This window comes from Triticum aestivum, chromosome 1A (genome assembly GCF_018294505.1).
Source record: "Triticum aestivum cultivar Chinese Spring chromosome 1A, IWGSC CS RefSeq v2.1, whole genome shotgun sequence".
NCBI classification, from domain to species: Eukaryota; Viridiplantae; Streptophyta; class Magnoliopsida; order Poales; family Poaceae; genus Triticum; species Triticum aestivum.
This window is the reverse complement of record NC_057794.1, coordinates 595,182,348-595,254,436: the sequence shown is the minus strand read 5'-3', so window position 1 is coordinate 595,254,436 and position 72,089 is coordinate 595,182,348. Positions and strand designations below refer to the sequence as shown.

At 44.6% G+C, this 72,089-nt stretch overlaps 2 protein-coding genes across 2 annotated transcripts; both read right to left on the bottom strand.

Annotated features, from left to right (window-relative positions):
- Positions 1-43,077: 43,077 nt before the first annotated feature.
- On the bottom strand, positions 43,078-49,787 carry LOC123060177 (protein FAR1-RELATED SEQUENCE 5). Its single transcript, XM_044482791.1, has 4 exons — positions 49,612-49,787; positions 49,354-49,528; positions 44,048-44,258; positions 43,078-43,973 (listed from the first exon to the last, which is right to left on the bottom strand). The coding sequence occupies exons 1-4, from the start codon at positions 49,785-49,787 to the stop codon at positions 43,078-43,080; spliced, it is 1,458 nt and encodes a 485-aa protein (XP_044338726.1).
- Positions 49,788-52,608: 2,821 nt separating this feature from the next.
- LOC123183541 (uncharacterized) lies at positions 52,609-53,752 on the bottom strand. The gene is made up of 3 exons (XM_044596277.1): positions 53,557-53,752; positions 53,231-53,430; positions 52,609-53,115 (listed from the first exon to the last, which is right to left on the bottom strand). Exons 1-3 carry the CDS (start codon positions 53,653-53,655, stop codon positions 52,908-52,910), a joined length of 507 nt encoding a protein of 168 aa, XP_044452212.1. The 5' UTR covers positions 53,656-53,752; the 3' UTR covers positions 52,609-52,907.
- Between the last annotated feature and the right edge of the window lie 18,337 nt (positions 53,753-72,089).

The following is a 72,089-nucleotide window of genomic DNA, read 5'->3' as shown; positions in this document are numbered from 1 at the left end:
TCATAGTTCGTAGGTTCATCATGATCTAGTAGCATGACTTCCAGAAAAGGATTATCGTACCACTCTGGCGCGGATCTTACTCTGGTTGATCTACGAGGTTCAGTAGTATCTTGTTCTGAAGTTTCATGATCATCATCATTAGCTTCCTCACTAACTGGTGTAGGTGTCACAGAAACAGTTTTCTGTGATGTACTACTTTCCAATAAGGGAGCAGGTACAGTTACCTCGTCAAGTTCTACTTTCTTCCCACTCACTTCTTTCGAGAGAAACTCCTTCTCAAGAAAGTTTCCGAATTTAGCAACAAAAGTCTTGCCTTCGGATCTGTGATAGAAGGTGTATCCAATAGTTTCCTTTGGATATCCTATGAAGACGCACTTCTCCGATTTGAGTTTGAGCTTATCAGGATGAAACCTTTTCATATAAGCATCGCAACCCCAAATTTAAGAAACAACAGCTTAGGTTTCTTGCCAAACCATAGTTCACACGGTGTCGTCTCAACGGATTTAGATGGTGCCCTATTTAACGTGAATGCAGCTGTCTCTAATGCATAAACCCAAAACGATAGTGGTAGATCGGTAAGAGACATCATAGATCGCACCATATCTAATAAAGTACGGTTATGACGTTCGGACACACCATTATGCTGTGGTGTTCCATGTGGCATGAGTTTGTGAAACTATTCCACATTGTTTTAATTGAAGACCAAACTCGTAACTCAAATATTTTACCTCTGCGATCATATCATAGAAACTTTTATTTTCTTGTCACGATGATTTTCCACTTCACTCTGAAATTCTTTGAACTGTTTAAATGTTTCAGACTTATGTTTCATCAAGTAGATATCCCCATATCTGCTCAAATCATCTGTGAAGGTCAGAAAATAATGATACCTACTGCAAGCCTTAATATTCACCGGACCACATACATCAGTATGTATGATCTCCAATAAATCTGTTGCTTGCTTCATTGTTCCGGAGAACGGTGTTTTAGTCATCTTGCCCAAAAGGCATGGTTCGCAAGCATCAAGTGATTCATAATCAAGTGATTCCAAAATCCCATCAGCATGGAGTTTCTTCATGCGCTTTACACCAATATGACCTAAACGGCAGTGCTACAAATAAGTTGTACTATCATTATTAACTTTGCATCTTTTGGTTTCAATATTATGATTATGTGTATCACTACGATCGAGATCCAACAAACTATTTTCATTGGGTGTGTAACCATATAAGGTTTTATTCATGTAAACAGAACAACAATTTATTCTCTTACTTAAATGAATAACCTTATTACAATAAACATGATCAAATCATATTCATGCTCAACGCAAACACCAAATAACACTTATTCAGGTTCAACACTAATCCCGGAAGTATAGGGAGTGTGCGACGATGATCATATCAATCTTGGAACCACTTCCAACACACATCGTCACTTCACCCTTAACTAGTCTCTGTTTATTCTGCAACTCCCGTTTCGAGTTACTAATCTTAGCAACTGAACTAGTATCAAATACTTAGGGTTTGCTATAAACACTAGTAAATTACACATCAATAACATGTATATCAAATATACTTATGTTCACTTTGCCATCCTTCTTATCCGCCAATCACTTGGGGTGGTTCCGCTTCCAGTGACCAGTCCCTTTGCAGTAGAAGCACTTAGTCTCAGGTTTAGGACCAAACTTGGGCTTCTTCACTTGAGCAACAACTTGCTTGTCGTTCTTCTTGAAGTTTCCCTTCTTCCCTTTGCCCTTTTCTTGAAACTAGTGGTCTTGTCAACCATCAACACTTGATGTTTTTTCTTGATTTCTACCTTCGTTGATTTCAGCACCACAAAGAGCTTGGGAGTTGTTTTCGTTATCCCTTGCATATTATAGTTCATCATGAAGTTCTACTAACTTGGTGATGGTGACTAGAGAATTCTGTCAATCACTATCTTATCTGGAAGATTAACTCCCACTTGATTCAAGCGATTGTAGTACTCAGACAATCTGAGCACCTGCTCACTAGTTGAGCGATTCTCCTCCATCTTTTAGCTATAGAACTTGTTGGAGACTACATATCTCTCAACTTGGGTATTTGCTTGAAATATTAACTTCAACTCCTGGAACATCTCATATGCTCCATGACGTTCAAAACGTCTTTGAAGTCCCGATTCTAAGCCTTTAAGCATGGTGCACTAAACTATCAAGTAGTCATCATATTGAGCTAGCCAAACGTTCATAACGTCTGCATCTGCTCCTGCAATAGGTCCGTCACCTAGCGGTGCATCAAGGACATAATTCTTCTATGTAGCAATGAGGATAAACCTCAGATCACGGATCCAATCCGCATCATTGCTACTAACATCTTTCAACACAATTTTCTCTAGGAACATATCAAAATAAACACAGGGAAGCAACAACGCGAGCTATTGATCTACAACATGATGTGCAAAATACTACCAGGACTAAGTTCATGATAAATTAAAGTTCAATTAATCATATTACTTAAGAACTCCCACTTAGATAGACATCCCTCTAATCCTCTAAGTGATCACGTGATCCAAATCAACTAAACCATGTCCGATCATCACGTGAGATGGAGCAGTTTCATTGGTGAACATCACTATGTTGATCATATCTACTATATGATTCACGCTCGACCTTTCGGTCTCCGTGTTCCGAGGCCATATCTGTATATGCTTGGCTCGTCAAGTATAACCTGAGTAATCCGCGTGTGCAACTATTTTGCACCCGTTGTATTTGAACGTACAACCTATCACACCCGATCATCACGTGGTGTCTCAGCACGAAGAACTTTCGCAACGGTGCATACTCAGGGAGAACACTTCTTGATAATTAGTGAGAGATCATCTTATAATGCTACCGTCAATCAAAGAAAGATAAGATGCATAAAAAGATAAACATCACATGCAATCAATATAAGTGATATGATATGGCCATCATCATCTTGTGCCTGTGATCTCCATCTCCGAAGCACCGTCATGATCACCATCGTCACCGGCGCGACACCTTGATCTCCATTGTAGCATCGTTGTCGTCTCGCCAATCTTATGCTTCTACGACTATCACTACCGCTTAGTAATAAAGTAAAGCATTACATCGCGATTGCATTGCATACAATAAAGCGACAACCATATGGCTCCTGCCAGTTGCCGATAACTTGGTTACAAAACATGATCATCTCATACAATAAAATTCAGCATCATGCCTTGACCATATCACATCACAACATGCCCTGCAAAAACAAGTTAGACGTCCTCTACTTTGTTGTTGCAAGTTTTACGTGGCTGCTACGGGCTTAAGCAAGAACCAATCTCACCTACGCATCAAAACCACAACGATAGTTTGTCAAATAGACTCCGTTTTAACCTTCGCAAGGACCGGGCGTAGCCATACTTGGTTCAACTAAAGTTGGAGAGACAGTCGCCCGCAAGCCACCTGTGTGCAAAGCACGTCGGGAGAACCGGTCTCGCGTAAGCGTACGCGTAATGTTGGTCCGGGTCGTCTCGTCCAACAATACCGCCGAACCAAACTATGACATGCTGGTAGGCAGTATGACTTGTATCGTCCACAACTCACTTGTGTTCTACTCGTGCATATAACATCAACATAAATAACCTAGGCTCTGATACCACTGTTGGGTTTCGTAGTAATTTCAAAAAAATTCCTACGCACACGCAAGATCATGTGATGCATAGCAACAAGAGGGGAGAGTGTTGTATACGTACCAACGCAGACCGACTGCGGAAGCGATCACACAACATAGAGGAAGTAGTCGTACGTCTTCACGATCCAACCGATCAAGCACCGAAACTACGGCACCTCCGAGTTCGAGCACACGTTCAGCTCGATGACGATCCCCGGACTCCGATCCAGCAAAGTGTCGGGGAAGAGTTCCGTCAGCACGACGGCGTGGTGATGATCTTGATGTACTACAGCAGCAGGGCTTCGCCTAAACTCCGCTACAGTATTATCGAGGAATATGGTGGCAGGGGGCACCGCACACGGCTAAGGAATAGATCACGTGGATCAACTTCTGTGTCTAGAGGTGTCCCCTGCCTCCGTATATAAAGGAGTCAAGGGGCAGAGCTGGCCAGCCAAGGAGGGGGGGCGCAGGAGAGTCCTACTCCCTCTGGGAGTAGGATCCCCCCCCCAATCCTAGTCCAACTAGGATTCCTCGGAGGGGGAAAAGAGGAGGAGGGGCCGGCCACCTCTCCTAGTCCTAATAGGACTAGGGGAAGGGGGAGGCGCGCAGCCCATCTAGGGCAGCCCCTTCTCTTTTCCACTAAGGCCCACTATGGCCCATATTGCTCCCGGGGGGTTCCGGTAACCCTCCCGGTATTCCGGTAAAATCCCGATTTCACCCGGAACACTTCCGATATCCAAACATAGGCTTCCAATATATCAATCTTTACGTCTCGACCATTTCGAGACTCCTCGTCATGTCTGTGATCACATCCGGGACTCCGAACAACCTTCGGTACATCAAAATGCATAAACTCATAATATAACTGTCATCGTAACCTTAAGCGTGCGGACCCTACGGGTTCGAGAACAATGTAGACATGACCGAGACATGTCTCCGGTCAATAACCAATAGCGGGACCTGGATGCCCATATTGGCTCCTACATATTCTACGAAGATCTTTATCGGTCAGACCGCATAACAACATACGTTGTTCCCTTTGTCATCGGTATGTTACTTGCCCGAGATTCGATCGTCGGTATCCAATACCTAGTTCAATCTCGTTACCGGCAAGTCTCTTTACTCGTTCCGTAATACATCATCTCACAACTAACATATTAGTTGTAATGCTTGCAAGGCTTATGTGATGTGTATTACCGAGAGGTCCCAGAGATACCTCTCCGACAATCGGAGTGACAAATCCTAATCTCGAAATACGCCAACCCAACATCTACCTTTGGAGACACCTGTAATGCTCCTTTATAATCACCCAGTTACGTTGTGACGTTTGGTAGCACCCAAAGTGTTCCTCCGGCAAACGGGAGTTGCATAATCTCAGTCATAGGAACATGTATAAGTCATGAAGAAAAGCAATAGGAACATACTAAACGATCGGGTGCTAAGCTAATGGAATGGGTCATGTCAATCAGATCATTCAACTAATGATGTGACCTCGTTAATCAAATAACAACTCATTGTTCATGGTTAGGAAACATAAACATCTTTGATTAACGAGCTAGTCAAGTAGAGGCATACTAGTGACACTTTGTTTGTCTATGTATTCACACATGTATTATGTTTCCGGTTAATACAATTCTAGCATGAATAATAAACATTTATCATGAAATAAGGAAATAAATAATAACTTTATTATTGCCTCTAGGGCATATTTCCTTCAGCTTCTTCGGCCCACTGGATGTCTTCTGGTCCAGAAAAAATCCACAAAAAGTTTCGCCGTGTTTGGACTCTGTTTGGTATTGATTTTTTTGCGATGTAAAAAACATACAAAAAACAGCAACTGGCACTTGGCACTATGTCAATAGGTTAGTACTAAAAAATGATATAAAATGACTATAAAATGATTATAAAACATCCAAGAATGATAATATAACAGCATGGAACAATCAAAAATTATAGATACGTTGGAAAAGTATCAACGGTGAGGTAACATCCTACATCATACCTTCTATTTGTATTAATGGTGGAGCACCTCGTGCGAGGGGGTTATGGTGGAGAAAGTATATGGCTACCGAGAGTATACTCTACATTGTAGGTGGGAATGGCTACCCCTAGGACCACCTTATATAGATGACGAGGGCTAGGGTTTAGATGAGGTTCGATTGCCAATCTCAAGCCGCCGCCATCTTGGCTTGCACGGCAAGATGGTCTCCTGATCTCTTTGGGCCTCCAGGCTGCCCCCTTCGCCGGATCCTTGCCAGGCCACCTGGGCCACTAGGCGGGCCTGCTGTCAGGCTTCCCATCAAGGGGCCTGTCGATGTCAAAACCGGCGGATCTCGGGTAGGGGGTCCCGAACTGTGCGTCTAGGCGGATGGTAACAGGAGACGAGGGACACAATGTTTTACCCAGGTTCGGGCCCTCTTGATGGAGGTAAAACCCTATGTCCTGCTTGATTAATATTGATGATATGGGTAGTACAAGAGTAGATCTACCACGAGATCAAGGAGGCTAAACCCTAGAAGCTAGCCTATGGTATGATTGTTGTATGTTGGGGTTCGTCCTACGGACTAAAACCCTCCGGTTTATATAGACACCGGAGAGGGTTAGGGTTACACAAAGTCGGTTACAATGGTAGGAGATCTGAATATCCGCATCGCCAAGCTTGCCTTCCACGCCAAGGAAAGTCCCATCCGGACACGGGACAAAGTCTTCAATCTTGTATCTTCATAGTCCAGGAGTCCGGCTGAAGGTATAGTCCGGCTACCCGGACACCCCCTAATCCAGGACTCCCTCAGTAGCCCCTGAACCAAGCTTCAATGACGACGAGTCCGGCGTGCAGATTGTTTTCGGCATTGCAAGGCAGGTTCCTCCTCCAAGTTCTTCATAAAAGTTTGTAAACACTAAGGGTAGTGTCCGGCTCTGCAAAATAAGTTTCCACATATTGCCATAGAGAGAATAATATTAACACAAATCTAATCTGCTGACGTATTCCGTAGCGTGACATCATACTACGGCCAAGCCTTCATTCGAATCGTTTTTACTTCCCCACCTCAGCGCGTTTTGCGAGGCGGTTTCCTTGGCACGTCTTGTCAAAGCAGAGATCGTGTCCCCTTTATTTACGGGATTCTCATCAATACGGACGTGGGTAACCCAATCGTGCCCGTTAGCATGTTTTCTCAATTAAAGGCGAGTCCCAAACGGTTACGGGGAGGGCCCTTGGTATTCAACCTCTTATAAAGAGACCAAGGCCTTACTCCTTGTCAATCTCAAACGAGTTCGCCCGTCGCCTCGAGTTCCAACACCCTAGGCTCCAGATTCCAGGTGCTTCGGACCTTCGACAATGTCCGGTTCCGACCTTCGAGGCCGATGGATGCCACGGAGGAGGACGTGCTAAAGCTGAGAGAGGCCAAGTTCTTGACCGGCAAAATTTCGCACAGGTTGCCTGCTCAAGGGCAGGCCGTTCCCAATCCCCAGCCTGGTGAGAGCGTGGTGTTCGTGTCTCACTTCCTTCGAGGGTTAGGCTTCCCAATGGATCCCTTCGTGAGGGGGCTGATGTTCTATTATGGGCTGGAATTCCATGACTTAGCTCCGGAGTCCATCCTCCATGTTTCCTCATTCATCGTCGTGTGTGAAGCGTTCCTCCATGTTACTCCTCACTTCGAATTATGGCTCAAGACCTTTAAGGTAGAGCCGAAGATGATTGAGAGACGACACGCAGAGTGCGGAGGCGCTGTTGTAAGCAAGAATGCTGGTGCTCCATGGCCCGAGGGCCCTTTTCAAGAGGAGCTCGGCTTATGGCAATGAGAGTGGTTCTATATCACCGTCCCCAGGGGCACCAAGTGGGTGGCGCCGCCTGCCTTTCGCTCGGATCCCCCAGAGCAGCTAGGGTCGTGGGTCAACAAAGGCCTAGATTGGGGACCACCCCTGGACGTGCCTTTGTTGCAGGGCCGCATCAGGGATCTCTTAGAAAGAGGTCTCAGCCTGGTCAAAGTGACGCAAGTCATGATGATTCGCCGAACACTGCCCGGCAAACGCCGCCCCCTTCGTCTATGGGAGTTTAATCCGGAGGGACCGCGAGCTCTCCAGCACTTTATGGGCGCAACGCCCGCGGAAATGTATAAACTGTTCTTCGGATCACAAGCAATGTGTCCGGATTTGACCGAGGACGCAGGTCTGAGCTGCAATCGCCCGGATACTCAAGTAAGTAGCCTTGTGCCCAGACTCGTTATCCATATATTTGTCATAAACTTGCTCCTAAAAGAGCTATCCCTTTAAACAGGAGTGGATAGCGAAAGCAAAGCTGATAAGGTGTCCGGCTCCCCTCCCTGAGACCAGGCCGGATTCCGTCCTAGTCAGGATGTTGAAGATTGTGCCTTTGAAGGAAAGTGAGGGAGGGGACAAGGGAACTACGACCTCCTCGAAGGAGGCTGTTCGGAGGGAAGGAACCGAAAATTCCTCTCCTCCAGGGAAGAAAAGGACCACCTCTGAAGACCCAGAGACCATGGCCTCAAAGCGGGGGGAAAAATCCTCGTCAGAGGGTCCTACGCCGGGGGGTACCCCGGCCGAATTATGCCCTCAAGGGGACCAGCCCTCCAGCGAGCCGTAAGTGGAGAAAGATTTTCTTTTCGAGAGATGGGGGAAACCCTTGCTATATGTCTGAGAAGATTAACCGAAATTTTACCTTGTAGCTCGGACCTCGACCCTTCTCAGCAGAGCTCGTCTTCGGGGGACCTTCTTCCAGAGATGATGGAGAGCGGAACGCCTCCCCCTGCCGCACCACCTGGCGAGGTGGGCGACCCTGAGGTGTCATCGCGGAGGGTTTCTCCAAATCCGACAGGGGCGAAAGATAGCTATGTGGCCCCCAAGGTTCTCCGCGTCCGGCCTTCGAAAGAGGCCATAGGACAAGTCCGGCACCGTCTGGTGCTCGGCCGGAGGAGCTCAAGAATCTGCTGGGGCGAGCTTCTATCTCAGAGGAGCACCGTGCATTGATGGGCATGGTGATTGAAATGATTTCGTCCGCGGAAAGCGGATTGCACGAGGCCATCAGAAGTTCACTGACGGGTTTTGAGGTATGTTAGATAATGTACACTTTTGTCAGTTGCGCATAAATAAGATGCGCCATGTGTAGATAGTAGCCCCTGAGACTCTGTGCGTTGTTAGAAGTGACGACGCGCAGAGGATCATAATCCCAGGTCTAAAATGTCGCCTTTGGATGTAGGTGGCGGAGTGTCCGGAATCCAGCCGAACTAATGATTTTGCCGAGCTAAAGCGGCAACTTGACATGGCAGATGCCGACATTGCGCTCGTCAACAAGCGGCTTGATGAAACTCAAGGTATGTAATTCCTCGGACGGCACCTGGTAAGAGGAGTTTTATGCCAGTATCTTACAATGTGTGTTCTTTGACACAGATGGTGCGGCCGCCGTGGAGAGTCTTCGGGCGAAACTTGTCCGAGCTAAGGAACAAGCCAGAAAAAGTGATGCGGCTGCCGAGAAGGCCCTTGAAGAGCTGAGAGCCGAACAGGTTGTTCACTGCCGGAGCAAAAATCAGATGGCCGAGATGGCCGTGAAGCTAAAAAGCGCTGCTGACCGTTGCAAGCTTCTTGAGAAAGAAGACCGGGCGAGACAGAAGGACCTAGAGAAGGCCGTTGCTGATGCCAAAGACGCTCGCTCTGCGATGAGAGCTGCAAAGGAGGAGTTGCGTCAGGCCGGAGAGATTGCGGCTGGAAAGCCCTTTATGCTGCGAAGGAAGTTTTGTGATCCGAAGCTTGCTCCGTTGGACCAGATGTGGAGTGTGGCAGACACCTATCTGGATTTGGCAGCGAGTGTTGTTGATGCGACCGAACACTTTCGAGATCAAGAAGATCGCGAAGTGGAAAAGCTTTTCTGGTCGCAGTTCCACAATCCAGAGCGTCCACTATCAGTGGACGATCGTCTGGCTCAATGGGCCGAACTGAATAGGTTGTCCGGACTCGCCATGAGGTGCGTCATGAGTCACCTGTGGCTGGGGAAATCGGAGCCGAAGAGTTATTTCAGCTTGGTGCAAAAGTCCATGTTGGAGATTTCATTCTCCAATTCGAATTGTGATACTGTAGCACTGCTAATCAAGTTAAAATATTTAGAAGAACTGTCCCAGTCTTATCTTGCCAGTAACTCTGCTTTTGTTGCTGAAGAACTGATAACGAAGTCAATATTCTGTTCCAGGTTGCAGCAAAGCAGTGAAAAGGAGTAGAGGTTGAAGATTAATTGAACTCACCAGTGGCATGGGATGGCACGGCACGGTTAAAGCAGAAGGATGACGAGCTGCTACACAAGGCAGATGAGAAGAGTCAATACTTGCAGGAAACAAACCAAGAATTGTGCAAAGTTGTCAGGGATCTTGAGGCTTCTTTCTTAAGAAGAAACACAAAAGGACTTGAGAAAAAGAAAATCACAAGGCTAACTGAACAAGGTGAGGTGCAGTAAGGGATAATGCTCATCTTCTTCTTTGCGAAGCTAAGGTGGCATTGCAAGGAGAGGTTGACATTCATAAGCAGAAGGAAGAAAGATTGAAATGGCCAGAAAAGGGGCCGAGCAACAGGAAACGAAAAGGAAATTCATGTGCACATTTCATGTTCCAGCTCATTAAACACGATCAAAATATCGAGATTGTAACCTTTTGACCATGTGCCAGCTCTAGCGTTCAAACCCAACGTTCCACATAATATATGACCATGTGATCTTCAACCTTTTGACATTTCAAACTTTACACTATTTCCTCATATTCTTCATGGTTAACTCTTATCCATTTAACATGTCAAACTCAATACATCTTAGTCACCAACATGAACCTGATACTCGTCAACACTGCTTTAACATCTTCTGCACACTCTGTCTGTCGCCATGTTCCGTGCTTGTCTCATGCCTCATCGCTATCACCGCGTCAAGCCTCTTATGTCCTGATCAAGTGTTCTGGGCCGTGCCCCAAAGCTTTAAAAAAATGTTTGCACAACTTTAAAAAATGTTAATCGCATTAAAAGAATGTTTGCATAATAAAAAATATATTTCATACCATTAAAAAAATGTATGTGACATTTTAGAAAAATGCTCATACATTTAAAAAATATGTTCATGACATTTTAAAAAATGTTTATGTGGTGTAGTTATAAAAATGTTTTGTGCCATTAAAAAATTTCTCTATGTATTTGGAAAATGTTTAACATGTATTAAAAAAATTCAAGAACATGTATTTAAAAAAATGTACATCGTGTATTTAAAAAAACCAACATCTATAAAAAACAATGTACCACATGTTAGAAAAATATATAATGTGCATTGAAAAAACTATACACGTGTTGAAAAAAGTGTTGGGGAACGTTGCAGAAAACAAAAATTTTCCTACGGTTTCACCAAGATCCATCTATGAGTTCATCTAGCAACGAGTGATCGGATGCATCTACATACCTTTGTAGATCGCGAGCGGAAGCGTTCAAAGAACGGGGATGAGGTAGTCGTACACGACGTGATCCAAATCACCGGAGATCCTAGCGCCGAACGGACGGCACCTCCGCGTTCAACACACGTATGGTCAGCGTAACGTCTCCTTCTTCTTGATCCAGCAAGGGGGAAGGAGAGGTTGAGGAAGATGGCTCCAGCAGCAGCACGACGGCGTGGTGATGGTGGAGCTGCAGTACTCTGTCAGGGCTTCGCCAAGCACTATGGAGGAGGAGGGGGTGTTGGAGAGGGAGAGGGAGGCACCAAAGGCAAAGGTGAGAAGTCCTCCATCTCCCCCACTATATATAGGGGGGCCTAGGGGGGGGGCGCCGGCCCTAGGAGATCCAATCTCCTAGGGGGGCGGCGGCCAAGGGAGGAATCCCTCCTCTCCAAGGCACCTAGGAGGTGCCTTCCCCCTTTAGGACTCTTCCTTAGGGTTTCCCCCCACCCTAGGCGCATGGGCCCTAGGGGGAAGTGGCGCCCCAGCCCACTTTGGGATGGATCCCTTCCCACTTCAGCCCATGGGACCCTCCGGGATAGGTGGCCCCACCCGGTGGACCCCCGGGACCCTTCCGGTGGTCCCGGTACAATACCGGTGACCCCGAAACTTGTCCCGATGGCCGAAATAGCACTTCCTATATATAATTCTTTACCTCCGGACCATTCCGGAACTCCTCGTGACGTCCGGGATCTCATCCGGGACTCCGAACAACATTCGGGTTACTGCATATACATATCCCTACAACCCTAGCGTCACCGAACCTTAAGTGTGTAGACCCTACGGGTTCGGGAGACAAGCAGACATGACCGAGACGACTCTTCGGTCAATAACCAACAGCGGGATCTGGATACCCATGTTGGCTCCCACATGCTCCACGATGATCTCATCGGATGAACCATGATGTCGAGGATTCAAGCAACCCCGTATACAATTCCCTTTGTCAATTGGTATGTTACTTGCCCGAGATTCGATCGTCGGTATCCCAATACCTCGTTCAATCTCGTTACCGGTAAGTCACTTTACTCGTACCGCAATGCATGATCCCGTGACCAGACACTTGGTCACTTTGAGCTCGTAATGATGATGCATTACCGAGTGGGCCCAGTGATACCTCTCCGTCATACGGAGTGACAAATCCCAGTCTTGATCCGTGTCAACCCAACAGACACTTTCGGAGATACCCGTAGTATACCTTTATTGTCACCCAGTTACGTTGTGACGTTTGGTACACCCAAAGCACTCCTACGGTATCCGGGAGTTACACGATCTCATGGTCCAAGGAAAAGATACTTGACATTGGAAAACTCTAGCAAACGAACTATACGATCTTGTGCTATGTTTAGGATTGGGTCTTGTCCATCACATCATTCTCCTAATGATGTGATCTCGTTATCAATGACATCCAATGTCCATAGTCAGGAAACCATGACTATCTGTTGATCAACGAGCTAGTCAACTAGAGGCTTACTAGGGACATGTTGGTGTCTGTTATTCACACATGTATTACGATTTCCGGATAACACAATTATAGCATGAATAAAGACAATTATCATGAACAAGGAAATATAATAATAATACTTTTATTATTGCCTCTAGGGCATATTTCCAACAGTCTCCCACTTGCACTAGAGTCAATAATCTAGTTACATTGTGATGAATCGAACACCCATGGAATTCTGGTGTTGATCATGTTTTGCTCTAGGGAGAGGTTTAGTCAACGGATCTGCTACATTCAGGTCCGTATGTACTTTACAAATATCTATGTCTCCATCTTGAACATTTTCACAAATGGAGTTGAAGCGACGCTTGATGTGCCTTGTCTTCTTGTGAAACCTGGGCTCCTTGGCAAGTGCAATAGCTCCAGTGTTGTCACAGAAGAGTTTGATTGGCCCCGACGCATTGGGTATGACTCCTAGGTCGGTGATGAACTCCTTCACCCAAATTGCTTCATGTGCTGCCTCCGAGGCTGCCATGTACTCCGCTTCACATGTAGATCCCGCCACGACGCTCTGCTTGCAACTGCACCAGCTTACTGCCCCACCATTCAAAATATACATGTATCCGGTTTGTGACTTAGAGTCATCCAGATCTGTGTCGAAGCTAGCGTCGACGTAACCCTTTACGACGAGCTCTTCATCACCTCCATAAACGAGAAACATTTCCTTAGTCCTTTTCAGGTACTTCAGGATATTCTTGACCGCTGTCCAGTGTTCCTTGCCGGGATTACTTTGGTACCTTCCTACCAAACTTACGGCAAGGTTTACATCAGGTCTGGTACACAGCATGGCATACATAATAGAACCTATGGCTGAGGCATAGGGGATGACACTCATCTCTTCTATATCTTCTGCCGTGGTCGGACATTGAGCAGAGCTCAATTTCACACCTTGTAACACAGGTAAGAACCCCTTCTTAGACTGATCCATATTGAACTTCTTCAATATCTTATCAAGGTATGTGCTTTGTGAAAGACCTATGAGGCGTCTCGATCTATCTCTATAGATTTTGATTCCTAATATATAAGCAGCTTCTCCAAGGTCCTTCATTGAAAAACTCTTATTCAAGTAGGCCTTAATGCTGTCCAAGAGTTCTATATCATTTCCCATCAAAAGTATGTCATCCACATATAGTATGAGAAATGCTACAGAGCTCCCACTCACTTTCTTGTAAACGCAGGCTTCTCCATAAGTCTGCGTAAACCCAAACGCTTTGATCATCTCATCAAAGCGAATGTTCCAACTCCGAGATGCTTGCAGCAGCCCATAAATCGAGCGTTGGAGCTTGCACACCTTGTCAGCATTCTTAGGATCGACAAAACCTTCCGGCTGCATCATATACAATTCTTCCTTAAGGAATGCCGTTTTGACGTCCATTTGCCATATCTCATAATCGTAGAATGCGGCAATTGCTAACATGATTCGGACGGACTTTAGCTTCGCTACCGGTGAGAAAGTCTCATCGTAGTCAACCCCTTGAACTTGTCGATAACCCTTAGCAACAAGCCGAGCTTTATAGATGGTCACATTACCATCCGCGTCTGTCTTCTTCTTAAAGATCCATTTATTTTCTATGGCTCGCCGTTCAACGGGCAAGTCAGTCAAAGTCCATACTTCGTTTTCATACATGGATCCTATCTCGGATTTCATGGCTTCTAGCCATTTGTCGAAATCCGGGTCCGCCATCGCTTCTTCATAGTTCGAAGGTTCACCGTTGTCTAACAACATGATTTCCAAGACAGGGTTGCCGTACCACTCTGGTGCGGAACGTGTCCTTGTGTACCTTCGAATTTCAGTAGGAGCTTGATCAAAAGTATCTTGATCATTATCATTAACTTCCTCTCTAGTCGGTGCAGGCACCTCAGGAACATTTTCTTGAGTTGCGCCATTTTCCGGTTCAAGAGGTAATACTTCATCAAGTTCTACTTTCCTCCCACTTACTTCTTTCGAGAGAAACTCTTTCTCTAGAAAGGATCCATTCTTGGCAACAAAGATCTTGCCTTCGGATCTGAGGTAGAAGGTATACCCAATAGTTTCTTTAGGGTATCCTATGAAGACGCATTTTTCCGACTTGGGTTCGAGCTTTTCAGGTTGAAGTTTCTTGACATAAGCATCGCATCCCCAAACTTTTAGAAACAACAGCTTAGGTTTCTTCCCAAACCATAATTCATACGGTGTTGTCTCAACGGATTTCGATGGAGCCCTATTTAAAGTGAATGTGGCAGTCTCTAAAGCATAGCCCCAAAAAGATAGCGGTAAATCGGTAAGAGACATCATAGATCGCACCATATCTAATAGAGTGCGATTACGACATTCGGACACACCATTACGCTGAGGTGTTCCAGGCGGCGTGAGTTGTGAAACTATTCCACATTTTCTTAAGTGTGTGCCAAATTCATGACTCAAGTATTCTCCTCCACGATCTGATTGTAGAAACTTGATTTTTCTGTCACGTTGATTTTCAACCTCACTCTGAAATTCCTTGAACTTTTCAAAGGTCTCAGACTTGTGTTTCATTAAGTAGATATACCCATATCTACTCAAGTCATCAGTGAGGGTGAGAACATAACGATAGCCACTGCGAGCCTCAACACTCATTGGACCGCACACATCAGTATGTATGATTTCCAATAAGTTGGTTGCTCGCTCCATTGTTCCTGAGAACGGAGTCTTGGTCATTTTACCCATGAGGCATGGTTCGCACGTGTCAAATGATTCATAATCAAGAGACTCTAAAAGTCCATCTGCATGGAGCTTCTTCATGCGTTTGACACCTATGTGACCAAGGCGGCAGTGCCACAAGTATGTGGGACTATCATTATCAACCTTACATCTTTTGGTATTCACACTATGAACATGTGTAGCATTACACTCGAGATTCATTAAGAATAAACCATTCACCATCGGAGCATGACCATAAAACATATCTCTCATATAAATAGAACAACCATTATTCTCGGATTTAAATGAGTAGCCATCTCGAATTAAACGAGATCCCGATACAATGTTCATGCTCAAAGGTAGCACTAAATAACAATTATTGAGGTTTAAAACTAATCCCGTAGGTAAATGAAGAGGCAGCGTGCCGACGGCGATCACATCGACCTTGGAACCATTCCCGACGCGCATCGTCACCTCGTCCTTCGCCAGTCTCCGCTTATTCCGCAACTCCTGCTTTGAGTTACATGTGTGAGCAACTGCACCGGTATCAAATACCCAAGAGCTACTACGAGTACTGGTAAGGAACACATCAATTACATGTATATCACATATACCTTTTGTTTTGCCGGCCTTCTTGTCCGCTAAGTATTTGGGGCAATTCCGCTTCCAGTGACCACTTCCCTTGCAATAAAAGCACTCTGTCTTGGGCTTGGATCCATTCTTTGGCTTCTTCCCGGCAGCTTGCTTGCCGGGCGCGGCAACTACCTTGCCGTCCTTCTTGAAGTTCTTTTTACCCTTGCCCTTCTTGAACTTAGTGGTTTTATTCACCATCAACACTTGATGCTCCTTCTTGACTTCTACCTCTGTTGATTTCAGCATAGAAAATACTTCAGGAATGGTCTTTTCCATCCCCTGCATATTGAAGTTCATCACAAAGCTCTTGTAGCTTGGTGGAAGCGACTGGAGGATTCTTTCAATGACCGCGTCGTCCGGGAGATTAACTCCCAGCTGAGTCAAGCGGTTATGTAACCCAGACATAGTGAGTATGTGCTCACTGACAGAACTATTTTCCTCCATCTTACAGCTGAAGAATTTGTCGGAGACTTCATATCTCTCGACCCGGGCATGAGCTTGGAAAACCATTTTCAGCTCTTCGAACATCTCATATGCTCCGTGTCTCTCAAAACGCTTTTGGAGCCCTGGCTCTAAGCTGTAAAGCATGCCGCACTAAACGAGGGAGTAGTCATCGGTACGTGCCTGCCAAGCGTTCATAACGTCTTGTTCTGCAGGGAGAACAGGTGCGTCACCCAGCGGTGCTTGTAGGACATAATCTTTCTTGGCAGCTATGAGGATGATCCTCAGGTTCCGGACCCAGTCCGTGTAGTTGCTGCCATCGTCTTTCAGCTTGGTATTCTCTAGGAACGCGTTGAAGTTGAGGACTACATTGGCCATTTGATCTACAATACATATTGTAAATATTTTAGACTAAGTTCATGATAATTAAGTTCATCTAATCAAATTATTTAATGAACTCCCACTTAGATAGACATCCCTCTTCTAGTCATCTAAGTATAACATGATCCGAGTCAACTAGGCCGTGTCCGATCATCACCGTGAGACGGACTAGTCAACATCGGTGAACATCTTCATGTTGATCGTATCTTCTATACGACTCATGCTCGACCTTTCGGTCTTCTGTGTTCCGAGGCCATGTCTGTACATGCTAGGCTCGTCAAGTCAACCTAAGTGTTTGCATGTGTAAATCTGTCTTACACCCGTTGTATGTGAACGTTAGAATCTATCACAGCCGATCATCACGTGGTGCTTCGAAACAACGAACTGTCGCAACGGTGCACAGTTAGGGGGAACACTTCTTGAAATTATTATGAGGGATCATCTTATTTACTACCGTCGTTCTAAGTAAACAAGATGCAAAAACATGATAAACATCCCATGCAATCAAATAATAAACGTGACATGATATGGCCAATATCACATGGCTCCTTTGATCTCCATCTTGGGGCTCCATGATCATCTTGTCACCGGCTTGACACCATGATCTCCATCATCATGATCTCCATCATCGTGTCTCCATGAAGTTGCTCGCCAACTATTACTTCTACTACTATGGCTAACGCGTTTAGCAATAAAGTAAAGTAATTTACATGGCGTTTCTCAATGACACGCAGGTCATACAAAAAATAAATACAACTCCTATGGCTCCTGCCGGTTGTCATACTCATCGACATGCAAGTCGTGATTCCTATTACAATAGCATGAACATCTCATACATCACATATATATCGTTCATCATTCATCACAACTTTGGCCATATCATATCACAAAGCACTTGCTGCAAAAACAAGTTAGACGTCCTTTAATTGTTGTTGCAAGTTTTACGTGGCTGAATTAGGGTTCTAGCAAGAACGTTTTCTTACCTATGTGAAAGCCACAACGTGATTTGTCAACTTCTATTTACCCTTCATAAGGACCCTTTTTATCGAATCCGCTCCAACTAAAGTGGGAGAGACAGACACCCGCCAGCCACCTTATGCAACTAGTGCATGTTAGTCGGTGGAACCGGTCTCACGTAAGCGTACGTGTAAGGTTGGTCCGGGCCGCTTCATCCCACAATACCGCTGAAGCAAGATAAGACTAGTAGCGGCAAGAAAGTTGACAACATCTATGCCCACAACAAATTGTGTTCTACTCGCGCAAGAAGAACTACGCATAGACCTAGCTCATGATGCCACTGTTGGGGAACGTTGCAGAAAACAAAAAATTTCCTACGGTTTCACCAAGATCCATCTATGAGTTCATCTAGCAACGAGTGATCGGATGCATCTACATACCTTTGTAGATCGCGAGCGGAAGCGTTCAAAGAACGGGGATGAGGTAGTCGTACACGACGTGATCCAAATCACCGGAGATCCTAGCGCCAAACGGACGGCACCTCCGCGTTCAACACACGTACGGTCAGCGTAACGTCTCCTTCTTCTTGATCCAGCAAGGGGGAAGGAGAGGTTGAGGAAGATGGCTCTAGCAGCAGCACGACGGCGTGGTGATGGTGGAGCTGCAGTACTCCGTGAGGGCTTCGCCAAGCACTATGGAGGAGGAGGGGGTGTTGGAGAGGGAGAGGGAGGCACCAAAGGCAAATGTGAGAAGTCCTCCATCTCCCCCACTATATATAGGGGGGCCTAGGGTGGGCGCCGGCCCTAGGAGATCCAATCTCCTAGGGGGGCGGCGGCCAAGGGAGGAATCCCTCCTCCCCAAGGCACATAGGAGGTGCCTTCCCCTTTGAGACTCTTCCTTAGGGTTTCCCCCCACCCTAGGCGCATGGGCCCTAGGGGGAAGTGGCGCCCCAGCCCACTTTGGGCTGGATCCCTTCCCACCTCAGCCCATGGGACCCTCCGGGATAGGTGGCCCCACCCGGTGGACCCCCGGGACCCTTCCGGTGGTCCCGGTACAATACCGGTGACACCGAAACTTGTCCCGATGGCCGAAATAGCACTTCATATATATAATTCTTTACCTCCGGACCATTCCGGAACTCCTCGTGACGTCCGGGATCTCATCCGGGACTCCGAACAACATTCGGGTTACTGCATATACATATCCCTACAACCCTAGCGTCACCGAACCTTAAGTGTGTAGACCCTACGGGTTCGGGAGACAAGCAGACATGACCGAGACGACTCTTCGGTCAATAACCAACAGCGGGATCTGGATACCCATGTTGGCTCCCACATGCTCCACGATGATCTCATCGGATGAACCATGATGTCAAGGATTCAAGCAACCCCGTATACAATTCCCTTTGTCAATTGGTATGTTACTTGCCCGAGATTCGATCGTCGGTATCCCAATACCTCGTTCAATCTCGTTACCGGCAAGTCACTTTACTCGTACCGCAATGCATGATCCCGTGACCAGACACTTGGTCACTTTGAGCTCATAATGATGATGCATTACCGAGTGGGCCCAGTGATACCTCTCCGTCATACGGAGTGACAAATCCCAGTCTTGATCCGTGTCAACCCAACAGACACTTTCGGAGATACCCGTAGTATACCTTTATTGTCACCCAGTTACGTTGTGACGTTTGGTACACCCAAAGCACTCCTACGGTATCCGGGAGTTACACGATCTCATGGTCCAAGGAAAAGATACTTGACATTGGAAAACTCTAGCAAACGAACTATACGATCTTGTGCTATGTTTAGGATTGGGTCTTGTCCATCACATCATTCTCCTAATGATGTGATCTCGTTATCAATGACATCCAATGTCCATAGTCAGGAAACCATGACTATCTGTTGATCAACGAGCTAGTCAACTAGAGGCTTACTAGGGACATGTTGGTGTCTGTTATTCACACATGTATTACGATTTCCGGATAACACAATTATAGCATGAATAAAGACAATTATCATGAACAAGGAAATATAATAATAATGCTTTTATTATTGCCTCTAGGGCATATTTCCAACAAAAAGACCCAAAGAAAACCAATCGAGAAACATAGGAAACTAGAAAAGAACGACAAAAGAAACACATAAACAAACAGAAAAAGACCACATGAAAAAAATGTCAAAACCACTACAGAAAAAAGAGGAATGAATACCACACGGAAAGCCGCTTCCCTAGGATTCATATTGGGCCGTCCCATCTGCCTCCCGCCAGAGGCGAGACCGAGTTAAATCTCAGTTCTCCCCTAAAAAGAGAGTTGAATCCCCAAATTCGGGCGAGACTTGGCAAACCGAATCGACACATCATCTTTTCAGGGTCCAACAAATCGGCACCACAACCCTTCCGCTCAACTCAACAACAATAGGTCATCCTTTTCTTTTTTTAGGTAAGCCACATGCATTTATTCATAAGCAGAGTTACATACCCACACGTAGCCACCATCTAGAGGCACTCATAACACAACTGGTACAATACTTTGCAAAAAGGACCCCACAAGAAAAGAAATGAAGCCCTTTAGGGACAAAAAGCAAAACCACCAACAGTCATCGCCTTACGCAAGAGCTTTGCCAGTGAGAAGGGAGACAACAACATGCCCACGACAGAAGAAACGCCATAGCAGACAAAGCTGCGTTGGCAGTTGATGAAGCAAGCCGCCATGCGACCTGAGACCTTGTGGCGCATTGACCGGGGATCATCCCCGCGCTGTTCTACCCGGTGCTCGACCGAACTCATCTGACAACGTCGGAGAGAAGACTCAAAGTCACCTTACCGCACCTGCCTAACATGTGTTGAACCGGTTGTTTTCCAGATCAAGTCACCACCGCCGCACTCGAAAGAGAAAGGGCTAGTTTGGTTCGTGTCCTGGTGTGTTTTTGCCTGGCCTGGAGCGTGCCTGGGAATTTCCTCTAGCTGTTTGGTTGTTGTCCTCAAAGTGCCTGGGTTGGCCTGGCCTGGAATTGCTTGGAGGTGGTTAGCCTGATAGAGAAGCCAGGCAAAGTGTGTTAGCCTGGTCCAGGCGTGGGATTTCAAATGCCGGGGGCTGCCTGGGACGATAAGTACAGAAAAAGCTACTGGTCAAGCCTGTAGATGGCCCCATGAAATGATTTTTTAATTCTAACAGCAGCCCCAGGCCAGGCCAAGAAGCAAACACCTACTAGGCCAGGCTGCCTGACCAGGCAGCAAAATACCTCATGCACACGTCCACGCCAGGCAGCATGTTTGCCCAGGCATGCAGCTGTGGACACAATCCAAACTAGCTCAAAGCACCATCAACCCCGCTGCATCCGGAACATAGCCACCAATCCACTCCATGACATTGCAGCACACGTCACCAGGACGGCAGGATTGAAGCACAAAGGGCCTCCACAAAATTGCTATCGCCGTTGTATCGACCAAGCTTGACCACCAAACATACCTGATCCACCGTCGACAATAGATGAAAGCACCATGCCAGAGAAGGATGAGGAGACACTTTATTCACAGCAGCCATGAACGTTTTGCGGTGCTTTCCTCCTTTAGAGGTGTTCTTGTTCTCTTCTTCTGATCAATGAATTTGGCAGTCCTCCTGCCAACGTTCGAAAAAAAAACAGCAGCCATGAACGTCACAGGAGCAGCATCCATGGCCGGCAGAAACACTAAGCAACCTAGTCTAAATTGGGCGAGGCTTGCCTGCTCCGCGAAAATGCTCCCATCCGTGCTCCGTGGTGCGTGGCGCTCATCCAACGATCGCACGCTGCTGCCCTCCTTTTTATTAAAAACCCCAGCAATTAAACAAAACCAGTCGGCCGTGTCTTTTAATTAAACGCAGGAAAAGACCAGCCGCTCGTTTCGTCTCTCTTATCCACTCACTTTCCCCACAGGCAAAGCAGTAGCTCTTCCACGGCCGGCGAACACCGCGATGTTGATCTGCTTGCTTGTCGGAGCGGGAGGGTTTGCTCCGTGCTCGTCCCATCGCGGCGCTCGTGAGCGAACTGCGCACCAACCCTGCGGCCACGACGTCCCTCGCCCCGCGCGGCGCTCGTAGGCGAGCTGCGCGCCGTTCCTGAGGCCGCAGCCTCCGTCGCCCGGCGCGGCGCTCGGCGGCGAGCTGCGCGCCGTTCCTGAGGCGGCAGCCTCTGTCGCTCGGCGCTTCGCTCGTTGTCGATCTGCGCGCCGTTCCTGAGGTTGCAGCCTCCTGTCGCCGGGCGCGGCGCTCGTCGGCGAGCTGCGCGCCGTTCCTTCTCGGTGGTCACCTTCGTGGCCCTGTTTGTTGTGTTTGTCGTGCCCCAGCTACTGAGCTTCGTCCAGCACGTACCATAACATGGCTGCGAAGACTTGCCGTGGTTGAAGGTATGTCGTCCAATTACTCAAGTATATGACCGCTGTTCTTCTAATTTCTGAACCAAATGCTATTTTTGTCCGTGTGAGGTCGGTGAGATGCAAGCAACTATGCTTTTGGACAAGAACTGTGCTTTTGGTCTGACTTGATTAAGCTACGCATGTCAATGAACTAATATACATACGCCTTCTTAAATCTATGCTTTTGGACAGCAAGTATGCATTGGTCTCACTTAATTAAGTAGTGCATTCGATCGATATGCACGGACTCCCCATAAATCCAATAATATATTACAAGTTTTTAGTAAAGTAGAAAAAAAACATGAGTCTTTGATAACGATGACAGATTAAGTTGGCTTCTGTTGTTGGAAGAAGACTTGATTTTGACCTGTCATTGTACCAACGGATGGCTGCAGTGGGGCATTTGATGCTGGGTGTGTTATCATCATACCAATGGGATGCTGTAGTGAGGCATTCGGAGTTGGGTGTCCTGTCATCGTACCAACGGATGGCTGCAGTGAGGCATTTGGAGCTTGGTTCATCGTACCAATGGACGACTGCAGTGAGGCATTCAGAGCTGGGTGTCCTCTCATTGTACCAATGGTTGGTTGCAGCGAGAAATTTGGAGCTGGGTGTCCTCTCATCGTACCAAGAGACGGCAATAGTGAGGCATCCAGAGCTGAGTTGCATTGTTCTGAATAGGTATACACGTGATTTGTCGGAACTCCCAGATGACCCTGTGAGTAGTAGTACCAAAGGTTAGTGTCCATAAATCTTTAAAACGATAAAACTAAAATCTGAGTGTAGGTAGCTTATACCATTAAGCTATTGTAATGTTGCAATTCAGCTGGCAATCTTTGGTCTTGTCCATACATCGCCATAGGATTTAGGATTGGGTTGTACTGTGGTAGATATGCAGGCATTTGATTCGTAAAAACCTCCGAATGACCCTATAAAACATGGTGTGATAAATCTTGTATAACTTAAGTTTTTATGTCAGATCAAGTGTGAATTTATTTATACCATTGAGGTGCCATGAGGTTGTAGTGCTACAGGATTATCTACTTTCCTTTTCCTCTTTGATTTTGCTTTCTCTAAGCCACCAATAGGTCTACTTGTTGGGGAACGTAGTAATTTCAAAATTTTCCTACGCACACGCAAGATCATGGTGATGCACAGCAACGAGAGGGGAGAGTGTTGTCTACGTACCCACGCAGACTGACTGCCGAAGCGATCACACAACGTAGAGGAAGTAGTCGTACGTCTTCCCGATCCGACCGATCCAAGCACCGTTACTCCGGCACCTCCGAGTTCTTAGCACACGTACAGCTCGATGACGATCCCCGGGCTCCGATCCAGCAAAGCGTCCGGGAGGAGTTCCGTCAGCACGACGGCGTGGTGACGATCTTGATGTTCTACCGTCGCAGGGCTTCGCCTAAGCACCGCTACAATATGATCGAGGTGGAATATGGTGGCAGGGGGCACCGCACACGGCTATAGAACGATCACGGGGATCAATTGTGTGTCTAGAGGTGCCCCCTGCCCCTGTATATAAAGGAGAAAGGGGGGAGAGGTGCGGCCAGCCCTTGGGCGCGCCAGGACGAGTCCTACTCCTACCGGGAGTAGGACTCCCCCCCCCCAATCCTATTCCAAATAGAATTCCAAAGGGGAAAGAGAGAGAGAGGTGGCCGGCCACCTCTCCTAGTCCTAATAGGACTAGGGGAGGGGGGAGGCGCGCAGCCCACTATGGGCAGCCCCTTTCACCTTTCCACTAAAGCCCAATAAGGCCCATATGACTCCCGGGGGGTTCCGGTAACCTCCCGGTAATCCGGTAAAATCCTGATTTCACCCGGAACACTTCTGATGTCCAAACATAGGCTTCCAATATATCAATATTTATGTCTCGACCATTTCGAGACTCCTCATCATGTCCGTGATCACATCCGGGACTCCGAACAACCTTCGGTACATCAAAATGCGTAAACTCATAATAACTGTCATCGTAACGTTAAGCTGCGGACCCTACGGTTCGAGAACAATGTAGACATGACTGAGACATATCTCTGGTCAATAACCAGTAGCGGGACCTGGATGCCCATATTGGTTCCTACATATTCTACGAAGATCTTTATCGGTCAGACAGCATAACTACATACGTTGTTCCCTTTGTCATCGGTATGTTACTTGCCCGAGATTCGATCGTCGGTATCCAATACCTAGTTCAATCTCGTTACCGGCAAGTCTCTTTACTCGTTCCGTAATACATCATCCCGCAACTAACTTATTAGTTGCAATGCTTGCAAGGCTTAAGTGATGTGCATTACCGAGAGGGCCCAGAGATACCTCTCCGACAATCGGAGTGACAAATCCTAATCTCGAAATACGCCAACCCAACATCTACCTTTGGAGACACCTGTAGTACTCCTTTATAATCACCCAGTTACGTTGTGACATTTGGTAGCACACAAAGTGTTCCTCTGGCAAACGGGAGTTGCATAATCTCATAGTCATAGGAACATGTATAAGTTATGAAGAAAGCAATAGCAACATACTAAACGATCGGGTGCTAAGCTAATGGAATGGGTCATGTCAATCAGATCATTCAACTAATGATGTGATCTCGTTAATCAAATAACAACTCTTTGTTCATGGTTAGGAAACATAACCATCTTTGATTAACGAGCTAGTCAAGTAGAGGCATAGTAGTGACACTCTGTTTGTCTATGTATTCACACATGTATTATGTTTCTGGTTAATACAATTCTACCATGAATAATAAACATTTATCATGATATAAGGAAATAAATAATAACTTTATTATTGCCTCTAGGGCATATTTCCTTCAGTCTCCCACTTGCACTAGAGTCAATAATCTAGTTCACATTGTCATGTGATTTAACAGCAATAGTTCACATCACCATGTGATTAGCACCCATAGTTCACATCGATATGTGACCAACACCCAAAGGTTTTACTAGAGTCAATAATCTAGTTCACATTGTTTATGTGATTAACACCCAAAGAGTACTAAGGTGTGATCATGTTTTGCTTGTGAGATAATATTAGTCAACGGGTCTGTCACATACAGATCCGTAAGTATTTTGCGAATTCTATGTCTACAATGCTCTGCACGGAGCTACTCTAGCTAATTGCTCCCACTTTCAATATGTATCCAGATTGAGACTTAGAATCATCTGGATCAGTGTCAAAAACTTGCATCGACGTAACCCTTTACGACGAACCTTTTTGTCACGTCCATAATCGAGAAACATATTCTGACCGCTGTCCAGTGATCTACTCCTAGATCACTATTGTACTCCCTTGCCAAATCAGTGCAGGGTACACAATAGATCTGGTATATAGCATGACATACTTTATAGAACCTATGGCCAAGGCATAGGGAATGACTTTCATTCTCTTTCTATCTTCTGCCGTGGTCGGGCTTTGAGTCTTACTCAACTTCACACCTTGTAATACAGGCAAGAACTTTTTCTTTGACTGCTCCATTTTGAACTACTTCAAAATCTTGTCAAGGTATGTACTCATTGAAAAAACTTATCAAGCGTCTTGATCTATCTCTATAGATCTTGATGCTCAATATGTAAGCAGCTTCACCGAAGTCTTTCTTTGAAAAACTCCTTTCAAACACTCCTTTATGCTTTACAGAATAATTCTACATTATTTCCGATCGACAATATGTCATTCACATATACTTATCAGAAATGTTGTAGTGCTCTCACTCACTTTCTCGTAAATACAGGCTTCACCACAAGTATGTATAAAACTATATGCTTTGATCAACTCATCAAAGCGTATATTCCAACTCTGAGATACTTGCACCAGTCCACAGATGGATCGCTGGAGTTTGCACATTTTGTTAGCTCCCTTTGGATCGACAAAACCTTCCGGTTGCATCATATACAACTCTTCTTCTAGAAATCCATTCAGGAATGCAGTTTTTACATCCATCTGCCAAATTTCATAATCATAAAATGTGGCAATTGCTAACATGATTCGGACAGACTCAAGCATAGATACGAGTGAGAAACTCTCATCGTATTCAACACCTTGAACTTGTCGAAAACCTTTTGCGACAATTCTAGCTTTGTAGATAGTAACTCTACTATCAGTGTCCGTCTTCCTCTTGAAGATCCATTTATTTTCTATGGCTTGCCGATCATCGGGCAAAACCATCAAAGTCCATACTTTGTTCTCATACATGGATCATATCTCAGATTTCATGGCCTCAAACCATTTCGCGGAATCTGGGCTCATCATCGCTTCCTCATAGTTCGCAAGTTCGTCATGGTCTAGTAACATGACTTCCAGAACAGGATTACCGTACCACTCTGGTGCGGATCTCACTCTGGTTTACCTACGAGATTCAGTAGTAACTTGATCTGAAGTTACATGATCATCATCATTAGCTTCCTCACTAACTGGTGTAGGTGTCACTGAAACGGTTTTCTGTGATGCACTACTTTCCAATAAGGGAGCAGGTACAGTTACCTCATCAAGTTCTACTTTCCTCCCACTCACTTCTTTCGAGAGAAACTCCTTCTCCAGAAAGTTTCCGAATTTAGCAACAAAAAGTCTTGCCTTCGGATCTGTGATAGAAGGTGTATCCAATAGTTTCCTTTGGATATCCTATGAAGACACATTTCTCCGATTTGGGTTTGAGCTTATCAGGTTGAAGCTTTTTCACATAAGCATCGCAGCCCCAAACTTTCAGAAACGACATCTTTGGTTTCTTGCCAAACCACAGTTCATAAGGCGTCGTCTCAACGGATTTTGATGGTGCCCTTCTAACGTGAATGTAGTTGTCTTTAATGCATAACCTCAAAACGATAGTGGTAGATCGGTAAGAGACATCATAGATCGCACCATATCTAATAAAGTACGGTTATGACGTTCGGACACACCATTACATTGTGGTGTTCCAGGTGGCATGAGTAGTGAAACTATTTCACATTGTTTTTAACTGAAGGCCAAACTCGTAACTCAAATACTCTTCTCTACGATCAGATCGTAGAAACTTTAATTTCTTGTTACGATGATTTTTCACTTCACTCTGAAATTTCTTTGAACTTTTCAAATGTTTCAGACTTATGTTTCATCAAGTAGATATACTCATATCTGCTCAAATCATCTGTGAAGATCAGAAAATAATGATACATGTCGTGAGCCTCAATATTCATTAGACCACATACATCAGTATGTATGATTTCCAACAAATCTGTTGCTCGCTCCATTGTTCCGAAGAACAGAGTCTTTAGTCATCTTGCCCATGAGGCATGGTTCGCAAGCATCAACTGATTCATAATCAAGTGATTCCAAAAGCCCATCAGCATGGAGTTTCTTCATGCGCTTTACACCAATATGACCTAAACGGCAGTGCTACAAATAAGTTGCACTATCATTATTAACTTTGCATCTTTTGGTTTCAATATTATGATTATGTGTATCACTACGATCGAGATCCAACGAACTATTTTCATTGGGTGTGTAACCATATAAGGTTTTATTCATGTAAACAAAACAACAATTTATTCTCTTACTTAAATGAATAACCGTATTACAATAAACATGATCAAATCATATTCATCCTCAACGCAAACACCAAATAACACTTATTTAGGTTCAACACTAATCCCGAAATTATAGGGAGTGTGCGATGATGATCATATCAATCTTGGAACTGTTGGAAATATGCCCTAGAGGCAATAATAAATTGATTATTATTATATTTCCTTGTTCATGATAATCGTTTATTATCCATGCTAGAATTGTATTGATAGGAAACTCAGATACATGTGTGGATACATAGACAACACCATGTCCCTAGTAAGCCTCTAGTTGACTAGCTCGTTAATCAATAGATGGTTACGGTTTCCTGACCATGGACATTGGATGTCGTTGATAACGGGATCACATCATTAGGAGAATGATGTGATGGACAAGACCCAATCCTAAGCCTAGCACAAGATCATGTAGTTCGTATGCTAAAGCTTTTCTAATGTCAAGTATCATTTCCTTAGACCATGAGATTGTGCAACTCCCGGATACCGTAGGAGTGCTTTGGGTGTGCCAAACGTCACAACGTAACTGGGTGGCTATAAAGGTACACTACGGGTATCTCTGAAAGTGTCTGTTGGGTTGGCACGAATCGAGATTGGGATTTTGTCACTCCGTGTAAACGGAGAGGTATCTCTGGGCCCACTCGGTAGGACATCATCATAATGTGCACAATGTGACCAAGGGGTTGATCACGGGATGATGTGTTACGGAACGAGTAAAGAGACTTGCCGGTAACGAGATTGAACAAGGTATCGGTATACCGACGTGATCTTGACGTGAGCACATGCCTTGACGTGATCTTGAAGGTGTTCAAGATGGATCAGTCAAAGAAGGAGTTCTTGCCTGAGTTGTAAGGTATGAAGTTAAGACTTAAAGCTCGACCATGGCAGAATAGAGAGAAAGGAACGAAGGTCGTCCCCTATGCTTAAGACATAGGCTCTACAGTATGCTATGCTGTGTACCGCACCTGAAGTGTGCTTTACCATGAGTCAGTCAAGGGGTACAAGAGTGATCCAAGAATGGATCACAGGACAGCGGTCAAAGTTATCCTTAGTAACTAGTGGACTAAGGAATTTTCTCAATTATGGAGGTGGTAAAAGAGTTCGTCGTAAAGGGTTACGTCGATGCAAGCTTAACACCTATCCGGATAGCTCTGAGTAGAGATACCGGATACGTATAATGGAGCAACAATTTAGAATAGCTCCAAGTAGAACATTTATTTGGAATAGCTCCAAATAGAACGTGGTAGCTGCATCTAGGAGATGACATAGAGATTTGTAAAGCACACACGGATCTGAAAGGTTCAGACCCGTTGACTATAACCTCTCTCACAAGCATAACATGATCAAACCCAGAACTCATCGAGTGTTAATCACATGGTAAATGTGAACTAGATTATTGACTCTAGTAAACTCTTTGGGTGTTAGTCACATGGGGATGTGACCTTGAGTGTTAATCACATATCGATGTGAACTAGATTATTGACTCTAGTGCAAGTGGGAGACTGTTGGAAATATGCCCTAGAGGCAATAATAAATTGATTATTATTATATTTCCTTGTTCATGATAATCGTTTATTATCCATGCTAGAATTGTATTGATAGGAAACTCAGATACATGTGTGGATACATAGACAACACCATGTCCCTAGTAAGCCTCTAGTTGACTAGCTCATTAATCAATAGATGTTTACGGTTTCCTGACCATGGACATTGGATGTCGTTGATAACGGGATCACATCATTAGGAGAATGATGTGATGGACAAGACCCAATCCTAAGCCTAGCACAAGATCATGTAGTTCGTATGCTAAAGCTTTTCTAATGTCAAGTATCATTTCCTTAGACCATGAGATTGTGCAACTCCCGGATACCGTAGGAGTGCTTTGGGTGTGCCAAACGTCACAACGTAACTGGGTGGCTATAAAGGTACACTACGGGTATCTCTGAAAGTGTCTGTTGGGTTGGCACGAATCGAGATTGGGATTTTGTCACTCCGTGTAAACGGAGAGGTATCTCTGGGCCCACTCGGTAGGACATCATCATAATGTGCACAATGTGACCAAGGGGTTGATCACGGGATGATGTGTTACAGAACGAGTAAAGTGACTTGCCGGTAACGAGATTGAACAAGGTATTGGATACCGACGATCGAATCTCGGGCAAGTAACATACCGATAGACAAAGGGAATTGAATACGGGATTGATTAAGTCCTTGACATCGTGGTTCATCCGATGAGATCATCGTGGAACATGTGGGAGCCAACATGGGTATCCAGATCCCGCTGTTGGTTATTGACCGGAGAACATCTCGGTCATGACTACATGTCTCCCGAACCCGTAGGGTCTACACACTTAAGGTTCGATGACGCTAGGGTTATAAAGGAAGTTTGTATGTGGTTACCGAATGTTGTTCGGAGTCCCGGATGAGATCCCGGACGTCGCGAGGAGTTCCGGAATGGTCCGGAGGTAAAGATTTATATATAGGAAGTCCTGTTTCGGCCATTGGGACAAGTTTCGGGGTCATCGGTATTGTACCGGGACCACCGGAAGGGTCCCGGGGGCCCACCGGGTGGGGCCACCTGCCCCGGGGGGCCACATGGGCTGTAGGGGGTGCGCCTTGGCCTACATGGGCCAAGGGCACCAGCCCCAAGAGGCCCATGCACCTAGGGAACCCTAGAGGGAAGAGTCCTCAAGGGGGAAGGCACCTCCGAGGTGCCTTGGGGAGGATGGACTCCTCCCCCCCTCTTGGCCGCACCCCTTTCTTGGAGTAGGGGGCAAGGCTGCGCCTCCCCCCTCTCCCCTGCCCCTATATATAGTGGAGGGGAGGGAGGGCATCCATACCTGAGCCCTTGGCGCCTCCCTCCCTCCCGTGACACCTCCTCCTCTCCCGTAGGTGCTTGGCGAAGCCCTGCAGGATTGCCACGCTCCTCCATCACCACCACGCCGTTGTGCTGCTGCTGGATGGAGTCTTCCTCAACCTCTCCCTCTCTCCTTGCTGGATCAATGCGTGGGAGACATCGTCGAGCTGTACGTGTGTTGAACGCGGAGGTGCCGTCCGTTCGGCACTAGGATCATCGGTGATCTGAATCACGACGAGTACGACTCCATCAACCCCGTTCACTTGAACGCTTCCGCTTAGCGATCTACAAGGGTATGTAGATGCACTCTCCTTCTACTCATTGCTGGTCTCTCCATAGATAGATCTTGGTGACGCGTAGGAAAATTTTGAATTTCTGCTACGTTCCCCAACAATGGCATCATGAGCTAGGTCTATTGCGTAGATTCTTTGCACGAGTAGAACACAAAGTAGTTGTGGGAGTCGATATTGTTCAATATGCTTGCCGTTACTAGTCTTATCTTGATTCGGCGGCATCGTGGGATGAAGCGGCCCGGACCAACCTTACACGTACGCTTACGTGAGACCGGTTCCACTGACAAACATGCACTAGTTGCATAAGGTGGCTGGCGGGTGTCTGTCTCTCCCACTTTAGTCGGATCGGATTCGATGAAAAGGGTCCTTATGAAGGGTAAATAGCAATTGGCATATCACGTTGTGGTTCATGCGTAGGTAAGAAACGTTCTTGCTAGAAACCCATAGCAGCCACGTAAAACATGCAAACAACAATTAGAGGACGTCTAACTTGTTTTTGCAGGGTATGCTATGTGATGTGATATGGCCAAAGGATGTGATGAATGATATATGTGATGTATGAGATTGATCATGTTCTTGTAATAGGAATCACGACTTGCATGTCGATGAGTATGACAACTGGCAGGAGCCATAGGAGTTGTCTTTATTTATTTGTGACCTGCGTGTCAACTTAAACGTCATGTAATTACTTTACTTTATTGCTAACCGTTAGCCATAGTAGTAGAAGTAATAGTTGGCGAGGCAACTTCATGAAGACACGATGATGGAGATCATGATGATGGAGATCATGGTGTCATGCCGGTGACGATGATGATCATGGAGCCCCGAAGATGGAGATCAAAAGGAGCAAAGTGATGATGGCCATATCATGTCACTATTTGATTGCATGTGATGTTTATCATGTTTATACATCTTATTTGCTTAGAACGATGGTAGTAAATAAGATGATCCCTTACAACAATTTCAAGAAGTGTTCTCCCCTAACTGTGCACCGTTGCGACAGTTCGCTGTTTCAAAACATCACGTGATGATCGGGTGTTTTATTCAGACGTTCAAATACAACGGGTGTTGACGAGCCTAGCATGTACAGACATGGCCTCGGAACACATGCAAAACACTTAGGGTTAACTTGACGAGCCTAGCATGTACAGACATGGCCTCGGAACACGGAGACCGAAAGGTCGAACATGAGTCGTATAGAAGATACGATCAACATGAAGATGTTCACCGATGATGACTAGTCCGTCTCACGTGATGATCGGACACGGCCTAGTTTGACTCGGATCATGTAATCACTTAGATGACTAGAGGGATGTCTATCTGAGTGGGAGTTCATAAGATGAACTTAATTATCCTGAACATAGTCAAAAGGTTTTTGCAAATTATGTCGTAGCTCACGCTATAATTCTACTGTTTAGATATGTTCCTAGAGAAAAAATTAGTTGAAAGTTGATAGTAGCAATTATGCGGACTAGGTCCGTAAACAGAGGATTGTCCTCATTGCTTCATAGAAGGCTTATGTCCTTAATGCACCGCTTAGTATGCTGAACCTCGAACGTTGTCTGTGGTTGTTGCGAACATCTGACATACACGTTTTGATAAGTACGTGATAGTTCAGTTAAAAGGTTTAGAGTTGAGGCACCAAAGACGTTTTTGAAACATCGCGAAACATATGAGATGTTTTGAGGGCTGAAATTGGGATTTCAGGCTCGTGCCCATGTCAAGAGGTATAAGACCTCCGATGACTTTCTTAACCTGCAAACTAAGGAGAAAAGCTCAATTGTTGAGCTTGTGCTCAGATTGTCTGAGTACAACAATCATTTGAATCGAGTGGGAGTTGATCTTCCAGATAAGACAGTGATGGTTCTCCGAAGTCATTACCACCAAGCTGCTAGAGCTTCGTGATGAACTATGATATATCAGGGACATATATGATGATCCTTGAGATATTCGCGTTGTTTGACACCGCGAAAGTAGAAATCAAGAAGGAGCATCAATTGTTGATGGTTGATGAAACCACTAGTTTCAAGAAGGGCAAGGGAAAGAAGGGATACTTCATGAAACGGCAAATCAGCTGCTGCACCAATGAACAAACCCGAGGTTGAACCCAAACCCGAGACTAAGTGCTTCTGTAAATAAGGGGAACAACCACTGGAGCAGGATTACCCTAGATACTTGGTAGATGAGAAGGCTGGCAAGGTCGATAGAAGTATATTGGATATACATTATGTTAATGTGTACTTTACTAGTACTCCTAGTAGCACCAGGGTATTAGATACCGGTTCGGTTGCTAAGTGTTAGTAACTCGAAATAAAAGCTACGGAATAAAACGGAGACTGGCTAAAGGTGAGCTGACGATATGTGTTGGAAGTGTTTCCAAGTTTGATGTGAACTAACATCGCACGCTCCCTCTACCATCAAAGATTAGTATTAAACCTGAATAAGTGCTCTTGCACCTAAAGGAATGGTTTATTGAATCTTGATCGTAGGGATACACATTTTCATGCCAAAAGATATAAGATAGTAATGATAGTACCACTTACTTGTGGCACTGCCATGTAAGTCATAATGGTATAAAACGCATGAAGAAGCTCCATGTTGATGGATCTTTGGACTCACTCATTTTTGAAAAGTTTGAGACATGCGAACCATGTCTATTGGTATATATGCATGAAGAAACTCCATGCAAATGGATCGTTTGGACTCACTTGATTTTGAATCACTTGAGATATGCAAATCATACCACATGGACAAGATGACTGAAAAGCCTCACTTTTAGTAAAGTGGAACAAGATAGCAACTCGTTGGAAGTAACACATTTTGATGTGTGCAGTCCAATGAGTGTTGAGGCATGCAGTGAATATCGTTATGTTCTTACTTCACAGATGATTTGAGTAGATGTTGAGTATATTTACTTGATGAATAACGAGTCTGAATTATTGAAAGGTTCAAGTAATTTCAGTGTGAAGTTGGAAGATCGTCGTGATAAGAGGATCTATGATATGATCATAGAGATGAATATCTGAGTCACAAGTTTTGGCACACAATTAAGACATTGTGGAAATTGTTTTGCAATTAATACCGCCTGGAACACCATAGTGTGATGGTGTGTCCGAACATCATAGTTGCACCCTATTGGATATGATGCATACCATGATGTCTCTTATCGAACTGCCACGATAGTTTATGGGTTAGGCATTAAAGACAATCACATTCACTTTAAATAGGGCACCACGTAATTCCGTTGAGACGACACCGTTTGAATTATGGTTTAGAGAAACCTAAGTTGTCGTTTCTTAAAGGTTTGGGGCTGCGACGCTTATGTGAAAAAGTATCAGCTTGATAAGCTCGAACCCAAAGCGGACAAAATGCATCTTCATAGGACACCCAAAACAGTTGGGTATACCTCCTGTCTCAGATCCGAAAGCAATAAGGGATTGTTTCTAGAATCAGGTCCTTTCTCGAGGAAAAGTTTCTCTCGAAAGAATTGAGTGGGAGGATGGTGGAAACTTGATGAGGTTATTGAACCGTCTCTTCAACTAGTGTGTGGCAGGGCACAGGAAGTTGTTCCTGTGGCACTTACACCAATTGAAGTGGAAGCTTATGATATTGATCATGAAACTTCGGATCAAGTCACTACCAAACCTCGTGGGATGACAAGGATACGTACTACTTCAGAGTGGTACGTAATCCTGTCTTGAAGGTCATGTTGCTAGACAACAATGAACCTACGAGCTATGGAGAAGCGATGGTGGGCCCATATTCCGACGAATGGTTAGAAACCATGAAATCCGAGATAGGATCCATGTATCAGAACAAAGCATGGACTTTGGTGGACTTGCCCGATGATCGGCAAGCCATTGAGATAAATGGATCTTTAAGAAGAAGACGAACGTGGACGGTAATGTCACCGTCCATGAAGCTCGACTTGTGGCGAAGAGTTTTTTTTCACAAGTTCAAGGAGTTGACTACGATGAGATTTTCTCATCCGTAGCGATGCTTAAGTCCGTCGGAATCATGTTAGCATTAGCTGCATTTATGAAATCTGGCAGATGGATGTCGAAACGAGTTTCCTTACCAGTTTCGTAAGGAAAGGTTGTATGTAATACAATCAGAAAGGTTTTGTCGATCCTAAGGATGCTAAAAGGTATGCTAGCTCCAGCAATCCTTCTAAGGACTGGAGTAAGCATCTCGGAGTTGGAATGTGCGCTTTGATAAGATGATCAAAGATTTTGGTGTATACAAAGTTTATGAGAAACTTGTATTTCCAAAGAAGTGAGTGGGAGCACTATAGAATTTCTGATGAGTATATGTTGATCAGAAATGATGTAGAATTTCTAGAAAGCATATAGGGTTATTTGAAAGGTGTTTTTCAATAGAAAACCTAGATTAAGCTACTTGAACATTGAGCATCAAGATCTATAAGGATAGATCAAGATGCTTAATAATACTTTCAAAATGAGCATATACCTTGACATGATCTTGAAGGTGTTCAAGATGGATCAGTCAAAGAAGAAGTTCTTGCCTGAGTTGTAAGGTACGAAGTTAAGACTTAAAGCTCGACCATGGCAGAATAGAGAGAAAGGACGAAGGTCGTCTCCTATGCTTAAGACATAGGCTCTACAGCATGCTATGCTGTGTACCACACCTGAAGTGTGCCTTGCCATGAGTCAGTCAAGGGGTACAAGAGTGATCCATGAATGGATCACAGGACAGCGGTCAAAGTTATCCTTAGTAACTAGTGGACTAAGGAATTTTCTCGATTATGGAGGTGATAAAAGAGTTCATCGTAAAGGGTTACGTCGATGCAAGCTTAACACCTATCCGGATAGCTCTGAGTAGAGATACTGGATACGTATAATGGAGCAACGATTTAGAATAGCTCCAAGTAGAACAGTTATTTGGAATAGCTCCAAATAGAACGTGGGAGCTACATCTAGGAGATGACATAGAGATTTGTAAAGCACACACGGATCTGAAAGGTTCAGACCCGTTGACTATAACCTCTCTCACAAGCATAACATGATCAAACCCAGAACTCATCGAGTGTTAATCACATGGTAAATGTGAACTAGATTATTGACTCTAGTAAACTCTTTGGGTGTTAGTCACATGGGGATGTGACCTTGAGTGTTAATCACATATCGATGTGAACTAGATTATTGACTCTAGTGCAAGTGGGAGACTGTTGGAAATATGCCCTAGAGGCAATAATAAATTGATTATTATTATATTTCCTTGTTCATGATAATCGTTTATTATCCATGCTAGAATTGTATTGATAGGAAACTCAGATACATGTGTGGATACATAGACAACACCATGTCCCTAGTAAGCCTCTAGTTGACTAGCTCATTAATCAATAGATGTTTACGGTTTCCTGACCATGGACATTGGATGTCGTTGATAACGGGATCACATCATTAGGAGAATGATGTGATGGACAAGACCCAATCCTAAGCCTAGCACAAGATCATGTAGTTCGTATGCTAAAGCTTTTCTAATGTCAAGTATCATTTCCTTAGACCATGAGATTGTGCAACTCCCGGATACCGTAGGAGTGCTTTGGGTGTGCCAAACGTCACAACGTAACTGGGTGGCTATAAAGGTACACTACGGGTATCTCTGAAAGTGTCTGTTGGGTTGGCACGAATCGAGATTGGGATTTTGTCACTCCGTGTAAACGGAGAGGTATCTCTGGGCCCACTCGGTAGGACATCATCATAATGTGCACAATGTGACCAAGGGGTTGATCACGGGATGATGTGTTACAGAACGAGTAAAGTGACTTGCCGGTAACGAGATTGAACAAGGTATTGGATACCGACGATCGAATCTCGGGCAAGTAACATACCGATAGACAAAGGGAATTGAATACGGGATTGATTAAGTCCTTGACATCGTGGTTCATCCGATGAGATCATCGTGGAACATGTGGGAGCCAACATGGGTATCCAGATCCCGCTGTTGGTTATTGACCGGAGAACATCTCGGTCATGACTACATGTCTCCCGAACCCGTAGGGTCTACACACTTAAGGTTCGATGATGCTAGGGTTATAAAGGAAGTTTGTATGTGGTTACTGAATGTTGTTCGGAGTCCCGGATGAGATCCCGGACGTCACGAGGAGTTCCGGAATGGTCCGGAGGTAAATATTTATATATAGGAAGTCCTGTTTCGGCCATCGGGACAAGTTTCGGGGTCATCGGTATTGTACCGGGACCACCGGAAGGGTCCCGGGGGCCCACCGGGTGGGGCCACCTGCCCCGGGGGGCCACATGGGCTGTAGGGGGTGCACCTTGGCCTACATGGGCCAAGGGCACCAGCCCCAAGAGGCCCATGCGCCTAGGGAACCCTAGAGGGAAGAGTCCTCAAGGGGGAAGGCACCTCCGAGGTGCCTTGGGGAGGATGGACTCCTCTCCCCCTCTTGGCCGCACCCCTTTCTTGGAGTAGGGGGCAAGGCTGCGCCTCCCCCCTCTCCCCTGCCCCTATATATAGTGGAGGGGAGGGAGGGCATCCATACCTGAGCCCTTGGCGCCTCCCTCCCTCCCGTGACACCTCCTCCTCTCCCGTAGGTGCTTGGCGAAGCCCTGCAGGATTGCCACGCTCCTCCATCACCACCACGCCGTTGTGCTGCTGCTGGATGGAGTCTTCCTCAACCTCTCCCTCTCTCCTTGCTGGATCAAGGCGTGGGAGACATCGTCGAGCTGTACGTGTGTTGAACGCGGAGGTGCCGTCCGTTCGGCACTAGGATCATCGGTGATCTGAATCACGACGAGTACGACTCCATCAACCCCGTTCACTTGAACGCTTCCGCTTAGCGATCTACAAGGGTATGTAGATGCACTCTCCTTCCCCTCGTTGCTAGTCTCTCCATAGATAGATCTTGGTGACACGTAGGAAAATTTTGAATTTCTGCTACGTTCCCCAACAGGAACCACTTCCAACACACATCGTCACTTCACCCTTAACTAGTATCTGTTCATTCTGCAATTCCCGTTTTTGGGTTACTACTCTTAGCAACTGAATTAGTATCAAATACCGAGGGGTTGCTATGAACACTAGTAAAATACACATCAATAATCTGTATATCAAATATACCTTTGTTTACTTTGTCATCCTTCTTATCCGCCAAATACTTGGGGTAGTTCCACTTCCAGTGACCAGTTCTTTTGCAGTAGAAGCACTTAGTATCAGGCTTAGGTCCAGACTTGGGCTTCTTCACTTGAGCAGCAACTTGCTTGCCGTTCTTCTTGAAGTTCCCCTTCTTCCCTTTGCCCTTTTCTTGAAACTAGTGGTCTTGTTAACCATCAACACTTGATGTTTTTCTTGATTTCTACCTTCGTTGATTTCAGCATCACGAAGAGCTTGGGAGTTGTTTCCATTATCCCTTGCATATTATAGTTCATCACGAAGTTCTACTAACTTGGTGATGGTGACTAGAGAATTCTGTCAATCACTATCTTATCTGGAAGATTAACTCCCACTTGATTCAAGCGATTGTTGTACCCAGACAATCTGAGCACATGCTCACTAGTTGAGCAATTCTCCTCCATCTTTTAGCTATAGAACTTGTTGGAGACTTCATATCTCTCAACTCGGGTATTTGCTTGAAATATTAACTTCAACTCCTGGAACATCTCATATGGTCCATGACATTCAAAACGTCTTTGAAGTCCCGATTCTAAGCCGTTAAGCATGGTGCACTTAAACTATCAAGTAGTCATCATATTGATCTAGCCAAACGTTCATAACATCTGCATCTGCTCCTGCAATAGGTCTGTCACCTAGCGGTGCATCAAGGACATAATTCTTCTGTGCAGCAATGAGGATAAACCTCAGATCACGGATCCAATCCGCATCATTGCTACTAACATTTTTCAACACAATTTTCTCTAGGAACATATCAAAATAAACATATGAAAGCAACAACGCGAGCTATTGATCTACAACATAGATATGCTAATACTACCAGGACTAAGTTCATGATGAGTTTAAGTTCAATTAATCAAATTATTTAAGAACTCCCACTTAGATAGACATCCCTCTAATCCTCTAAGTGACCACGTGATCCAAATCAACTAAACCATGTCCGATCATCACGTGAGATGGAGTAGTTTCATTGGTGAACATCGCTATGTTGATCATATCTACTATATGATTCACGCCCGACCTTTCGGTCTCCGTGTTCCGAGGCCATATCTGTATATGCTTGGCTCGTCAAGTATAACCTGAGTATTCCGCGTGTGCAACTGTTTTGCACCCGTTGTATTTGAACGTAGAGCCTATCACACCCGATCATCACGTGGTGTCTCAGCATGAAGAACTTTCGCAACGGTGCATACTCAGGGAGAACACTTCTTGATAATTTAGTGAGAGATCATCTTATAATGCTACCATCAATCAAAGCAAGATAAGATGCATAAAAAGATAAACATCACATGCAATCAATATAAGTGATATGATATGGCCATCATCATCTTGTGCCTGTGATCTCCATCTCCGAAGCACCGTCATGATCACCATCGTCACCGGCGCGACACCTTGATCTCCATCGTAGCATCGTTGTCGTCTCGCCAATCTTATGCTTCCATGACTATCGCTACCGCTTAGTGATAAAGTAAAGCATTACATCGCGATTGCATTGCATACAATAAAGCGACAACCATATGGCTCCTGCCAGTTGCCGATAACTTGGTTACAAAACATGATCATCTCATACAATAAAATTCAGCATCATGCCTTGACCATATCACATCACAACATGCCCTGCAAAAACAAGTTAGACGTCCTCTACTTTGTTGTTGCAAGTTTTACGTGGCTGCTACGGGCTTAAGCAAGAACCAATCTCACCTACGCATCAAAACCACAACGATAGTTTGTCAAATAGACTCCGTTTTAACCTTCACAAGGACCGGGCGTAGCCACACTTGGTTCAACTAAAGTTGGAGAGACAGTCGCCCGCAAGCCACCTGTGTGCAAAGCAAGTCGGGGGAACCGGTCTCGCGTAAGCGTACGCGTAAGGTTGGTCCGGGTCGTCTCGTCCAACAATACCGCCGAACCAAAGTATGACATGCTGGTAGGCAGTATGACTTATATCGCCCACAACTCACTTGTGTTCTACTCGTGCATATAACATCAAACCATAAAACCTAGGCTCTGATACCACTGTTGGGGAACATAGTAATTTCAAAATTTTCCTACGCACACGCAAGATCATGGTGATGCACAACAACGAGAGGGGAGAGTGTTGTCTACGTACCCACGCAGACTGACTGCGGAAGCGATCACACAACATAGAGGAAGTAGTCGTACGTCTTCCCGATCCGACCGATCCAAGCACCGTTACTCCGGCACCTCCGAGTTCTTAGCACACGTACAGCTCGATGACGATCCCCGGGCTCCGATCCAGCAAAGCGTCGGGGAGGAGTTCCGTCAGCACGACGGCGTGGTGACGATCTTGATGTTCTACCGTCGCAGGGCTTCGCCTAAGCACCGCTACAATATGATCGAGGTGGAATATGGTGGCAGGGGGCACCGCACACGGCTATAGAACGATCACGGGGATCAATTGTGTGTCTAGAGGTGCCCCCTGCCCCTGTATATAAAGGAGCAAGGGGGGAGAGGTGCGGCCAGCCCTTGGGCGCGCCAGGACGAGTCCTACTCCTACCGGGAGTAGGACTCCCCCCCCCCCCAATCCTATTCCAAATAGAATTCCAAAGGGGAAAGAGAGAGAGAGAGGTGGCCGGCCACCTCTCCTAGTCCTAATAGGACTAGGGGAGGGGGGAAGGCGCGCAGCCCACTATGGGCAGCCCCTTTCACCTTTCCACTAAAGCCCAATAAGGCCCATATGACTCCCAGGGGGTTCCGGTAACCTCCCGGTAATCCGGTAAAATGCTGATTTCACCCGGAACACTTCCGATGTCCAAACATAGGCTTCCAATATATCAATCTTTATGTCTCGACCATTTCGAGACTCCTCGTCATGTCCGTGATCACATCCGGGACTCCGAACAACCTTCCGTACATCAAAATGCGTAAACTCATAATAACTGTCATCGTAACGTTAAGCGTGCGGACCCTACAGTTCGAGAACAATGTAGACATGACTGAGACATATCTCTGGTCAATAACCAATAGCGGGACCTGGATGCCCATATTGGTTCCTACATATTCTATGAAGATCTTTATCGGTCAGACCGCATAACTACATACGTTGTTCCCTTTGTCATCGGTATGTTACTTGCCCGAGATTCGATCGTCGGTATCCAATACCTAGTTCAATCTCGTTACCGGCAAGTCTCTTTACTCGTTCCGTAATACATCATCCCACAACTAACTTATTAGTTGCAATGCTTGCAAGGCTTAAGTGATGTGCATTACCGAGAGGGCCCAGAGATACCTCTCCGACAATCGGAGTGACAAATCCTAATCTCGAAATACGCCAACCCAACATCTACCTTTGGAGACACCTGTAGTACTCTTTTATAATCACCCAGTTACGTTGTGACGTTTGGTAGCACACAAAGTGTTCCTCTGGCAAATGGGAGTTGCATAATCTCATAGTCATAGGAACATGTATAAGTTATGAAGAAAGCAATAGCAACATACTAAACGATCGGGTGCTAAGCTAATGGAATGGGTCATGTCAATCAGATCATTCAACTAATGATGTGATCTCGTTAATCAAATAACAACTCTTTGTTCATGGTTAGGAAACATAACCATCTTTGATTAACGAGCTAGTCAAGTAGAGGCATACTAGTGACACTCTGTTTGTCTATGTATTCACACATGTATTATGTTTCCGGTTAATACAATTTTAGCATGAATAATAAACATTTATCATGATATAAGGAAATAAATAATAACTTTATTATTGCCTCTAGGGCATATTTCCTTCACTACTTGCTCCTTGAATAGTCTTCTCCTTCAACTTGATACCTTTTGGCTTAGCAAGCCCCTTATTTTGTTTTGAACTTGTACATGAGTTAATGTTTGGTTCTGCAAATATATATTTAAATAAAATTCAAGTTTGATAACATTATAAAACTACACACCCATATTAGCGGGTCTACTTGACCCTCGAACAGTCTTCTTTTTAACCTTGTTACCTGTTGGATTGGCAAATCCCTCATTTTGTTCTGAACTTGTAGACGAGTTAATGCTCGGGTCTGCAACTATAAAAGCAAACATAGGTTAGTTTGATGAGATCATAAAACTAAACTTACAGACCTTGTGCCAAGGGAGTTACATATATCTGGATGTCTGTTTGATCCTCGAGCCGCCTTCTCCTTGACCTTCATTCCTTTTGGCTTGGTAGGCCTCTCATTTTGTTCTGAACTTGTAGTCGTGATATTGTTTGAGTCTCCAACTATAAAAGTAAATATAAATTTAAGCTTGATGAGAGCATAAAACTGAATGTACATACCTTGTGAACAAACATAGTTACCTGTATCTGGATCAGATCTATGTTTTAGACATTTCTCCACCTCTTCTGCTAATTTCTCTGCATAATTAGCAGCCATCAAGTATGACTCTTCAGACTCTGCGGCTCGAGAAGCTATTTGGATAAACATTCTGCACAACTCTTTATAGCGTTTTGTTAGTATTGTTTTACGGTCTTCATGCAGGTTGCAGTTGCTTGTTATATCCAAAACTTTTGCATCAATTGTCCATCTTTTCAAGATGTACTGTTGAGGGATGTGCTTGATATTATTAATGTCAGGTACCTTCAAGGAATGAGAGCAAAGAATTCCAGCAAATTCAAACTTCTTGTAACTGTAATTGACCTTTTCTTCTTTTGGAAAAAATTTAACAACATGATCACGCTCTGTACCATGAAATTTTACTTTGTAAACCTTCTCCTCGGTGTCACTGTCATCACAAAGGAATGTATCATAGTTTAAGGTCCGAAGCACTTGTTCCTGAAACATCTTGAATATTGGTGGAGTATATGTAGTTGATGCTTGCCTTAACATATAGCTTTCTGCCTTCAGCTTAGGAGTACTTTGTGTTGCTTTGAAGTCACATCTCACCTCTTCAAATCTTTTATCTGCAACTAGACGTTCGAAATGCTCAAAAAAAGTAAGCATGTCATACTTAGAACTAATGTAACGTTTTAGTTCATTGTTCATGCTTTCACTCCTTTGGGTACTGCTCATGTGTGCGGAGAAAGTATTCCTGCCATATACTAGGGCTCAATGCTCCCTTTTCTCAAATAACCTTTGGAGCCATGCATTGTCCCGGAGTCCATACTTGTCAAGCATTTCATTCCATGCACTTATAAATTCATCTTCCTCCTCAATATCATAGATACAATGCTGAAAATCAGCATTGAACTTCTTGTAATCTGTAAAACTCCACCAAGATGTTTGATAGCATTTTGATTCATATGCCACACACAAAGTCTATGGTGAGAGTGAGGCAGGACTGAACGGATCGCCTTAGCCATTGCCGCATCTTCGTCAGTCAGAGTTGTATGTGGATGCTTTCCAGACATTACTGTTAAAAATGTTCTAAAAAGCCAAGCAAAACTTTCTGCTGGTTCATCATAGAGAAGTGCAGCACCAAACACAATTGTTTTCTTGTGATTATTTACACCAACAATTAAACCAAACGGACGCCTATCGTCTAGTTTCCTGTATGTGGTGTCAAAACATATGACATCACCAAATAATGCATAGTCTGAGACCATTTTGGAGTCCGTCCAAAATATATTAGTTATCAAATCATCCTCATCAACTTGAATTGAATAAAAAAACTTGACATCTTCTGAAACCTTCTTCTCCATATATTCTAACACTCCACCAGTGTCACCCACCTTTGCTTTTAGTGTTCTCTTTGAGTACAAACGATTTTTCATGTCTGTGCTTATAAAGCCAAGGTTTTCAGGTCCACATGCCTCTTTCGTCATTAGATCAATAGTTGCTTTATTTGAAATGCCCACTGACTTTGCGGCCTCAGCATTGGCTAGTTGAGCTTCAGTTACTTTCCTGTGTGATCTTAAGTATTGCGACATATTTCCAGTAGCAAGACTATGGTTGTGGGCTTCCTTAAATTCGTATACATAATAAATCCCATTATTAAGACTTATCTTCATACGTGCATCACAACCACATCGTGTCTCAGGCCTACTATAACTGAATTTCTCCTCTCTTTTATCTTCCGCACGAACTCCTATTAGTTCAAGTAATTTTCTTAGTCCCATCTAAAAATGCATATGACCAGAACAAGTTAGAACTAGTCCATACCTTGACGAGAACATGTGAATGTCCGTTGTTGTATTGTACTAGAATTTTTTACTTTATGTTGATTGCCTCTTCGGATGCTAAAACCCATGGAATAAGCATACTTGTTATAGAAGGAATAAGCTTCTTCTTCAGATAAAAACTGCATGCCAAGCTTTGGCACCCCTTTTTCAATTTGCTCTGTTGCATTGCTAGCTGTAGTTTCTTCGAATCCCTGTTTAAATTAGTAGTCACTTTAGCAATTGGTTCAAATACAAGGAAAAGGAGAAGAAACCTATCCGTGATGTAAATCAACAAATAACCTTGCTATGTCTATTTATTTTGATTTCACGGTGGAATGAAAAGGAGTAGGCATTCCCAACTAATCAGAGGTATGTCTTTGCCCCTTGAGCCATTACATTTCTCTTATATGTCTTTTCCCCTTGAGCCATTACATTTCTCTTATATGTCCAGCATCACTGTCAGTTTTCATTTATATGTACCCATCAGTAATACAACTTTGTATTGTGTAATCTGTGCAAGACATATTGTTAACTGGATATTACGCACAGGGAGTACGAAATATTCGCTTCTGTTGTATAGGTTTATTTTGTTATGCCCTACCAGTGACAACAATCACAAAAACCTGAAAGCCATAGATCCGTAAATTGCAGGACTGGGAGAAGACATTGGATCAGAGAGAGGGAAGAACACAATGGAAGACATAGCTTACATTTGGGGGATCTGATTCCTCATTGGTCCCGGCAAGAATTGGTGAAGATGCCATCAAGTTCCTCGTATCCCTCTGTTGGATCTATATTTGTAGATAGATTTGATGGAGGTGTATGATGTGGTCTGTTTGGAGTAACTGTGTACGGGAAAAGTTCACCACCAATGTTTTGGCGCGCAAGAGTGATTTATTTCCCTCCAAATCTCCATTCTGTTGTGTTAATTACGATGGCGGGAAAAAGTCTTAGAGCGGACGGTTTAATTAAGAGACGCGGCTGACCGGTTTTGTTTAATTGCTGGGGGTTTTTAATCAAAAAAAAGGGCAGTAGCGTGCGATCGTTGGATGAGCGCCACGTACCACGGAGCACGGATGGGAGCATTTTCGCGGAGCAGGCAAGCCTCGCCCGTCTAAATTACTGTTATACACGCGCCGCGCGGAGTCCGGCGACCCTCCTCCCGCCTCCAGGGACCGAATCCGGGTTCCTAGGTCGGGACTACTGCTACTAGCTACTACACCACAGTTGCGTTCACGTTAGAAAGGAATAGGCGAACTACTTGAGGGAAAACACCTGGATTTTTCTCTTTTCTCCTCTTTTTTTTTAGTTTTTAATTTCTTCTCTGTTTTTCCTTTTGCTTTTTGTTTTTTTCTTTCTCCAAGTTTTTTTCTTTAATTTAGTTTTTTTTTTCATTTTCTAAATTTTTCCTTTTCCTTTTTGTTTTTCCTCATGTTTGTCTTTGTTTTCACTATATTTTCGTATATGTCAAAAACATTTTGTTCATATGTGATCAATATTTTTTATACACGTTCAACATTGTCCGAACGCTCATTCAACATTCTTCAAATACATTTTAATACTTATTCAACATTTTTTAAATACTTATTCTACATTTTTTATAATTATTGGACATTTCTCGAATGCTTTTTCAAAAAAATTCATACTTATTCAAGATTTTTTAAATACTCGTTCAACAATTTTTTATACTAAGTCAACATGTTTTAAATAATTTTTCAACATTTTTCAAATATTCGTTCAATATATTTTAATACTTATTAAATATTTTTAAAAGGTATTTTATATATATGTAGAATATTGAAAACATAAGTAAAAGTACAAAAATAAAGGAAAAAACGAGAACATAAACAAAAAAAACAGAACTTTGCCTCCCGCACGGCTGGGCCCGCCCATCTGGGCTCCCCCGACACGAGGCGTCCCTATGTGCTCGCTTAAAGCGAGAAATAGAGATTTTGCATCCCACAGAGCAACGCACTGGCCTCACGCTGAAAATTGAAAAAAGTTCATCGATTTTCAAAAAGAGTTCATACATTTGGAAAAGTTCATTGATTTTGAAAAAAAGTTCATCAATTTTCATGAAAGTTCACGAGTTTTGAAAAAAAATCGTTGATTTTGATAATAGTTCATTAATCTTAATAATAGTTCATCAATGTAGAAAAAAGTTCATTGAATTTGATAAAAATTCATCGAATTTGAAAAAATAGATAATTGACTTAAATAGAAGTTCATCAAATTCAGAAGAGGTTCACGAATTGAAAAATAGTTCATAGATTTTACCAAAAGAATAGCGAAAATGATAAAAGTTCGCGCATTTCTCATTTATAAAAAATGTAAGAATAAAGAAAAAAATAAAAAAATGTAAAAAGAAAAAACCAAACAAAATTGTTCAAAAAACATAGAAGTAAATTAACTTATACTCCCTCCATTTGGAATTACTTGTCACAAAAATAAATAATAATGGATGTATCTATAACTAAAATACATCGATACATTCATTTCTTGAACGGGTAATTCCAAACGGCAGGAGTAGGAAGGTAATTATTCACGTGCGAAGGAGGTGGCTCGGTGGTTATGGCCGTGTTTCGCAACCATCAGGTCGCCGGATCGAATCCTGGCTAGTTCACTGTTTTTTTTTTTGCGATTTATCAAAATGAGAACACAACTAAATGGGCCGGCCCAGGTCACGGTAGGTGGCGTGCGCTGCAGGCGCCCGTTAACGAAAATGCACGTTAACCGGCGCTTGCAGCGCCAAATAGGATTTGCCCCTCAGAGCTCCTAATTGGCGTTGGGGCTCACGTGCGTGTTATATGGCACACGGCCCATGAGAGCATTCGGCCACAATTTTAAGACCACTGCCATTGACCATGTATGTTGATAGTTGACTTTGGAAAATTCGTGAACTTGACAAGAGTTCACAAGATTTTTTTCATGAACTAAAAAAAGTTTATAAATTTTGAAAATGTTCGTGAAAATGAGAAAAACTTCAAATTTAAGAAAAGTTCATAAAATCTAAAACAATTATAATTTAGCAAAATTTCACAAAATTTTAAGAAGAATTTGGGAATAAAAGAAAAGTTCATGGATTCGAAAAAGTTATCAAAATTTAAAAAAATATAGTGAATCTGGGATAAGTTCAAGAATTTGAGAAAAGTTCATGCACTTGCAAAAAAGGAAAACGAAAAACAGACAAAAAAACAAATGAAAAATGGAAAACTGGACAAAACCAGGAATGAAAACAAAATGATTGGAAGTTGTTCATAGAAACGTGCCTATATGGGCTGGTGCAAGAAATCTAGCAAAAAGAAAAGGAGTTGGCAGTCGCAACCTATGTGTATCAACAAATGTGACCGCGAGTTTGATGCACACGCTGTCAGGATATGTCTCCCACGCTGGCATCTGCCACCACCCATCGTCAACAGAACACTGTCCAAGCCAACTCTGGCTTCACCCATTCCACCTCGATGATTGTCGTCGCTCTGCTCGTCCCAGCCACCCCGCCAACTGGGCCAGCTACCGTGGAGATCATTGAGACGCAGTCAACTTTTCGTCGCTACCCTGGGCGACGTGTGACTCCATTGCCTGAGGCCGGCCGCTTGTCACCTCCGCTCGCCAAGACTTGTAGAGCTCTAGCTCCGTTTTTTCGACCCTGATAAGTATCACACGTGTGAACAGCCCTTCGACTACAACCAAATTGACAGCAGCAAATTCAGTTGAAACTTGTTTTCTCCAACTTTGTTTCTTTAAGAGATCATAGGTTGTTGGATTTCTTCCATGTCATACCTAAATTCAACCAAAAAAATGGGGATGAAAGCATAGTTACAAGATAAACTTAAGTTAGCATTCACGTGGTCATGTATTTGTTTTGGCACAAGTCATTATGATTTCTCCTTTGATGTTCATGGGTGTATCAATGGTTTCCATGTCCTCATAATCCCCCACCCCCTTGTTGAGAAGGAGCCGTCCTCGACTCTAGCTAGTCGTCACACAAAACAAAATAGGTCAGCACCAAGAAGCGATGGAAAGATTTTTATAAATGATGCTAGTATAGTTTTGACATTTCTGAACTTCTAGAAATAACTATGAATGTCAACAAGATAGTTTGTTCGACTGAACAGCTCCTTCCAACTAACATTTCCATGGAGTGCAAACTTTGTAATCATCCATGACCATGTTCATATCAACCTCCCTCTCTTGGAGAAAATTCATCCCCGACTTCCTTAGGTCAGCAAAATAATAACATGAGGACAATACAAAATATCTTGGCAAATAAAAAGTTGATGTGGAACTTTTAATTTTGATGGATCATTTATTGCCTCTTTGAGAGCGAATCGTTGGATTGTTGATGTACCAAAATATTTCTCTCTGATCTCGTGACGCCAATGTTTCAACAATTCTTAAGTGCATACCTCTGGGTTCATTAAAATGGATGATCTCTTCTTTTACCTCATCGAGTACTTCATTCCTTGGTGAAAATCAACCTGCGAACATGCACCTTGTGTAGGTGTTTCACGTGCACAACAATTATTCTTGAATATCATCCTCCCATCGTTGTAGAAGGGCATCTACGCATGATTTTTGCATCTGCACATATTGCAAAGAAAGAGAGTTTTGTGAATCATTAGTAACATAATAATCTTCTGCCCTTTGACTTGGTGAATCACTCATCTCTTTGATATTGTGGGGAAACAACTCAAGCTCACATTTGGTGGATTCACATAACTCACTAATCCTCTCTCTTGGATGATGTGGTATATTATGTTGTGGTTCACTCATCTCTCTAATCTTGTGGCGGAATACCTGACCCTCACATTTGGTGGCCTCACACAACTCACTAATCCTCTCTTGCTGACTGTGTGGTATATTTGGGTGGAGATATTTCATTTCTCTAATCTCATGTTGAATAATTTGATCCTCATGTTTTGTGGACTCACTCGCCCTCACCATTCTTTTCACTCTCAAGTTGTGGGATTTTTGGAGTTGAACACTCTTCCTCACTTTTGGTGGAGTCACCCAGCTTGCTCTTCTTATCACTCTCAAGTTGGGGCATTTTTGGAATAGGACACTCTTCCTCACTTTTGGTGGAGTCACCCAGCTTGCTCTTCTTACCGCTCTCAAGTTGTGGGATTTTGGGCTATGGGCACTCTTCCTCACATGGAATTTGTAGCACATCTTTCATGGATATTGGGACAATAGTGGTGGTCGAGATGACAACATTAATGAGCTTCTCATGTGAACATAGGCTTTGAATCACTGAAGTCGGTCCATCAACCACGGTCATGCTTTGTGTTGGGTCTTTGTTGTGCCGACAAGTGCCACAATTTTGCCCTTGACCATGACGCACTTGTTGTGATTCATGAGCAGCAATGGCATGCGTAGGGGTTGCGGCAACATGCCCTCGAGCATGCCATCCTTGATGCACTTTAGGAGCAGCATCAACACTTCCATGAGCTGCACCATCATGCCCTCGAGCATGTCTTCCTTGCTACACGTCATGAGCAGCTAGCAGCGACACACCCACGAGCAGCAGCATCATGAACTCAAGCATGCATGTCATCCTCACTACACCTCATGAGCAGCAGTGACATGCCCATGAGCAGCAGAATCATGCACTCGAGCATGTTGTCCTTGATGTACTTCATGAGCAGCAGTGACACGCCCATGAGCAGCAGCATCATGCACTCGAGCATGTCGTCCTTGATGTACTTCATGAGCAACAGGGTATTGTCGATGTCAAACCCCATTTACACCAACGAGAAGATGCTCATCAAGCATCCTCTCAAAGTCTTGAACAACAACAACACATAGCTGCTGCACATCAGCGCGGGTGGCCAAACAATTTTCTTCTCCATGATTCTTTCGATGCACACTTGATGTAGATCCTGCCATGTTAGTTACACTAGTAGTAAAGAAGCAAATATATGGTATTGCACGACCCCACCTCTTACTAAAGTTCTTATGAGTTCACATTATATCGCGATTTCCTCGAATGTGTTAAAGCGATTGACAGACAGGGATCAAAGAACCGGCTTCAGTTTTTGGTGGATCTCGGCGGGGTAAACAAAGGGGGTCTTGTGCTGAAATCAAGTTGATGCAAGCCAAGAAAATATGTGGATAGATCTGCTGGAACTTTGCACCAAGATTGAAAAACACACAACACACAAGATTCTGAAAATTTTATACCAAGCTGAAACTTTTGGATCTTAGACAACACTTGTTTTCTCTCTTGACTTTTTTTGCCTCTTCTTTTCTTTCTCTTCTTTTTGCCACTTTTTTCTCTCTTTTTCCAAAGCACAACAACCAAATCTGAAAGTGACTACAAAGATGAACTTGGTGCAGATCTAAAAGATGAAGAACATGGAAGATATGCAACAATAAGATCTCAGCACCAACAAGGCTGGGATTTTTTTATGGGGCCTTGGACTTCTAGGACAGAAAATATATCATGAAAACACACAATTTAAAGGAATGATAGCAAGATAAACTTGGATAACAGATCCTATGGTGTCAATGAAGGCTATAACCCAGATGATATATAGGTGCAAAACCATTGAACGAGTTCATGCCCGAGGGTGGCCCGATCTTCATGTTGTAGGATCAAATTGGAAGGGATAACTAGCTACAAGCAGCTGGCATAACTAGCTTTATACTTACCAAGGTTGGATGCAACCGCACGTTGGGAATTGCTGACCGGAGCTATAAGAACTCGAATCCGCTGTCCGAACAATTGCATAACCACAAACCGGGATTAACCCACATAAAACAGCCGAAACCATGGAGAATGAATTAGGGGGAACGAGAGGATCCTTCTCGCGAACCCTGATGAACTCACAAGAGCAAAGGTAGTAAGGATATCTCGAATCTCTAGCAGTCTTGTTGCATAAGCTTGTAGCTGAATGGATTGACAAAAGGTTTCTAAAAGGATGGGGGAGATGTGGTTTTATAGCAGGGACAGGCCCCTTAGCTACGTGTGTGAAAAAGTTCAAGAAGTAACTAGCTTTGCACGGCTTCCTCGTGGGAAAAAACAGTCCACTTTCGGAGTTGTTGAGAGCTACTCGGAAATTCGTGAAGCCTTAATAACCTAAACACCTTCCACGAGAATGCCTATAATTTTTGACCAACAACTCCAAATGATGCACCATTATTTTGGGTTGGAAAGTAAATTTGATGCATCTTCTTTTGATGTACCCCTATGGCCCCATCTCTTCTTCAAATGGGTGTGACACATCAAAAGATTAGAGGTAAAAACCGACAGCAACATCTTCACTTGAAACTTGTTTTCTTCAACTTTGTTTCTTCAACTCGTTTTCTTCAATATCTCATAGGTTGTTGGATTTCTTTCATGTGATACCTAAATTCAACAAAAAACAAGGGGGGTGAAAGTATAGTTGTGTCATCAAAGTTACAAGATAAACTTAAGTTAGCATTCATCTGGTCATGTATTTGTTTAACACGAATCATTATGATTTCTCTTTTGATATCGGGGGGGGGGGGGGGGTGTATCAATGGTTGACATGTCCTCACATCCTCCCCCTCTTGAAAATGGAGTCGTCCTCGACTCTAGTTGGTCATCACACAAAACAAAATAGGCCAACAACAAGAAGCAACACAAAGATTTTATGAAATGCACATGTCTAGTTTTCACATTTCGGAACTTCTTGAAATAAGTATGAATGTCAACAAGATATTTTGTTCGACTTAACATCTCCTTCCAACTAACATTTTCATGGAGTGCAAACTTGTAATCATCCATGACCATGTTCATATCAAGAAACCTCATCCTCTCAGCTATCTTAAAATTTAACCCTTTTATTATGCACTATTTGCGAATCGCCATGTCAGCGCGTGAAAGTAGGCCAGCCCTACCAGTTTCAGCGTCAAAACGGGCTAAGCAACCAATCAATATGATTTATGTTTACGCGCGGTGCAAATTGCAGAACAACAAAAAAAACGTGTTTTTACATGTGATGTCACAGTTTTGGTGGTTCTGTGCCATTCACTCAGCGTAGATGTGTTTTTTGCTGGCGTGCTTATTAGTGGTTCCTTCTGCCGCCATTGCCATGCTTTTTTGTTGCTCCTATGGTCAGAGCATAAATTTGCTTATGTTTTGTTCGGAGGATTTGCCAACTTGGATGGAGCTGACCCCATGGCAGGAGAAGAAGCAATCTGGAAAGTTTTTTTTCCAGTATAAAACGGTACGAGGAGGAGCTTTGCATGGCTCATCAGGCTGAGTGTGCCCCTAATCAGCTAGTACATGATTAGTTTAGGGGGGCACGGCCCTTACTTAACTGCCGACCACATATACTTCCTCCGTTTCTAAATATTTGTCTTTTTAGAGATTTCAAATGGACTATCACATACGGATGTATATAGACATATTTTAAAGTGTAGAATCACTCATTTTGCTTCTTATATAGTCACTTGTTGAAATCTCTAGAAAGACAAATATTTAGGAACGGAGGGAGTACATTCCAAGCACCTGTGACCACAAACATGACAGCCCTAATTGATCAGCTCAATTTGACTGCACGCAAATTTTGACTATATATTTTGTGACATCAAACATGAACAAATGTTTTAGGTATTTGCAAAGTTTCACCAAAAAATAACAAAATGTTTTCTACTCTCGGGTGTAGTACACCTGAATTGCTCCAACGCAGAAAAAAACTAGGTAGATGGAACTAAAAACTCCCTCTCTTACGACTGGTTCAGTACAACAAATATAGAACTAAAAAGACACCAGCGGCAGCTAGCTAATAGTACATAAGTGGTTGAGCAAGATGAAAAGGAATTGCTGTAACTAGGTAGTAGTATAGTGGGTGGTACATGCATGGATCGATCCAGATGGATGGAGTTTGAGGTGGCTAGCGGCCGTTCCACCAGTCGTTCAAGTGGTGAGACAAAGTCTTGTTCCCATGCCACCACTCGTCCCAATCGTCGACCCAGTTCCTTCGTTTCACGCGTACCTCCTTGCTCACTTGATACACACCTTGCACGGCCGAAAAACAAAGGGTGTGCGCCCCCACAAACAGTACGAAACGCTTGGCCAGCTCCATCCTTCGCCGCTGCCGCCTAATGGTTTCGGCCATCAAAGCAAAATATCAATAATGTTATACTTATTCAGATTCATATTACTTATCGCTGTTTTACTAGTGTAACTTTACTTATATATGTATATGTATGTTACCAATAGAGGTCGTTGGGTCTGGGTTCGACGTTGACGGAGAGCCGCTCCAGCAACAGCCTGTACCGCCGGCCGTCTCTTAGATGGAGATCGTACTTGCTCACCAAGCCGAAGACCATGTCGTAGAGCTCCTCCTGCTTCCCGTCGATCTCCGCCTGCCGAAACGCCAGGAGCTTCTTCTCCTCCGGGGTGGCGGCATGCAACTGCGCGCCACCAACAAACGCCAATGCAATTCAGGTAATCTCCACGATCGACAGATACAGCGAGCACAAGATCGATCCAGATGCAACATGTACGTATTATGGATAATAAGATCAAGAATAAGAAACCTTTGTGTTGGAGAAGAAGAGCCGCCTCCGCTGATCCGACAACTGCTGAGTTCGCCGGAGTAGCGTGCGACCACCGAGCCTTAGTGCCGCCGCCGCCATGCCTCTTTTTCAGATTTCGATCGAGTTTACCTTTGTAATGATGCTCTGTTATTATATATATATACTAGGAAAAAGACCGACGTATGTACGTACGGACACGGACGTGTTCCGATCAGGTTCCCCCGTTTTTTCTTTGATTGATGAGATGAGATGGTGTAAAAAGCACACTTTTGCCTTGGTTTGCAAGAAGAACTCGCTCAAGCCCTTGATTGTTTGTACCACGCGGGTCAGCCATGCCAAAAAGAAATAAAGTAAGTGAATTCTATAGTATTTTTTTACCTCCTACTCCCTCCGTTCCATAATATAGTGCCTATAGATTTTTGGGGAAGTCAAACTTTGCCAACTTTTACCAAGTGTATCAAAAAAACTGTCCACATCTATAATACCAAACATGTACATTCTGAAAATATAACTCATGATGTATTCAATGATGTGCATTTGGTATTCTAGATGTATCTACTTTTCTTTATAAATATGGTCAAAGTTTGTAATGTTTGACTTTTGCAAAAATCTATAGGCACTACATTATGGAACGGAGGGAGTACTAGTTTTACCGGTTGTTGTGCTAAGCAGATTTTCCATATGTTTATATCCAATTTATTTAAGTATAAGCTTGTGCCACTTTGTACCCTTTTTATTTATTTTTCTTGATCGCCTATTTGGGTCCATCATTCAGTGCTGACAGGGCTTGCCACGCCCATGATTTTTTTTCCTGGTTCGGTTCGGTTTCGAGCCATAAATGTTTGCAGTGCCGCGAGCAGATAACTCATGCTTATCAAAAATATGCCTCCTCTCTCCCACCCCCACCACCCTCCGCCTCTACTAGCCCGGGATGCCTTTGTCGTAGACGCTGAATCCCCTCCGACGCTCCTGGACGCCCCTCCGTCGCACGCACACCTTCCCAACGGCATCTTGAAGGGCATGTTCCTCCGCCCCCCGATGGTGGCCGGCATTTCACGAGCCTTCTCCTTTCCCGCCAGAGGCCGACTGTTGGAGCCAGCGTGCCGCCTGAGACAGCCACATCCTCTTCTCCGCCGTCCTTGGCACACACGGCCGCATCAAGTTGCCTCCACCACCTTCACCGATCTCTTCGTCAGCGACCCCCTCTCCCTCTGCTAAGTCCACGTCCCGCCCATCCCCAACGAGTTGGTGGCCTGACGGGGCTATGCACCGGGGGTGGCTCATGAAGACGGACGGACAAGAGGCCCAGATGGGGCCCGTGAGCCCCATTGGAGGGGTGAACCGACTTACGGGCATCTCTTGCCTCCCAAGTCATGAGTATCTTATGTTGAAACTGTCGCGGTGTGCCGGCAATCCCGCGACAGTCCTAGAGCTTCGCGACTTGGCGAGGCAGTTTGCCCCCTCTATCCTATGCCTTGTTCAAACTCAAATAGAGGGCAGTAGAGTAGAGAAGCTAGTTGATACTCTAGGTTCAATAAAAGTTTTGCTATTAGTAGTTCTGGTCGAAGTGATGGAGTTGGTATCTTTTGGAATGGTTCAACAAAGCTCGAGGTTATTGGTTACTCTGAGTATCATGTGGATGTTGAGGTCGACTCACTGATTGGTACCAAGGTTGGGTTTACTTTCATATATGGAGAAGCACAGGTGAACAAGAGGTATACAACTTAGGACATGCTAAGAGGCATTGCTAGCTCGAGTGCTCTCCCTGGGACAGCCCCCTGGATACGCGTGGCCTTGCAGATATTGGTTTCCAGGGGAACACGTGGACGTTTGAGAAGAAGGTCAATGGCGGCACTTTTACACGCGTAAGGCTGGATAGATGCGTCGCCTCCCCGGCGTGGTCTATGGTGTTCCCTACAGCAAAACTTGAGCACAAGAACTTGGTAACGTCGGCCCATGCAGCTATTTTACTGACTCTAGCTAACGTGAAGGCATGCTAGCAAGGCATGCAAGGTGGGATCTCGGCCTTTAAATATGAGATCATGTGGGAGCGTCACCCAGGCTTCTCGGATCTTGTATGAGCTGGCTGGATTGAATCTGAGGCCACCTCGGTTGCTGATTTGCATGGGAAGTTGGAAGGTAGAGCTTTACCACCGGGAGGAAGTGCCATGGAAACAAAGGGCGAGAATAGAATGGTTGGCCCATGGAGACAAGAATTTACTTCTTCCATCTACGAGCCAGCCAAACAAAAGCGTGAGGAATCATGCAGGGAGATTCAATCTCCCCATATTTGTTCTTGTTAAGAGCAAAGGGCCTTTTGTGCCTTCTAAAATCCAAAGATGAGTCATCTAACCTTCATGGTCTGCAAGTGACACCCTCATCGCTGCCTATAAATCACTTATTATTTGCAGATGACAACTTGATGTTCTTTAGGGCCAACTATGTGGGTGCAAATGAGGTCAACCAGGTTTTGGATATTTATTGCCAAGCGACAGGGCAACCAATCAACTATGGCAAATCCTCCATCTTCTTCGGTAAAGGGGTTCCAAAAAATATTCAAGCTGATATCAAAGGTTTGCTTCAAGTACCCAAAGAAACACTGAATGAGAAATATTTTTTTTGAAGCCAGGCAAAAGATTTGCCATTTTCATTAAATAAGAGAGAAGGTTCAGACAAATGTCGCAACGCGACCAAAAGAAAAGACTACTCTCGCAACATGAGACTACTCAAATGCTTGGCCCCCGCCAAAGTCCACAGGTGGGCCTCCTCTTTAATTCTCGTGACGATAATTGTGGTCGGAGTCGCGGCGTTGTGAAAAATTCTGGCATTTCGTTCTTTCCATATCTCCCATGAGACAAGCATCATAATGGAGGCAAGAGCCTTTCTGTTATGATCCGCGTTGCTCACCGCCTTTTGCCACCACGTTCGAACCGAAACTTCATTTCGCCAACTCATTGGTGAGCAGTCGTGGATTCCCAGCCAAATGGTAATCTCATTCCAAACTCTATTCGTGAATCTACACTGAAATAGGAGGTGGGAAGCAGACTCTTGAACTTGCTTGCAAAGGGGGCAAAGGTTGCAATTGGGCCATCCCCGCCGAGACAAGCGATCGGCCGTCCAAACTCGGTTCTGGAGAACTAGCCAAGCAAAGAACTTGCATTTGGGAGGAGCCCACGTCTTCCAGATCATGGAAGTATTGGTATTGTAGGTGAGTCCCGCAAATTGCGCCAAGTAAGCCGAGGATGTCGTGTACTCTCTGCTGGTAGTGAATTTCCACGAAATAGTGTCTTGTCTATCTTGGCTTAGAGTGGCACCGGCAACCATCTCCCAGAGGTTGGCGAACTCCTGCAAGTGCGTCAAGGTGAGTCCCTGTGTGGTGTTAATCTGATGGATCCAAAAATTGTTGTCCAAAGCCTTGCTAACCACACAGTTCTTCCTTTTTGAAATCTCAAAGATTTTAGGCGCGATGTCTTTGGGTCGAAAACCATTCAGCCAAGAGGATTCCCAGAAAATAGCCTTGTTGCCATCACCAATGGTAACCGTCATGGCCGCTGCAAAGAGATCTTTATCCTTGTCAGAGCAAGGCGTTCCCATCCGGGCCCATGGTTTTGGCGGATCCGCCCACTCAAACCACAACCAACGGAGGCGTAGAGCAGTAGCAAATTTCTCCAGGTTGAGCACACCTAGGCCCCCATGAACTTTGGGCTTGCAAACTAGCTCCCAGTTCACCTTGCACTTGCCTCCCGTCACCTTATCACATCCTGCCCAGAGATAGGCACGTCTGAGACTATCAATCTTTTTCCTTACTTCTATAGGTAGGTCCAACGGGGTGAGGTGATATATCGCAATCGCCGTAAGGACAGCCTTGACCAGGACGATGCGCCCTGGGGTAGCCACATGTATGGCCGACCAGGGCGGGAGCTTCGCAGCCACCTTATCTTCTAGATATTGGAAGTGGATGCGCTTTAGTCTTGTAACCGAAAGCGGTAGGCCAAGGTATCTCATGGGAAAGGTGGCCCGGACCGCCGGGAAGGCCTGAAGAATCCCATCCAAATCGATGTTGGCACAACGGATGGGAGCCACCTGACTTTTGTTATAATTGGTGACCAACCCGGTAACTTCACCAAAAGAGCCGAGCGTGGATGTCAAGAACTGGATATCTTCCTTGATAGGAGCAACAAAGATGGCCGCATCATCGGCATACAGAGAAGCCCGCGTGGGGTTACCCCGGAGGGGGCGTAGTTTGCCTTGCTCAGTCGCCTTAGCTAAGATGTGATGGAGCGGGTCAATGGCCAAGACAAAAAGGAGGGGGGATAGGGGATCCCCCTGCCTAAGTCCACATCCGTGCGAAATGGGGTCCCCAGGCACCCCATTTAGGAGAACTCTGGACGAGGCCGTGGATAAAAGGGCAGAGATCCAGTCTCAAAAGCGGCTTGGGAAATTATGATGTCTCAATAAATCCATCAAGTAGTCCCATCTAACCGAGTCAAACGCTTTCTTGATGTCTAGCTTGAAGAGCAAGGTCGGCGATTTGTTGCGGTGAAATCGACGTGCCAAGTTTCGGACATACATAAAGTTATCATGTATGCTTCTTTTCTTGATGAAAGCACTTTGCGTATTGGAAACAAGGTCGGACATGTGAGGAGCGAGACGTGTGGCCATCATCTTTGCAATGATCTTGGCAACCGCATGGATGAGGCTTATGGGCCTAAACTCAGAAATGTCCTCTGCCCCCTCTTTCTTTGGAATGAGGGCAATATTTGCCGAGTTGAGCCAGTGGAGGTTGGAGATGTGGAGGGTTGAGAAGTTGTTGATTGCTCTCATAATGTCCGGCATGACGATGTCCCAACATTCCTTGAAAAACACTCCGGTGAAGCCATCTGGCCCCGGCGCCTTATCACCGGGGAGATTATTGATGGCTGCGTGGACCTCCTCTTCGGTGAAGGGGTTGCCTAGCTCCGCAAGATCAAGAGCCGAATGCGGAATGCAATCCCAGTTGGAGTCCTTGGTACGCGGGGGGGCCTTCCCCATGGCCTTAGAAAAGTGTTGCTGGATGATTTCTTTCTTGTGGTCATGGTGTGTGGCCCACCCATTATTATATTTGAGACGGTGAATGAAGTTCTTCCTTCTACGGTGATTAATGCGGAGGTGAAAAAAACGAGTGTTAGCATCTCCCTCTTTGAGTAACGTGATTCGTGAGCTTTGCCTTTTCCGTGCTCGTTCAAGAACCGCCAAAGCCAGAACTTTCCTTTTCAGCTCCTTTCTAAGGTTCCACTCAGCCGGGCTGAGTGTCCTTAGCTCTTGCGCGACGTCAAGGCGAAGAATGGTCTCGAGAGCCATCTGGAGCTGGATTTTGTGGTTAGAGAATATAGTCTTGCTCCAGGTTCGCAGCCGTTGGCTCGTTCGTTTAAGCTTGTGGAAGAGTATCTGGTATGGCTCCGTGTGGGTCATCTCTTCATTCCAAGCATCAGTGACCGTTTTCTTGAAATTAGGCATCCTGATCCATAAATTTTTCAAAGCGAAAGGTTTTTGGTCGCTTCGGGCCCTTGCCGCAAGCTCGTAGCAGCGGGCAGTGATCAGAGAGCGAGGACGATAGTGCATGAAGGATGTGAGAGCCAAAGTCAACATCCCAATCATCATTACAGAAAAAACAATCTAACTTGCTCAGTGTCGGGTTGGCCTGCTCATTGCTCCATGTATATTTCCTATTCTGTAGATGTATCTCTTTTAGCTCACATGAGTTAAGGGCGCTTCGGAAGCGAACAAGGCGACTACGGTCAACGTTAGAGCGGTTTTTGTCGCAGGCACGGTAAATCTGATTAAAATCACCTGCGACTAGCCATCTTGTACCCTGTTGTGGCTTCAGGCTTAATAGCTCTTGGAAGAACGCATCTTTAAGGTTGCTTCTTGTAGGTCCGTAGACCGAAGTGAATTTGAAGGAGGTGCTAGTGCTGACCAGGGTGATTTTTGCAGAGATACTAAAGTTTCCAACAGAGATATTGTCCAGCTTGATGTAATCTTCATTCCATAGAAGAAGAATCCCCCCTTTTGTTCCATTCGCCGGCTTCTCAGCAAAGTTCTTCAGTCTTTGGCCACCAAGGAAAGATGCAAGGAATGGGTCGACCGCTGACAATTTCGTTTCCTGGAGGCACACAAGGTTACACGGGGTAGCAGCAATGGTCTCGTGGACTGTGGCGCGACGATTTGGGCAGTTAAGACCGCGTACATTCCAGTTTAGAACTGAGAGACTTTCATTCATTGCAAACATAAACTACATCATTGCAAGCAGGCGGCGTACATACTTGCCTTGCCAAGGCAACAGCATCAGGTAGCAATGGATCATTGCTACAAACAGGCACCACCAACACTACGGACATGTCTTCATAACTTAGACAACTAATCATCTAAACTGGGCTACAACAGTAAGGAGCAGAGCAATAGCTTCAGGCAGAAGCAGAAGCAGCTGCCTCGGCATGGCCTTGGCCTTGGGGCTCTAGGCCAGCATCTCCACCGTGGTCCCGAAGAGCGTCTTCGACTGCTGCGGCAAGGTCACAGTCAAGCCTAAATAGTGCTCGGAGAGCAGCAATGGCGATGTCCGGTAGCTGCCCATGAAAGAGGGCCACATACTTGTTGATAGCAGCCTCAGTGATCATCTCACCCTCTTCCACCACTCCCATGCGCTGGCAAAGCAACCTCTCAGCCAGCTGAGCGATTGGCATATCTCTGTTCTTTGCCTGCAGTCTTGGGCTGCTACGAATCAGGTTCAGACCTGTCACACCCGCAAGAGTCTTCCTTCTGGTCGTTGGCGGTCTCGGTGGGGTGGAGTTGGGCGTCGGGAGGATGGCGGGAGGCAGTGGCACAAAAAGGGGGGTGCCAGCAACCTCGCCCTGCGCCAGCGAAATCGCAGGCACAGGGCTCATCTCTATTTGGTTTTAAACCGTGCAGATTGTCGGGGCAGGAACATGGAGCAGTGTGCAGGGGCTGGGAGGCAGGGAGCCAGCACGGTGCCGCTGCCGCACTGGAGAAACCCAGCCTGGAGGTGCTTCTGGAGTCACCGGGGAGCCCAGGCACGGAGCTGCCCGCCGGAGCCAGTCAGGGATCAGTGACGATGGCCTCAGCTCGATGATGTCACTGGAGGTGGTCCGCGGTGAGGGTGGCGGCGATCTTCCTCGGTTGTCCTTGTTGCGCTGGGCGCTGGCCACCTCGCAGGATCGCGAGCGCATGAGAAATATTTGGGTAAACTTTGTGAGTAAACCCAATTGCAGATCAAGCTCCACACCCTCTAAGCATCGCCGATGCCAGCATACGGACACATTCGATACACTAGAATAATGGGAGTATCTTGGAGAGGCTTGGAGAAAGGCTCCACTGCATATGGCTATCATTTATTTGAGCTGGGGAATACAACAGAGAAAAATATATCCTAGACCAGCAAGCTACCCAACAAAAAGTTCCCCAATTTCTAAACACAGGACTCCAAACAACCCCAAAGCAAACTCAACTCCAGAAAACCTCGAGCTAGCATCCTCGCCGCACCTAGCGACTGAGTTAGATGAACTAGGACCACTAATTATATAGAACGGACCGATAAGATACCAGAGTGCTAACCAAGCCCAGGGTGCAACATTCGCGAGTGTTGGTCAACACTTCCATATGGTATATATGCCTCAATTCCATGCACTCACTTTTTACTAAGCACTTGTAATTCTCAAATTGGCATCCTACAATCTCAAATAGCCATGAACGCAAAAGCTGTCGAGAAAGGCAAAATTGTCGAGGATAGCAATGAGGGACGGTCTGTAGAGACTGCATTCTGTTTGAGATATATGTTTGGAAGAAGAAGAAAGTCTGGCTGGGAGGTGTTCAAAGAATTGGATTGGCCATCATCTTGCAAAACGCATTTGCTGAGATAGGCCTGCCTTGATATGAGACAAGTACTGCTCATCCCATTACATTTTTCGATAAAGGGCAATTTTATTATCTCAAAATGAAGCATCAAGCGGATACAAAGCATTATGAGTAACACCCTGCCTTTGCATAACTAAAATGTACACAGCCAAATCCAAAAGTCTGACAAAAAATAATCAAATAAAAACCGACAAATCGGCAACAGTAGAGTCCCATAGACCGACACTATGCCTATGTCGAAGGAGGTGGTGGATCGATCCGCAGGTTATGCTGCCACCCATGTTGGAAAAATACCTCCATAGCCACCTGCTCCAAATGCGTACACACTGCCTTGAACAGTGATTGATACTCCGGTCGTTGTAGAATAGATTACGTACGTAGCGAGTGCGTACACCGAAAAATAGCCTGCAGAGAAGAAGCATTTTTCCATTAAAAACTAAATCATTTCTACATAGTCAAAGCGACCAAATTAAGGCATACGCTCCCACTCTTATTAGCGTTTTGAAACTATTTGGAATACCGTCCAACCAATGATTAAATATATTGGCAACACTTGTGGGCGGATGCAAATTTGACGCTATTTGGATGACTGACCACGTAGAACATGCAAACTTTTTTTTTCCGATAAAGAACATTTCATTGAATAGATACCAACCAATGATCAAATATATTGTCAACACTTGTGGGCGGATGCAAATTTGACGCTATTTGGATGACTAACCACGTAGAACGTGCAATTTTTTCGATAAATGACATTTCATTGAATAGATATATCGAGGTGATACAATCGCATAGAAAGAAAACCCGGCCTCTGCATAGCTAGATGCACACAGCCAAAAAAGTCCAGAGTACCCTAAAAGCAAAAAATAATTCGATACAATGCCAATCAGAAAAACATGTCCAACCTAAGGAGTGGCAGATCCTATCCGTAGGTCACACCGCTGTCCATGGGGGTAGAAAACCTCCCTGGTTGTACGCTTCAGATGTGTAGACGCCATCATAAAAAGGTCCCTGTCCTCCGGCCTCTGCAGGATAGACCAAGTACGAAGCCATTGTGTACACACATGAATAACCTGCATAGAAGATGAGACACATTTGTTATTAAAAATCACATCATTCCTGGTAAGCCACAGTGCCCAGCATAAGGCCGCCGCTCCCATAAGAATATGTGCAGAAAATTGTTTATCAATACCCCGCAACCAGTCGCTGAACATGTTTCGTGCACTACGTGGTGGGTATAGATTCGAAGCTACTTGAACTATGGCCCAAACTGCCCGAGCGAACTTGAACTCAAAAAATAAGTGTTTAATAATAGACTCGTCATGTTGGCAAAAGACACATGTCTTGGAACCATGCCAGTTTTGTCGTGCCAGATTATCTCTAGTTAGTATGACTCCTCTGTTAAGAAACCAAAGGAACATCTTCACTCTTAGAGGGATTTTGAGCTTCCACAATTTCCTGTTATCAATCGGAACATCACAATGAACCATTGCATCATACATGGATATGGCTGAAAATTTGCCATTCTGATGCAAGTTCCATCAGAAAATGTCCGGCTCACCTGACAGTAGAATGTCCTCCAGGCGAGTGAGTAATTCATTCCATGCTGTCAGGCGAGGGCCAAAAAGGTCCCTATGGAAAGAAATATCAGGGTTTTCTTGTCCTAAAACTTGTTTGACTGTGACGAATTTATGTCTAACAATCCTGTACAAGCTCAGCTATTGCACCATTGGTGGATTATTCCCTAGCCAGATATCTTCCCAGAATCGAACCTGAGAACCATCCCTAACTGAGATGGTCCCAAATTCGAAAAAGAATTCCTTGTCCTTCATCACACTACTCCAGAAATGCGAATCCCCAGGTTTCCAATGAACTTGAGAAATGGCATTGGATCCCACATACTTGTTGCGAATGATTTCCTGCCATACTCCATTCTCAGTGAGTAGTTTGTAAATCCACTTGCTGAGAAGAGCAATGTTTTTAATCTCAAGGTCTTGGATTCCCAGCCCCCCTTGACTTTTAGGTCTGCATAATATGCTCCACCTAGCCAGTCGGTATTTCCTGGATTCGTTATCGCATTGCCAAAAAAATCTGGATCTAAAGTAGTCTAGTCGCTGGAGAACCCCTTTCGGTAGGTGGAAGAATGACAACATATATAAAACCATGTTTCTTAGAACTGAATTGATCAAGATCGTCCCCCGTAAGACAAGAGCCTGGCCTTCCAACTGGCTAAGCGTTTCTCAAGTCTCTCTTCCACATGCTTCCACTCAACGATAGTTAAGCGCCGATAGTGTATGGGAATACCCAGATATTGAATCGGAAACTGCCCGAGCCGGCATCCAAAAATCTCAGCATACTCAGGTGCTGATTCTGCAGCATCGCCAAAGCAAAAAAGTTTGCTCTTATGAAAATTAATTTTGAGACCAGAAAGTCCCTCAAAAGCACATAAGAGCAACTTGAGATTTCTTGCCTTATCTAGATCATGATCCATGAATAGAATAGTGTCATCCGCATATTGTAGAATAGATAGACCATCTTCTACCAAGTGTGGAATGACACCACTAATTTGACCGTCCAGCTTAGCCCGCTCAACAAGGGTAGCTAGCATGTCGGCCACAATGTTAAACAAAATAGGAGAAGCGGGGTCCCCTTGGCGAAGACCCTTCCTTGTCTGAAAATAGTTGCCAACGCCGTCATTAACTTTTATGGCCACACTGCCTCTAGAGACAAAGCTCTCTACCCAACGACACCATTTTTGTGCAAACCCCTTCATGCACAAAGTTTGCAACAGAAAGGGCCACTTAACCTTATCGTAGGCTTTTTCAAAATCTATTTTAAGAATGACACCATTCAACTTTTTTCGGTGAAGCTCATGTACAGTTTCGTGCAAGACGACCACTCCATCTAATATGTTGCGGCCTTGCATAAATGCTGTTTGAGTGGGTTTTACGACATGGTCAGCCACCCCGTTCAACTGATTAGTTGCGACCTTCATAAAGATTTTAAAACTTACATTCAGAAGGCAAATCAGTCGATATTGTTGAATACGACTAGCCTCCTTAATCTTAGGCAATAGGATAATTTCCCCAAAGTTTAAACGAGAAATGTCAAGGTCTTCACCATGCAGTTGGTTAAACAACTGAACCAAGTCTGCCTTAATGACGTCCCAAAAGCATTGATAGAACTCTGCGGGAAAGCCATCTGGACCCGGAGCCTTGTTGTGTTCCATTTGAAACACCGCGGTTCGAATTTCCTCCTCAGAGAACGAGGAGGTTAGGGATTCATTTTCCGCTTCTGTAACTTGAGGAATGTCATGAGTAATGGATTCATCCAGCTGAAAAATTGATTCAGCTGAAGGTCCAAAAAGCTCTTTGTAATACTTAGTAATAAAAGTTCTAAGTGGTACGTCCCCCTCAATTCGGCCTTCCTCCTGGTCAAGAACGTGCAAACTTGCATTGAAAAAAGAGGTGTTTGATTGTCTCGTCATGAGTATAAAAACAACACCTCTTATTCCCTTGCTAGTTGCGTCGTGCGAAGTTGTCTTTGGTTAACACAACTCCCCTACGAAGATACCACATGAAAATTTTCACTTTTAGTGGAATCTTGGACTTCCAAATTTTCTTGTTATTACTCACTAGTACCTCAGAATATGTGAACGCAAGGTACATAGAGTCTACAGTGAAAGAACCAGATGTAGTAAGGTTCCAGCAAAACACATCCCGGCCTTGTGTCAGGTTAATCGAGTCTAACCTGGATAAAAGATTATGCCATGCCACAAGTCGGGGGCCAATCAAATCCCGCCTGAATGAAATATTTGGCGGGGATGAACTGAGCACCTGTGCAATAATATTATTCTTATCGCGAGCAATGTTGTATAAGGCTGGATATTGTTCTCGGAGACTGGCATTGCCTAGCCATATGTCTTCCCAAAAACGAATCTCCGACCCGTCCTTTATCGCGAAAGACCCAAAGCGAAAGAGATGTTTCTTTGCCTCCATTAGGCCAGCCCAAAAGTGCGTGTCGCCGGGTTTCTAAAATGCCTGGGACACCGCCTTTTGGCCTAGATACTTGTTGCGTAACATGGTTTGCCAAACACCATCCTCAGTAAGAAGTTTGAATAACCATTTACTGAGTAGAGCCTCATTCTTGACCTGCGGGCCATGATTTCCAAGGCCACCTTGGTCTTTCGGCCTACAAACCACGCTCCATTTGGCAGCCTGTACGTTTTCTTCTCCATCTCCTTGCCAAAAGAATCTGGATACATTGCTATAACTGTAAGTTTTAATATTTTCATGGCATATAGTTTTTCACTAGATACATTACTATATATTATTGTCTGAATCTAAGTTAACTTACATGTGTGTTGACACCAGATTTTGGCACGGCGAAGAACTTAATTAAGATGACCTCAAATGGAGAAGTGCTCAAAGTGAGAAAGTTCCGTATCGTCAAAAGGAAAAACTTTGATATTTGGGCCATAGTCATCTGGTCTCATCCCTAAGGCCGAAGTTGTGTTCGACGTACTCAGATTTTGTATCCAAAACACTATTCAGCTGATTACGCCCCCAAGATGGCCTCATATGGGAAATGTTTCTACACGGATTGTCTTCGCCTCATCGAAACGGTTGATTTTAATATAAAGATAGTCCCAATCCGAGGTCATATGCAAAAGTTAGAGCCCGCACAGTGCGACCCTCCAATGGGCAAAATATGACGCCCGGAACCAGACACATGTGTGGGTATGTCTGATGAGCTGCGTCAATATTTAGCTGTTTTGCGCGAGAAATTTGGCCATGAATATGACCTCGGATCAAAAAACATTAAACATGAAAGTTGTTCGCCTCGTCGAAACAGTCAAGATTGCTTTTGGGCTCGTTTTCATCCGAGGTTGTTTACCACAACAAAAAAGACACGCAAGGTGCAGCCAGTTTAAACCGAACAGTTTTGGAAAGTTCGGACAAAACCAATCCGAATTTGACTAGGGTTTTGGACGTGAATCCAAACCTTTTCCTTGCACGGGAAGTCCAGCCGCCTCTTATATACCCAGGGGGTGACGGCCGATTTAACAACAACACACAATCGCAAAACACATCTACTTTTTACCCTAGTTTTACATCCCTCCTTTGTTCTTTCTCTCTCGTTCTTCATTCGTTCTTCGTGTTGAAGGGCAGCGATTCTCGAGGCTCTAGGGGCGGGCGAACTGACCTAGGGCAGCCCATAGCCGCCGCACGTCCAGACGGGGTCCCTCCTGGGCGCGTGGGGTTTCGGGTCCTGAAAAGCACCCGCCGGATTGCTTGCGTACCGCGCTTCCGGACGGGTCTCCTTCGACGTGAGCTGCGGTGCATCACCCTCGGTGTTGGAGGTACACGGTGACGTGTTCGTGTGCGAACACACTTTTTGGCGACTCCGCTGGGGAAGAAAGATCAAGAATCATCATCAACCATGTCGGATCTCCCCAAGCCCTCGGAAGTTAGCGCCGATAACATCATTAAGCCCGGTCTTGATGAACTATCGGATGAACATCGCCAAGCCTACGAAGCGCACAAGAAGCAGCGTGAAGAGGCTTTTGAGGCGCTCAAGAAGAAGCGCGAGGAGGAGGATTTGGAGGTGTTTCTTTCAAGTTTCAAGAAGGACCGTCAGGGCAATATCACTCCGGTTGGAAACGTCAATTTCCCTCCTCTCATTGACGAACAAGATGTAATCACTGTGAGTAAAGTTTTTTCTCCAGAGCAAGTGGCTGTGATTGAAAGACTTGTTAGTAAGGGTAATGTGATGGCATACAATTCTTTTGTGGCTAGTGCTAATGCTCAGAAAAATATGCCTCCATCATCTAGTGGTACTGTTGGTATATCTGAACCCTAGTCCGATTTTACCTATTTCATCGGCACCACCTATGCAACAACAATATAATATGCCGTTGAATTTTTACCCTACTCAAACCAACCAGCTTGTGGCTCCACCTACATACTCTAATCCTATTATGAGTGTGCCCAATTCGGCGTCAACGCCGAATCACTTTGTCACACCATCCATAGGCGCAAGCATGTTTGGTCTTCCGCCGAATTATGGTTCGGCGTCCATCCCACAAGTTGCACCAATAGCTAGTACTCAGGTTGCTCCTATGTCATTGCCACAAACATCCGCATCTACCTCGGATCCAATTTTAGCTAAATTAAGGGAGGATTTGCATAAGATTTTTCTAGAAACTTTCGGAAATGAGCCGAAAGTAAAGAGTCGGGTGTACCAAAAGCCTTATCCTGAACACTTTGATGCAATTTCTTACCCTCAAGGTTATAAGGTTCCTGATTTTGTTAAATTTAGTGGTGAGGGTACGAAAACAACTTGGGAGCATGTGAGTCAGTATCTAGCACAGTTGGGTGAAGCAGGTTCCATGGAAGAATTGAAAGTGCGTTTATTTCCATTATCTTTAACTGGCACCGCATTTTCATGGTTTGTTGCTTTACCACATGGTTCAATTCTCTTATGGTCGCAATTAGAGCAGAAGTTTCATGATCACTTTTATAGCGGTGATAATGAGCTTAAGTTGTCACATCTTACATCGGTTAGGCAAAAACATGATGAATCGGTCACCGATTATGTCAAGATATTTAGAGATATAAAAAACTGATGTTATAGCTTGGTGATAAGCGAGAGAGACTTGGCGGATCTTGTTCTTAGTGGCTTGAAAACTCATATTAAAGAGAGGCTAGAAAGTTATGAGTTTTTGAATATTAACCAAGTCTTACAAAAAGCTATGGCTCAAGAGAGTCGAAGTAAAGAGGTTAATAGGTCCATAACTGATCGTCCTAGAATGCATATGGTTGAATACAATGATGATAATTCGGACGATTAGGTTGATGTCTATACTACTGAGTTTGTTTGGTCCTCAAAGGCCAAACCCTATACATGCAATGCTCTTAAGCCGGTTCGCAAGAATCGTGATGATGAGATGAAGTTCACTTTTGATATATCTAAGTGTGATAAAATATTTGATGCTCTCTTCCAAGATAAGATGATTAGAATATCACACACCATACCGCCGTTTGACGAGCTGAAACGGCGTGCTTATTGCAAGTACCATAATTCATTTTCTCATGCTACTAATGATTGCAATGTTTTTCGACGACAGATACAATCGGCCATTAATGACGGACGATTGAATTTTGCTGAGATGCAAGTTGATAAGCAGCCCTTCCCCATAAACACCATAGACTTGGAAGGGAAGAAAATGTTAATTCGGCCTAACATAGCCGAATCCGCTAATAAAGATAATGTTGTTATTGGTGAACCCAGGAATAGCAAGGAGGGCGACAAGGTCTTCGGAAGAAAGATTGTGCTTGAGAAGCAACCCGATGGCAAGGAAGTGTTGAAGATCACTATAAAAAATGCTACACTCGGGGGGCAACCACAAGTACAAGAGGATGCTCATGTTAAATTGATCAAGCCCAAGAATTCAGAAGTTGGCAAGTGGAAAAAGAATGAAACTAAGAACAAGAGAATCAAGCCAACTTTTGATATGTTGCTATCCAAATATGCAAGTCAAGTGGCTGGTTCTAGCTCTAATCGGCCATCCCATTCAAAGCATTCAAGATTGCCTCCAGAGCAAGAGTTTCGACGATATGCAAGGCCATATGGGTCATGGGCACCGACACCATGGATGTCACAACCCTCCTATGCGCCATATTACATGAGAGGCTTCAGTGGAGGATGGGGGCAGCCCCCAATGGCTCCTTATGCTTTCCATATGGGGTGTGCAGTACCTAGAAGGCCTGCTCGTGAGAGGCTTTATTATCCCACACAAGGCCGTTTGAGCTATGGTGCTAATCGGCCAACAAAAATTTCTACAAGTAAGGCCAATAAAAAAGTGTGGCGTGTTAAGTCATCTAATGCGGAAATTTCAGAATGCGATAAGCAAAAGGAGATCGAAAAGCCGGTTGTTGGTAATCTGGCTACTTCTAATGGTGATATTGTTATTATTCAGCAGGGTTCCATGGTTAGTGATCATGAGGCGAGCACAAGCAAGGCCAAACCAAGGGATCCCAAATATACTCAACCTAAGTGGTGTCCTCCTAGTTTAACCAAGACCATGAAAAGGAGATTACAACGCATGAGGAACCACGAGAAGGTAGAGTACAAAGAGGAGAGGCAAAGGGACGAATTGTTAAGTAAAATTCGGCCCATGGCACTCACAAAACAAGTGTGGAGGCCTAAACAAAAAGAAAACGCAGATGCTTCTACATTAGCTACAGCAACTCATTCGCCACCAAAAGAGGATGATGCAGCCCCTATTACATCATCCACACCACCTGAAACATCCCCTTCAATTGAGGAATCTTTGAGCCCAATATTCACATTGGGAGATGAAGATGAGATGGTGGATTATGAATCTACGCCGGTTCGGGAAGGTATGGAGATTAATATGGTATATTACTTACCTGCCGAGTTTCGTGCTATAGGTGAAGAAGGGGAGGTAGCCCAGCTGGATTTTGGTCCTAAGAATGCTATCTTCGAGAAGCCAAAAGAACCAGTGAAACACTTGAAGCCATTGTACCTCAAAGGTCATATTAACGGATCACCGGTTGCTAGGATGCTCGTTGATGGTGGTGCTGTGGTAAATCTTATGCCCTACTCGGTCTTCCAGAAGTTGGGGTTAGATGATGATGCATTGATGAGGACCAATATGGTACTTAATGGATTTGAGGGTAAAGAAAAGACAGAGGCCAAAGGTGTGATGTGCATGGAACTCACCGTGGGAAGCAAAACTTTGGCCACCACATTCTTCATCGCCGAGGTGCAAGGTAACTATAATGTTATATTAGGCCGCGATTGGGTTCATGCTAACCAATGTGTGCCATCTACCATGCATCAATTCTTAATACAGTGGGTCGATGATGAGGTAGAAGTCATTCACGCGGATAATTCGGCTTGTGTTGCTTTGGTTGATGCATCGGTGGATTGGAATCATCTGGATGTTACTTGCTTAACAGGGCGTGACCTCTCGGAGTTTGATTTCCTTAGTGCTACGAGGACCGGATTCATTCCCATCTCTTTAAAGCCGATTGGTGGTAATCGGTTCCAGGGTATGATGTAAACAAGAAGTTAAACATGGCCAATATAGAAATTATCGCCCTAAGCACATAAAATGGCCGATGGAGTGCTGACATCGTTCTTAGGAAAAGCATCGTGCAAGTTACTTTTCGGCACACAAGTTTGCCAAAAAACAGGGGGGCATGTGTTGACACCAGATTTTGGCATGGCGAAGAACTTAATTAAATGACCTCAAATGGAGAAGTGCTCAAAGTGAGAAAGTTCCGTATCGTCAAAAGGAAAAACTTTGATATTTGGGCCATAGTCATCCGGTCTCATCCCTAAGGCCGAAGTTGTGTTCGAAGTACTCAGATTTTGTATCCAGAACACTATTCGGCTGATTACGCCCCCCGAGATGGCCTCATGTGGGAAATGTTTCTACACGGATTGTCTTCGTCTCGTCGAAATGATCGATTTTAATATAAAGATCGTCCCAATCCAAGGTCGTATGCAAAACTTAGAGCCCGCACAGCGCGACCCTCCAATGGGCAAAATATGACGCCCGGAACCAGACACATGTGTGGGTATGTCTGATGAGCTGCGTCAATATTTAGCTGTTTTGAGTGAGCAATTTGGCCATGAATATGACCTTGGATCAAAAAATGTTCAACATGAAAGTTGTTCGCCTCGTCGAAACGGTCAAGATTGCTTTTGGGCTCGTTTTCATCCGAGGTCGTTTACCACTACAAAAAAGACCCGCAAGGTGCAGCCAGTTTAAACCGAACAGTTTTGGAAAGTTCGGACAAAACCAATCCGAATTTGACTAGGGTTTTGGACGTGAATCCAAACCTTTTCCTTGCACAGGAAGTCCAGCCGCCTCTTATATACCCAAGGGGTGACGGCCGATTGAACAACAACACACAATCGCAAAACACATCTACTTTTTACCCTAGTTTTACATCCCTCCTTTGTTCTTTCTCTCTCGTTCTTCGTTCATTCTTCGTGTTGAAGGGCAGCGATCCTCGAGGCTCTAGGGGCGGGCGAACCGACCTAGGGCAGCCCATAGCCGCCGCACGTCCAGATGGGGTCCCTCCCCGGCGCGTGGGGTTTCGGGTCCTGAAAAGCACCCGCCGGATTGCTTGCGTACCGCGCTTCCGGACGGGTCTCCTTTGACGTGAGCTGCGGTGCATCACCCTCGGCGTTGGAGGTACACGGTGACGTGTTCGTGTGCGAACAATGTGTTTCATATCTTTTATTATAATGATGTCACTTTTGTGATATATTATGTTTGTTATCCCAAAAATTTATATATTTTTTTGAAATTATCTACTTTCTATTTATCAGACATTGTAACACATATTAGACTAGCAAGTGTTGAACTTAGAAACATTGAGTTTAATTTCCAACAATTCAAAATATTTAATCTCCATTAGTTATCACAAACTTAGTAACATTATTTTATCGCTTTGTCCTTTCTCTTGGCTTAAAATTCTACCTGATTGGTCTTATACGTTTGTGGCAAAATGTATTCCATCTTCCTTTGCTCTACATTTTATTTCCTGTGGTGTTCTACCCTCAAATACCGATGACATCAAGTA

Bases quoted from the DNA above. Each gene is read 5' to 3' on its own strand.
- LOC123060177 (XM_044482791.1), bottom strand. From the start codon at position 49,787: ATGGGGTTTGACATCGACAATACCCTGTTGCTCATGAAGTACATCAAG. The intron at 44,259-49,353 runs GTCGGCACAACA...TAATTTAAACAG, and splicing joins AGGGCAAAATTGTGGCACTT to GGATTCGAAGAAACTACAGC. The intron at 43,974-44,047 runs GTATGGACTAGT...TTGAACTAATAG, and splicing joins ATTCACATGTTCTCGTCAAG to GAGTTCGTGCGGAAGATAAA.
- LOC123183541 (XM_044596277.1), bottom strand. From the start codon at position 53,655: ATGGCGGCGGCGGCACTAAGGCTCGGTGGTCGCACGCTACTCCGGCGA. The intron at 53,431-53,556 runs GTTTCTTATTCT...GGTGGCGCGCAG, and splicing joins TCTTCTTCTCCAACACAAAG to TTGCATGCCGCCACCCCGGA. The intron at 53,116-53,230 runs GTAACATACATA...CGAAACCATTAG, and splicing joins AGACCCAACGACCTCTATTG to GCGGCAGCGGCGAAGGATGG.